A 72,089-nucleotide genomic window follows, 5' to 3' on the forward strand; every position below is an offset into this window, starting at 1 on the left:
GAAAAACAAAAAATAAGCACGAAATTTGAGAAATAACATGTAATCATGATATAATAATTAAAATTAACCAGAGATAAATAAATGTACATGTTGATCCCATATTATGTTAATCGATAAAACTTTAACATTGGTGGATGTAGTTAGATTAAATCGTTTTGATTTGATAGAAGACCTAACGTAGAATGTATTCTACAATATCTTTCTTACTCTCATTTCGGATTAAATGGAAATCCAACAATTTATGGTTCATTGATCAGCCTATATGACGCACACAAAAAATAAATTTACATTGTTAGTTTTACAGTTTTAAAATATAACATAGTTAATCTCTCATTTAGTTAAATTACTGTAGTACGATCCTCTAATTCCTAACGATTGGAAATGAAGTTCCTGGTTAGAGGAAGAAAAAAAAGTGTAAAGTTTTAAAATAAATAATCACGTATTTTAAATAATCTTGTATGTCTTAAGAATCAGTGATCTTAATTTATAATATTTATTCATGTTTATCTTTTTATAATAAATTATTGTTATAATAATTTTCAATTCCAGAGCATAAAACAGCAATTTTTATGAAATCATAAATTCATAAAAATAATAAAAAGCATTGAAATCAAGTTTTTTTATGTACAAGCTATTCAAATAATATTATACTAGTTAAAATAAAATACTATTATATCTCTGTAATGAAAATAACATTACATAACAATATAATTCCACTTTTCTTTAAGTCATGAGGTAAAATAGTAATAATTTTTAAAAAAAAAGGCTTGACAGTTTAGTTTAACTTTTTTTAAAATATTATATGAAAGTTATTCTACAATGTAGCATTTTATTTCAGGTTTAATTGGAATAATAATAAGAAAAATAAGAAGAAAAATCAAAAATAGCGAAAAAATTGATTCACAATATAGATTCAAAAGTAACTCTCCACATTGCTTTTTGCCACATTGTGAAATATATATATATATATATATATTTGTGTACATCTGAAGTTTTCTACAATTCCGCATATTAGAACTTAAATGTTCAATATTGTTAACTTTAATCAATGATTTTATATCTATGACTATACATATGATATTTTCTATTTATATGATATATCTGTCTATGATATTATCACTTTATTTTTATAAAGTTTTTTTTTCAATAACTTCTGCACTATATTATTATGCTTACATTAAATGAAAAATTTTTTGATTTCATACTGTTTGAAAACATCTTTTATTTAAATATCTTATTTTTCCAAGTGAATGTTTTTGTGTTTATTATTTGGTGTTGAAGTATTAATGATTAAAATCCTTTAAAACACGATTCATTGTGTTTATTAAGGTTGCAAAAAATGCTTACTTTTCTCTAAAATAGTTAGACTGACTAGTTTTCATTAATTTATTATATTTTCTTGCATTTTACTGTATACATTTAGCATACTTATGTTCCAACTTTATATTTTAACAAAAACTATTAAGTGAAATTTACGTTAAATGTCTAATATTGCAGAAAACTTATATATCTTGTAAGTTAAGTAGTTCATGCAATGGAAATTATCACTACTACAAACTATATGAATTACAGTTTGACAAAAAAAATATATATTTGTTTTCCCATCTTTAATTAAGTTTAAAAAAATTTTGATATATCTGCTCAATACTTGTTCAAAAAAATTTATTTTATTTTTTTGCAAGGGTGCGGAAAGCTGGTAATTTTGTTTTGCTCATATATATATATATATATATATATATATATATATATATATATATATATATATATATATATATATATATATATATATGCAGCATTAAAAAAGATAATTTCTAATTAGTTCCAAGCATAAAAATATTATTTTTTGAAACAATTTTAAGTTTAAAGCTGTTCCTCCGAATTGTTTTTATAGTCCAAAATTGCTATACAGCATTATTCCAAACATTCTGTCATGTTGCTACAATTAACTAACACCATTGTGTTCCTCTCATTTAATCACATTTTTCGAAGAAATATTTATTAAAATATTTCTCCAAAAACTGTGTTTTGTGTGTGAAATTTTTTTTTGAAATTTTTTTATCCAGTCCTTTTTAAGTGGTTTAAACAAATAAAGTTTTTACTGCCCCCAAGCAACCTGATAGTAACACACTAGGATCAAGGAACACAGAACCTATTTTTCCCACCCTGGAATTTAATGCCCCAAAATTACTAAGAATTCCGTTGTGGAAATGAATTTCTAAATCACCAAACAGCTTTCTAATGTATTTTGGAGTAAAGTGTTACGTTTTAGCAGCAATTTTCCTGAAATTAAAGAATTTTCAAAATTACCATTTTTTGTTTAAAAAAGCTTTAACAGAGGCAATTGTAAAATGTAATTCTTCACTTGAACTAAATAATATATAGTTTAACAAATTACTGAATTTGTTAAAATTACTCATTTTGTATATTAAAGATACTGTTAGTGTTGAAAGGCATAGTATTTTTACTGTTTTAATAAATGAGAAATTAAAAATTACGTAACTGAAACTAATCGAATTGTGTTTCTGAACTACAAAGTTCTTGCAAAATATTCTGAAGAGGAATGAAAATTGCAGCCAAGGAGCAATAAAAAAATGAAAAGAATGAGAGAGGAAAATAAAATTCTGATGAAAAGTAAATAAACAGAAAGTATAGGGCAGCTTTTAGGAGTACTTTACCTGACAACGGGCGCATGTCGTGGCAAGTACTGCGGTTATGAGAAAAAGTAATTTAAAATAGGAGTGTTTTGAGAATAGTTTTGTCTTGATTTTAGGTCAGCGTGGGTAAACCAATTGACACCTTTATTCGATCATTGTTCCCCCATTAGAAATGTGCTCTTACTTGTTACCAAAGCAGCCGACAACACCAGACTAAAAGTCTGGAGGAGTTCTCCTCAAAGCCACACGAAAAATAATTTTATGTTTTGTTTATAACTTACTGCTTTCTTCCAGGTAAGATTTAGATAGGATAAAAAAAAATTTATGAAATATTCTAATTCAGATTTGTGCTGTATATGTATGTAATTTTGTCGTGTAATATGTGACTAAAATTTGTAAAATAGATTTTCTTATATCTAAGTATTTGGATGTACTCAATCGATATATACTTAGTAGAAATTCCATGAAAATAATAAACAGTTTTAATATTTTTTTTTTAAATTTTTATTTAACTGTATTTTATCTAGTCAGTATTGCTTCGTTTTAGAAATCTACTGTTGGCTGCAACAATTTAATATTATTGTCCGGTATATTTTTTTTTTCATATGCAAAAATATTTATTTGTTTTCCAGGAACATTGCAATGAAGAGGTGATAGTAACAGCGGGGTGGAAGAAGTCATGAATGTTTCAGATCTGTGGCGATGTGTTATAATTGTAAATCTATATACTGTAAATATATAGTATGATAGTTGAAAAATAAATAAAACTTACTAAATCTTATTTGATTTAATGTTTTCTTCTGTATTTAAAATTATTTAGTTAACTGCTCTTCTGGATTAAAAATTGTAATTTTACGAACATAAGACTTAGAAAAATTTTAATTTTTGTAAGTAAACAAATAAAATGGTAAATTTGGTTAATATTTTTTTTACTTCGTGTGTGTGTTAAAATAAATTTTAGTCAAATTTTTCAAGCTAAAGACTAAAATATATGCATTTAAAAAAAAAAAATAATGAACCCAAAAGCATTTTAGAAGAGTAGATAATTTCCAGCAAGCAATTTGGAAACATGGACTTCAGGAGAGCAGTAGATTTCTTAATTATTAATTTAAACTAAAAAAAATATATATTTTTTCCATAGGGATTTGGAAAATCATGTAAGTATTGAGTAATTTTTTCTTCTACCAATTCTTTATATTACAAACTTCTGGGAATGAAAAATGTAAAAAATTCCTGAGAGACATGAAACTTCGTAAATAAACCAGTATGCTGCTATGAAGAAGGTAGAAAGATTTGCATTCCATATTCGTTGAGTTATAATTTGAATTGTAAAAATTTACAGAAAGTGTGAGATTAAAAACAAGAGCTTTTTCTAGGATTCTAAAAAAAAAAATGAATAATGGCTATTTTCCGTTATTTTAGTTTTAGTTCGAAATGAATTAAAAGTTTTTTTTAAATAAAAAGTAAATGCTATATTTTTTAGTGTAATTAGTGCAGCGTAAACATTAAAATACGGAATGGTTTCTTTCCTGATTAGTTAAAAAAGAAACTTAAAATATGCTATTGTTAACAATTCGGTTAAAATTACGATAAATTGAAATTAATTTATTTAAATTTACGCAAAAAATTTATTAATTCACCTAGCTCAAAATAAGCGTTAAAAATATTGATATATAAGCGTTAATAATACGTAAAAAAAGCTCAAAATAAGCGTTAATAATACGTAAATAGTATGGATAAAATTCGTTTGTATTTTGGTTAAAATAACGTAAAATGTACGTTATTTTTTTTAAAAAAAAGCGTTAAAAACACGTAAATATTCATGGTGAAAATAACGAATTTATAGAACCAAAAATATACGTAAATAGTTTGGTGAAAAAAACGTAAAAAATACGTTAAAAATTGGTTACGAAATTCACCTTAGTCAAAATAACGGCAAAAATCGGTCATTTTTGCGCTAAAAACAACCCAAATATAAACGCTTTTTTACCTGATTCGAGACTACCACTCGAAACGGAAATAAAACGTTTTAAATAAACGTTTTTTTGCTCTAAACCTTGTGGCATTTTAACGTTATTTTCACGTAATTAATACTTATCTCTCCTGCATGGAATTATTATTTACTAATTAGTTAATTGTAAATTTATATTAATTTGAATTTATTTTTATCAACAATAATCAGAAAAAAATGTTATTTTATAATGTTAATGATTATAAAAACAAAACTGTGATCGAAATGTGATAATCGATCAAATACTCAATTTGTGTTATTTTATGAATAAAAAAATGGAATATATAATAAAGTTATGAATTTTACTTCATAAATATCCTATATAGTAACTAAAATAACAATTTAATAGTAAAATTTGATTATTTACAATGTTAACATTCATTTTAGTAGAATGGGTAGACTCGCCCCATACGAGAGATTTGTCAGCAGTTCTATAAAAATATACAGTAACAGTGTTAACTGTTAATATTTTCTAAAATCAATTTCACAGCTTTGAAGAGGAATAAATAGCGATTCTGAAACAACTATTAAAAGCCTTTTTTCTTTAATATTTACAAAAGTTTGTCCACTTGAAAGTTGACAAACTGAAAAAATGGGTAGACTCGCCCCGGTTTATGGTATTTCTTAAAATTTTTTAAGTAATGAATATGATTTTTTAATTTTTATGATAGAATAACATCAGCTTTCTATCTCTGATGATATAATTGGTTCACTGAAATCATGCATTATACTTCAGAGTAAACATTGTATTTAATTGCTTACGAACACTTTTATGCAAGCCATAATAACAAAACGTTAAAGATATTTTGATTTAACTTATATTTAAGATAAATTGCTCATTTTTATGTTATAAATTAATTGTATTCACATTGAAATATATTCATTTATAATTGAAATATATTCACATGTATTTCAAGTGAATGTGTTTCATCTATATTACATGCACTTTTTTAAATGGGGCTACTGAACCTGAATTAAAATAGTATGCTCTTAACCCTATATTCACAGAGATTTATTCACGAGTTTCAGGTTTTTTGATTTCAGTTTTTTCAATGTTTTTTTCCTCTTCAAGTAACATTTTAATGAACAGCGTAATATCTTTCAAATAATGACAAAAATGAAATTGTCGTTTCTTTAGAATAAGAGAAATAGTATTTTAGAATTTCTATGGATTTTTCCTTTTTTTTTCTTTGTTACATTATTGATAAATGTAAAAAAAAAACAGTCCTATTTTCATTTCAAATAGTAAGTCTTTATGCTTTTCAGATCAGTTGTACAAAACAAAGGAAATGCTTTCAAAAACTGGCAAAAAATATTTTGTTTATTATTATTAGTAGTAGTAGTAGTAGTAGTAGTAGTATTACTATTATTAGTATTCTTTTAAAATAGATAACAACCTTCCAGAAAGTTTCTTTACACATTTACTCTCACATATTTAATAGAAAAAAATGGTCGAAAATTTATCATTTTTTTTCAGATAGGCTCTAAAAATTAAAATAATGTTTCATAATAATGTACGTGATACAGAGTTAAAATCACTTAACTTGTGTATTTTAAATTAAAATCTAATAAGAGTACTTCTAATAAGAATAAATCTAATAAGAATACTTCAAATAATTGGAAGAAAATGATTACATTTTGATACGTTCTTAAAATTAAACATATTTTTTATTAGCCACGTGCGTTAGTCAACTTAAAATCCTTCGACTTGTGTATTTTAAATGAAAAGTCTGAAAATGCTAACATATGCATTTAAAGCAATTGATAGGAAATTTATACATTTAGATATTAAAGATATTTTAAACAGTCATATGGTGCAGTAAGCGTTAAACATATATTAAGTAGTGCAGATAAAATGAGAAGTCTAAAAATACCTAAACGTATTTATTTCCAAATGAATGGCTAAAAATAATAGTATTTAGATTTGTTCTTAAATTTAGTATATATTTAATAGTAGTCAGCTAACTGTGAAATTTATTAGTATTTTATATGAGAAGTTGAAAAATATTTACTCAAATATTATAATTTAAAAGGAAATGGCTGAATATGATTATAGTTATATATGTTCTTGAAATTAAACATTAATAGATTTTTGTAATAGTCAATATTGAAAACTAATCAACTAGCGTATTTTAAAAGAAAATCGTGAAATTTTTTTTAAAGAAAATATATATAAAAGCAATTGATTGAAAATTTATACATTTGTATATTAAGTATATAAACAGTCATATACATTAGTAAGCAGCAAAACACCATACATGGAGTATTTAAAATGAGAAGTTTGGAAATATTTTCTTAAACATATTCATTTAAGAAAGAAGGGCTGAAAAGAAGTAAGTTTAGAACTGTTCAAAGAAATGAGCCTATTTTTAATAGTCACAAGCTTTAAACAACTTAAAAAACCCATTAATGAGTTTATTTTAAATGAAAAGCCTGAAAATATTTACTCGATCAAATTTTTTTTTACCATAAATAGTTGAAAATGATTTCATTTAGATCTGCGTCTAAAATAAAACTAAACATATTTTTTATAGTCATGTGAGTTAATCAACGTTAAAAAAATCCTTGACTTGTGTATTTTAAATTAAAAGTCTGGAAATTTTTATTATCTCAGGTATGTTTAAAATAATTGGCTGGAAATTTAAATATTTAGATAATAAATATACAATTAACAGTTATATACTTTAGTAATCGTTAAAATACAATAATTAGTGTATTTTAAAGGCGGAGCATTGAAATATTTAATACAGCATTTTATTTAAAAGTAAATTAGTGAAAATGAATACATTAAGATCTGTTCGTAGAATTAAACTTACTTTTAGTTGCTATTTTAAAATCTACTTAAAAGGAAAAGCTTGAAAATATTCACTCAAACTTATTCATCTTATAATGTACTTCTGAAAATAATTGCATTTAGATATGTTCTTAAAATGAAACCTATTTTTAGTAGCGACAAGCGACAGTTAATGTTGAACTTTATTAATTAGCTACTTTTAATTCAAAATTCTGTGTATAAAAAATTTATTTAAAGCAATTTATTGAAAATTTGCACATTTGGATAATAAATAAATTTTCTGCATTTTTATACGTAAGTAAGCGTCAAATTACGTAGTGCATTTAAAATTAGAAGCTTCGAAATATTTACTCAAACATATTCAATTCAAAATATATGTCTGAAAAAGTTAAATTTCAAATTTTTCGAAAAATTAAACCTATTTTAAACAGTCACGAGCTTCAGTTAACGCTGAAATTAATTATCTACTCAATTTTGAATGAAAAGCCTAGGAATTCTTATTATAACAGATATACTTAAATAATTGATTAAAAATCCATACATTTAGATATTAAATATATTTTAAACATTCATATACAATAGTAAGACTCTAAATTCATTACGTGGATTAAAATGAGAACCCGTTAAATATTTAATCAAACATATATATTTAAAAATGAATGGTTGAAAAGTATTAAATTTAGAATTGTTTTTAAAATTAAATCTATTTTCAATACTCTCGAGCGTCTGTTAAATTTGAAATTAATTAACTAGTTTTTCCTCATTGACATGATTTAACAATAATAAAAAAATTCAATTATTAGCCTTGTTTTAGAATTTCATGAAAACATATTTATTAATTATTTTATTTGCATTCGTTGGCTGAATAGAGCTTTATACGAAATTCATAGTAAAATTAAAGTTACTTTATTTAAAATGAATGTAAATTATATACCTTTAAACGATTGTGAAACGGTAACTAAATATCTCAATGCGAAATTTTGCTTAGTAATATAATACCATAGAATTACCAAACAATATAAACCAGGAACTCCACTTTTAGTTTTAAGACGTTAAATTTGTGTTATAGCGAGTATCAAAAACGTTATAATAACGGCGATCTATCAAAAACGCAATAATAATAAGAAATTGTTGATAAATACTGCTGATTAATACCATTCAATAAGAGAATAATAAGGAATAAATAATTTACAGATAATTACGGCTAAATCTTAAATCATTTTAAGCTGATAAAGCCAGAGATATTTCTCAGTAATGAATAATCTTACGCTGATATGACACAATATGAAAAACAATACGGGAAAGTTTCAGGCTATTAACTTTTAAATTCGTTTAAGATATCTTACCTCTGAGGAAGAATATAAAGGAATTGAAGAAGATGAGGAAATTGAAGAAGGAGAAGATTTTGGATAATCCTCAAATTCTGAACTTGAACTATCGAAATTCTCCATCTTTTGACTCTGTACTTTCATCAACTCGATCACTAGTAACAATATTTGATTAATGGTTCTAACCAGAAATGAGGTGGGAGACAAATTGCGCCCTTCCACCAGGGGAGATTTTCATTGGATGAAATTCGCGCAGACTCCATTAACTATCTTGTATCCAATCTAGAGAATTCATTGGCTATACTCAACTAAGTTTATGCGCATAGGTTATGTAACTAGGGAGCGCTTGTTACGTAACTTGTATTAACATACAGAGCATGAGCACTTGTTAACTCTTCAGTCCGCAAGTACTTATTTTCTACGTAGAAACATATCCTTCGAAGATATCCCGTTTAAAATAATAAAAAGGATCCATGGTTAATAATAGTGTGGGGGAAAAAAACATAGATGATTGAACGACTGTGGTGATTGGGTAATTGTGCCGGTTGGACATCATGGGCTCTACAAGCAATAAAAGATTGCTTGCGTTCGCTTTAGATAAAGAGGAGTAGGCATGACTTATTTATTAGAATATGTTGGGGCACTTATCAGTTATAGGGACCATGAAACTAAGTTCACCGATGCGAATGAACAATACCAGAATCTAGTTAACATCGGTATCCGTCTACCGATTATACATAGTTGTATAAAAGTGTGAAAATATCGGAATCATTAATTATAATAATTCATAACAAATAGGATTAAATAGTGATCATTATTGATTATATAACATATTGCAAAAATAATATTGAGAATATAACACATAATATTGATAATTAACTATGATATTGCTGTGAGTTTTGAAAACTTTATTGTTGGTAACGAAAATTTTGACCAAGGCTAAGATACAAATTATCGCAAATGCAGATTACAGCATTATTATTGCAAATTATTATCTCAAATTATCGCAATATGCTATTAAATATCGGTATTTCTTAAAAATTCTTCTTGATATTAAAATTTATACTTGTCGGGCTGAGGGTCCAGGTCTTGTGTTTGTAAAAGCTCGAAAAAGAAGTCGTCTACCCATGCTCCCAACAATCGCTGAGTAACTTTGCAACAATGGTAATTGTTTCTTTGCAACAATAGTAATAATCACTGTCGAGGTTTTAGATACAATTTATATATACTTTCTCCTCCTTTTATTTTGTGGGTGTTGGGAACAGAACCCAGAAAGATAACAGTTATCCTAATTAACGGTAATTATTACAATTGCTTCTACTTTTATTTTTAAAAAAAATCATTTCATCAAAAAAATCTCAAAAATTGACTCTAATTAGAAAGACTCTAATTTGAGACTGTTGTAAAGTTATAAACTTTATTTTGAAAGCATAAAAAATATTAGAAGAAATTGGAATACTTTTTATAATACTATCTGATGAACTTTTTTTGAAACTATCAGCTAATAATAAAAGTCTGCTCAGACAACTTTAGTGCGTATAAATCAATCAATAAAGCATATTTTATCTTTCTTTTTTCACCAATTACACCGTTGCAAAACTATATTTTTATCAAATTATTCAAAAAAAAATTTTTTTTTACTTACCACAACATTTTTTTGGGGATCGTCCAATTTTTTGACATGTAGTCGTGTAATCTTCTATTGTTAGTCTGGAAGTCAATTTTCTTCTTAAAAATATTATTTTTATTGTCCTTAAACCATTTTGTATTGAATTTAAACTAAAATAATGCGTTCACTTCAATCACTTCATCACTAAAATAATCACTTCAAATGGAATTCGAAAAAGCAATATTTAAAAAAAAATTCAGTTTAATAACAAGCTAAGGTAAAATCGAGCAACCTTTTCAAATAATAAATTGAAATTGTTGTAGCTAATGCTAAATATTTTCAATGTTTCATTGGCGTGTTCTACATGTTATACTTTCACAATGGAGGGGGTTCGATAATCTGACTGACCTAAAATCTTACTTTTTTTTCTAACTCCGTTTATGATGATTTCAAGGAATGTTAGTAAATCAAGTAATTTACTATGTACTCCCATGCAGCAGAGATAAGTATTAATTACGTGAAAATAACGTTAAAATGCCACAAGGTTTTGAGCAGAAAAACGTTTTCGCAAAACGTTTTATTTCCGTTTCAAGTAGTAGTCTCGAATTAGTTAAAAAAACGTTAATATTTGGGTTATTTTTAACGTAAAAATGACCGACTTTTGCCCCTATTTTGACAAAGGTGAATTTCGTAACCAATTTTTCACGTGATTTTAACCAAGCAGGTTTCCTCTTTAACGTATATTTTACGTTCTTTTTCACCAAACTATTTACGTTTATTTTTGGTTCTATAAATTCGTTTTTTTCACCATGAATATTTACGTGTTTTTAACGCTTATTTTTATTAAAATAACACACATTTTACGTTATTTTAACCAAATTACAAACGTATTTTATCCATACAACTTACGTATTATTATCAATATTTTTAATGCTTATTTTGAGTTAGGTGAATTAATAAATTTTTCAAGTAAATTTAACTAAATTATTTTCAGTTTAACGTAATTTTTACCGAATTGTTAACAATAACATATTTTAAGTTTTTTTTTCTTTTTTTCTTTTTTTTTTTTTTTTTAACTGAGAAGGAAAAAAACCATTCCGTATTTTAATGTTTACGCTGCACTAATTACACTAAAAAATATAGCATTTACTTTTTATTTAAAAAAAAATTTATAATTATTTTCAAACTAAAACTAAAATAACGGAAAATAGCAGATATTCATGCTTCTTTTAAGAATACTAGAAAAAGCTTTTTGTTTTTAATCTCACACTTTTTGTAAATTTTTACAATTCAAATTATAATTCAACGAATATGGAATGCAAATCTTCATGTCTCTCAGGAATTTTTTAAATTTTTCAAGCCTAAAAGTCTGTAATATAAAGAAGTGGTAGAAGAAAAAATTACTCAATAATTACATGATTTTCCAAACCCCTATGGAAAAAATATATTTTTCTTTTGGTTCAAATTAATAATTAAGAAATCTACTGCTCTCCTTAAGTCCATGTTTCCAAATTGCTTGCTTGAAATTATCTACTCTTCCAGAATGCTTTTGGGTTCATTATTTTTTTTTTAAAAAAATGCTTATTTTTTAGTTTTTAGCTTGAAAAATTTGACTAAAATTTATTTTAACACACACACGAAGTAAAAAAAAATATTAACCAAATTTACCATTTTATTTGTTTACTTACAAAAATTAAAATTTTTCTAAGTCTTATGTTCGTAAAATTACAATTTTTAATCCAGAAGAGCAGTTAACTCAATTTTAAATACAGAAAAAAACATTAAATCAAATAAGATTTATTAAGTTTTATTTATTTTACAACTATCATACAATATATTTGCAATATATAGATTTACAGTTATAACACATCGCCACAGATCTGAAACATGTAATAACTTCTTCCACCCCGCTGTCACCTCTTCACTGCAATGTTCCTGGAAAACAAATAACTATTTTAGCATATGAAAAAAAATACACCGGACAATAATATTAAATTGTTAAAACCAACAGAAGATTTCTAAAACGAAGCAATACTGACTAGATAAAATACAGAGTTAAATAAAATTTTTAAAAAAATATTACAACTGTTTATTATTTTCATGGAATTTCTACTAAGTATATATCGATTGAGTACATCCAAATATTTAGATACAAGAAAATCTATTTTACAAATTTTAGTCACATATTACACGACAAAATGACATACATATACAGCACAAATCTGAATTAGAATATTTCATAAATTTTTTTTTATCCTAGCTAAATCTTACCTGGAAGCCAGCAGTAAGTTATAAACAAAACATATAATTATTTTTCTTGTGGCTTTGAGGAGAACTCCTCCAGACTTTTAGTCTGTTGCTGTCGGTAACATATAAGAGCACATTTCTACCGGGGGAACAACGGAGGAATAAAGGTGACAATTGGCTTACCCACGCTGACCTAAAATCAAGACAAAACTATTCACAAAACACCCCTATTTGAAATGACTTTTTCTCATAACCGCAGTAGTTGCCATGACTTGCGCCTGTTGTCAGGTGAACTTGTCCTAAAAGCTGCCCTATACTTTCTGTCTATTTACTTATCATCAGAAATTTATTTTCCTCTCTCATTCTTTTGATTTTTTTCTTGCTCCTCTCCTTAGCTGCAATTTTCATTCCTCTTCAGAATATCTTGCAAGAGCTTTGTAGTTCAGAAACACAATTCGATTAGTTTCAGTTACGTAATTTTTAAATTCTCATTTATTAAAAAAGTAAAAATACTATGCCTTTTAACACTAACAGTATCTTTAATATACAAAAGGAGTAATTTTAACAAATTCAGTAATTTGTTAAACTATATATTATTTAGTTCAAGTGAAGAATTACATTTTACAATTGCCTCTGTTAAAGCTTTTTTAAACAAAAAATGATTAATTTGAAAATTCTTTAATTTCAGGAAAATCGCTGCTAAAACGTAACACTTTACTCCAAAATACATTAGAAAGCTGTTTGGTGATTTAGAAATTCATTTCTACAACGGAATTCTTAGTAATGGTGGGGCATTAACTTCCAGTGTGGGAAAAATAGGTTCTGTGTTCCTTGACCCTAGTGTGTTACTATCAGGTTGCTTGGGGCAGTAAATACTTCATTTGTTTAAACCACTTTAAAAGGACTGGATAAAAATATTTCAAAAAAAAAACTTCACAAAACACAGTTTTTGGAGAAATATTTTAATAAATATTTCTTCGAAAAATGTGATTAAATGAAAGGAACACAATGGTGTTAGTTAATTGTAGCAACATGACAGAATATTTCGAGTAATGCAGTGTAGCAATTTTGGACTATAGAAACAATTCGGAGGAACAGCTTTAAACTTAAAATTGTTTAAAAAAATTATAATTTTATGCTGGGAACTAATTAGAAATTATCTTTTTTAATGTTGCATAGATATACATATATGAGCAAAACAAAATTACCCACTTTCCACACCCTTGCAAAAAAAAAAAAAAAATATTTTGAACAAGTATAGAGCAGATATATCAAAAAAAAATTTTAACTTTTTTAAAGGTGTAAAAACAAATACATATTTTCGTCAAACTGTAATTCATATAGTTTGTTGTCGTGATAATGTCCGTTGCATGAACTACTTAACTTACAAGATATATAAGTTTTCTGCAATATTAGAAATTTTACGTGAATTTTACTTAATAGTTTTTGTTAAAAAAAAGAAGAAGTTGGAACTTAAGTATGCTAAATGTATATAGTAAAATGCAAGAAAATATAATAAATTAATGAAAACTAGTCAGTCTAACTCTTTCAGAAAAATGTAAGCATTTTTTGCAACCTTGATATACACATTGAATCGTGTTTTAAAACATTTTAATCATTAATACTTTAACACCAAATAATAAACACAAAAGCATTCTCTTGGAAAAATAGGATATTTAAATAAAATATGTTTTTAAACAGTATGAAATCAAAAAAAATTTTCATTTAATGTAAGCATAATAATATAGTGCAGAAGTTATTGAGAAAAAAAACTTTATAAAAATAAAAGGACAATATCATAGACAGATATTTCATATAAATGGAAAATATCATAGGTATAGTCATAGATATAAAATCATTGATTAAAGTTAATAATATTGAAAGCTCAATTTCTAATGTGTAGAATCGTAGAAAACTGCAGATGAACACAAATAAATAAATAAATAAATAAATATAAACATATATACAATTGGCTTTTTTTAATTAAAACAAGGATAATTTGAAATCTTGTGGTAGAATGTTTTTGAGCTATCTGCGACTAAACTCTCTAGCACTAATATCTAATTGCAAAATACTTTTAATACAAGCAAACACGTATGCTGCTAATTTAAAATGGCAAATACGCTGTGTTAACAATGCAAAAAAAATAATAATGATTTTCTTAATTTAGCATGAAAAAAATTTTTTTTTTAATATTATGGGTGATATTCTCACATTTTGTTGGTGGGAAAACATACACTTTATTTGCTTCTTCGCATTTTGTAAATAATCATCACAATAAAAAATTGCTAAATATCATGAAATCCGTAGTATTACTTGCCCCCCCCCAAAAAAAATATATATATGATGTCATTGCATAAATTGGACTCCTCAAAAGCTTGTTGCACTTTGAAATTCGGTTGTAATAAATAATATCGTATAAAAAATATCTGATTTAAAAACTAAGGAGAAATCAACATCTGTAACTTTCCAAAATTCGATTGGATTTTTTAAAAAAATAGATAGCTATGAAAAATAGATACTCAAATGCACGATTCGAGTTTTCCATATTGTTTAAATATATCAAGATGGTTAAGAACCAAATAAAAATCAATATCAATAACTGCCGAAAATACTATCGAAACATTACGTCGATTTATGATACTATCGGTGAAAATTGAGCGTGCCCAAAACTGATTATCTAAATGAAGGATTCAAATATTGCATGTTCAAATATTTCTGAAAAAAAGAAAAGCAATATTTTCTTCTTTTCAAGATAAAAATTTTTCTGCAAGAACTCTGTAAAATTCTGCAACAATGTCGCCGTGTCGCAGCGATTCTACCACGGAGAATTGAAATACTGAGCAATTTGATTAAATCTTAATTCCCCGAGAATTTCCAATTGATGTTGTTTATTCATTTTATAATTCATTTGAATGTTTGCCAAATGGTTGGTTTGAGTGTCCTCAGCCTTTGAGTGATTCATCAATCTGTATGATCGATGAAGAATTCATGAAAGCAAAATAGAAGTTTCAGAATTTCTATGAATTTATCGAGGACTATAAATAAAAAGACTAATTTAATGCAGATAAAACACATATTTTTTAAGTGCCAGTGAAATAAAACATTGGAACAGCAAAAATAGTGGTGGTAAAAACAGTAACAGTTTACCATTCTACTTGATACTAACGATGAAACTTACACCAGAAACTTTTATTATAAATTAGTTGAATAGTGCAAATGCTGATGATTGTGCATCAAATAATTAGGATTCTACAGTACATGCGAAATATATTTACAATATATGATAATTCATTTTAAGAGACACGTTTTTGAGTACTCTTTTACGTTGTTATTGAAGCATGAGCAGCCTATGTAAGCAATTTTTAATTACTATTTTTAATATCAGCAAAAGTAATCAGAAATTATTTTTAACAGTTGATTTGTTCATGTTTATAATTTCATGAATTTTTTTTACCCATTTTTAAGTAGAAGAAAAAAAGAAACAATTCAAATACAGTTATTTCTTTAGACATACTTAATTCAGGTGCCTTCAAATGAGACTTGATGGAGCTTCATTCCCAAAGTTAGATCCTTTCCGAAGATCTTCTTCAGAAGTACATCAACAGATTATGAAAAAGAAATTTCATTCAGTTAATACGTTTAAAAACATTGAAATTATTCAAACATATTTTGTTTTGCTTATGCGGGCACATTTATTATTCAGAAAAAGAGAGGTTAGGAGTAATGGTTTGACAGAATGTTAGCTAAAAAAAAATGTTGAAATGCAGAATATATTTTTATAGCAATATTTTTTTTTTTTAAAATCATTCATCAATATTTTTTACGAATAAATAAGTTAGTTTATTATTGGAAATTACTCCATGCCTATCTATATTAGTGGAGTGGGCTAAAGGGAAAACAAAAAAATTAATCAAGAAATACCTATAAAAAAACTCAAGTTATAAAGTAAAATAGAAAGAGAAAAAAAATTATCATAATTGTTACAACAAAACTTCTATGCTGAGAAAAAAATTTTCTGCAATGCAGTATCCATAAAGCAAAACATTAACTAAAATATAATCTATTAGAAATATGTTATTAAAATGCTGTGTTATCTTAAAAACACTAACAAAAACAAAAGATTATATACAAATGAAAAACAGAAAAATCTATTTTAATTCTCAAAATAAAATTTTAAAGCTCTACATCTCAGCTTTTCAATTATCATATTTTCCAGATAAGAATAAAGTCAATAGAAACACTCTTAATTACTGTGTCATACAGTTAATAAAAACAAAGTTTTTAAGAAGAGTAAAAAGCTAGGTAAAAACCAAGACAAAAATTGTTTAAAAGAAAAATTTAGCAATCAAAATTTCAATTGAACCTTTTCACCTAGCAGGGGTCTGTCAAGGTTTTTCTGAGAGGTACCTATTTTGTGAAAATTTAGACATAATTTGGGAAAAATTAAAAACTATATAAAAAAATCAACACAAAAATATTAATTTATTGTTTCTTAAGGAATACAAAAATAAAATTATAAGAAAAAGTATGTTGTGAAACTACTGTTTTTCCTAAAGTTGAATTTGTGAAGGTACCGCTGAACGGTAGTAAATTCGGCCTAGACAGACCCCTGCCTAGGCATATTTTTAGAATACAGTGACTATAAAAGAATTAAAAAAGTTTTAAACAGCAATGTAAATTTAAATAAATGCTTGAATAAGAATAATTCTAAAGATAATTTAATATTGAAAATTACTGCAGTTATATTCCATATCGTTTTAGCTGATAAATTTCAAAAACTGTTTCAAAAATAAGAAGAAAAATGTCCAGTAAATGTTCAACTGGGTGTTTTTTTTTTTAATAAAGATATCACGTTGCAAAATAAATATTCAAAAAACTGTTTTGTCCATGTGAGATTTTCACTTGCAATAGTTTGTTAAGATGATACTTCCACGACATTTTGGCTGAAGATTATATCCCGAAACCATCTGCTATAGACTCTTGTAAAATTTAAGTCAATCAAGCGTGTTTAACCCTTGGTTCTTTAAAAAGGTAAAGTTAAAAGAAACTGCCGTGAATCGCAACTGCCACTACTCAACTTTTTTAAAAATGCAGCAACTAATAGTTTTTATACTTTATAAGACAATAGTAGATAGGTAGATAAGACAGCTCAAATTAATAACAATATGATGGGACTGTTTCACACATAAAACATGTCTCGTCTCATTTGCTAATAAAAATGCCACCTCGTACTGAGTAGGCAAAACAGTAAGAAAAATGCCCGTATCATGATCTGCCGGTGAATAATCACTATATCTTCTAAGCAACTTCCATGCAGCAACCAGGAGGAAACCAGGAGTAACTAAACAAAATTAACGGACGGAGATCAACTTGAAGAGTATAACTCATAGCTACCTTTTGCACACTTTTACACATTCTTTTAAAAAGTTAGCAGTTGGAAATCTATTTGGTGCCTAGGCGAGAGCAGTTGGCATAACTGCTCACAATACAGAAGTAACCCTAATAGGGAATTAAAAATTTAATGAGTATTTCTATGAGGCTTCCTATAGCAAAGTATTCATGAACTTCCAGTGGTCCACGAGAAATTAAGAAAATATCTCAGAATGGGAACTCAAAAAATATAAGTTGTAGTAATCCTCAGGAAAACTTCCACATACTTCTTTTTAAATTTTTGCAAAGTACAAAACCTTTTCTCTTTTTTTTCGCTTTAACAATTTTAATTGGCACAATCTAGTTGAAATAGGGAAACAACCCCTTTTGATACATCAAATGCAAGTTTGAAATTCACAATAGTAGGTGCAACAAATCACAGAAGGAAAATATCCCCTCTACTCATATTTTGGTGTGTAAAGCCAACCATGATTAATAACATTTAAGTATTATCTTCAGAATAATGCTTATAATTGTTACTTTTTGTTAATTGTTATTTATTATAGCAACAAGTTTCATTGATTAAAATAATATGGGATCAACATGTACATTTATTTATCTCTGCTTAATTTTAATTATTATATCATGATTACATGTTATTTTTCAAATTTCATGCTTATTTTTTTGTTTTTCTCGTCTGTGTGGGGGAAGGTTTTTCATACATTAATTGGCATGCATAAAGGCATGGTCTCATGATTTAGGTATTATTTTTGTTTTTTAGTTGTTGGTGATGACAGCGTTAAAAATAATAGTTTGAAAAAATTCATAAAATATTTATTACATTAAAAAATGAACATTTAAATAAAAAGCACATTTTAAATCACGATTTCATTTGAAAAAAAAGAAAGAGATAATATAATGTATTTGAAAACATGATTATAACAAAAAGGGTAAAAAAGGGCGGCGAGTTTTTAACATTTAATTTGGAACAAGTTATTTTCATATAATATATTAAAAATTTTATATTTTATTTTAGCTGGAAGAATCCAATTTCGTTGAGCGTTCCGTTTCCCTCTTCAGTGATTTAGATTTTAAAAAAAGTAAATTTTTATGAATCTGTTTTTTCGCTTGCTGATATTTGTCTTCATTTTAAAAGCAATGTATGTATACATTAAAAAGATTTTGTTGAAATTGTATACCCAGATAACACAGTGTAAACAGATAATGCGTCAACGAATTAATGAAGGTAGGAGTTTTAGTTACGTCGCATTAGAACTGTACAGTCCGCAAAAAAAAAACGAATCACCCTGAATGACTTTCGTTCTAATGATCGGATTTTCACGAACTAAGTGTCAATCTTAATGGTTCCTGGGGGTGACCTCAAATATGCTAATTAATTAGTGCAAGCTATTAATTAAATTACGAAATCAGACACAAAAACGTACTTTCTGTGAATAAACATGCATTTTTTTTTTACATATTTGGATTCTCAACCTTCAAAATATAGGGGGTATCCGCAATCTGGGAAATATGGTCCCCGTAGTTTGGTCAGGAGAGCGATCCAAAGTTCGTACCCCTTAATGTTAATTTCCCTTTTTACGTTTTTAGTCATATTTTTAAAACTAACAAAGCAATTTAAAGAAAATTGCACATACTCATAAAACTCATTTACCCAAAGATAATTTCATGCAAAAAATAATTTTTAATAATTATTTATTATTTTTTATTATTTAATTAAAGTGAGGATGAAAAAATATTGAATTATATGGTATGAATTTTTTTATACCATATTAATCTACATATTTTTAAATTGAAAAATCTAGAGTTTCAACTGTTTTTATTTATTAGAAGCTGAGAAAAATTAAAATTAATTATTTTTAAGAAAATAATTTGGCGACAATAAAGAAATAACTAATTGGGGCGATTAATATTAAAATGTGATAAACTTGGGAGGAACTTGACTTCGCGCGCGTAGCGTAAAATTTCATTCATATTTTTTTCGCTAATAATCGTTTGCTAATCTTTTTATTTTTATTTCTTTCACACTATAAAATACGATGTTTCTTTTTTAGTCATTTAATAATTTATTTGCAATTTAGTAAAGAATTTTGAATAAAAAACACTTTATTCAACAAATGTCTAGCTTTAAAAAAGCGTGCTTCTGATACAATACACCAGATTGTGCTTATTTAATGTGATTATTTTTTATTTTTTTTATTTTGTTTTTCAATAACTGATACAATTTCAATAATATACAAACGTATGCATAGATTTAGAATAATATATTTATCAATTTCTTGAATATATATTTTATAAATATTAATAAAAAGACGTAGTCAACATTTTTAAGCATCTCTCACAACATCGCAAATTTCTCAACATCTTATAGGGTAAACTGAACAATGAAGGAACACTTAAGCTTAGCTTGCCTTTAAACAAAATTTCAAAATTTGTAATTTTAGCTAAATGATGGTGTCGACATATTTGTTATTAAATGCAAATTATGTAAAAAAAAGTTAGATAACTTACATAATATTGTTTGAAGCTTTTGGTGGTTTAAATAATAAGTGGTAAGATGACCAAGTGAGGGAACAGTTCTTACCAGTGAATAAACACTAAATTTTCCAGTGAATGAAAACTTAATTTTGAGAATGTTTGATGCTCGTTAGGAATCCGTAGGCCACACAAATGTCTAAAAACAAGATTTTTCTTGGAATTACGACATATAACCATAGTTAATGTGGAAAATATTACTTTTTTTTCTGTCATGGAATGGAAAGTAAAATATGTTTGAATACATAATTTTAAAAAAATGTTTTTCATTTTTTTCTCACAGTTTAATAGTCCGTTCTAAATTATGAATATTTATCATTGTGTGATCAGATGATGTTTTTATTATTATTATAATTCGATCATTTTTTTGTTTACTCTTTTTCCCATATTTTTTAAGCTTTTTTTTTTTAATCTTTTTTAAGTATTTTTTTTCTCTTCGTCATGAGTAATTTATTTCTTTTTCTTTTGATTTAACCTTCCTCTTTTTTCCAGATTTTTGGCAAATGTAAATGTATCTTCGAAATTTCTTTTGATTTTCCAGTTCCATTTCCAGAATTCCTCACTGGATAATAAATGAGAAAAAGGAGTTTCGAAGTTTGAGTAAAACCCATCTCTCATTGACTTATATCTAGTAGTTACTTATGAAACCAATTGTTTTTGCAACTAACAATGCCTCAAGAGGACTTATCTCAAAATCAGTTTTCAAGATACTTTCATTATTAATGTTAGTTGTCTCAGCTTCAGAGCCAAAATTTGATTATACAATTGTTCCTTTTGAAATAAATTCTTCAATATTGAGAAAAACACAGGTTATTGGATATTTGGGAGATTAAACATTTCTGTCAATGTTCCTTTAAAAATTTGCAACATAACCTGTGAGATTTCCTTCTCAAGCTTCTGAAGAAATAGCGCATCGTTACTCTCGAAGCATGTGTTTTGTTGATAAGTTGTCTTGCTCATTAACTCTTGGTGTCTGTTTTGCATGCATTTGTTACAGTCAACGTTTTCTACATCGAATGGAAAAATATCGCATTTCATAAAAGCATTTTAACTTCATCAGTTGATGCCTCAAATCTTATTTAAAAATGGATGTAAAATTTTCTAGACATATTGTTTTACAATTCTTTTGTTTTCAAGATCTAACGAGAGATTTCCATGAATTAGGTAGAAAACTAAACCAGAAAATTTGTTTTGAGGAACAAAACTTGCCCAGTTTCAAATTGATATGAGATTTATACCTACCCAGAAGAAGCAAAATATGGAATTTGATTGCATTTTTAATTAGCCATGGGTAGAAACATTTGCAATATATTTGTAAAATGTTGCTGCGGTCATCGTTTCATTTCATGAATAGCTTTTTCCAATGAAATATGTAGCAGGGACTGATTCTGTAATATCTCAAAGAATTCTTCTGCAGGGAAAAACTACCAATGGATGTACTTTTTCTTTCCTAGGTACTTTAGAATATAAATCCTTATAATTTTTAAGGCCGAAGATTTTTCCCGTTTAAGGGCAGTATTCAACTCTTGTTTCATTCGCATTGTAAATGCAATCACTTTATAAAAGGATGCCAGGGCTACTTCCCTCCTAAAGATTCTTCTGAAGTTCTTATAACCAGTATTTCGAATATTATTCTCTATGGGAAGTTTTGCCTTTTGAAATTATCTTCGCATTGCACTGAGTTATCGGTGGATGTCGCCTTAAAAAAACTTCACCCATTTTTCACCTAGATAATTGTCTTTAAATGGATTTTTCCTACCAGTTCCCGTTAGGACATTAAAGACGGCAATAAGATAATAATTTAACTAATTATTGGCACAAAATCCTGCAAAGAAATTTTCCATTCAAGCTTTTATTATTATATTTAGTTAATAAACACAGTTTATTAAGGTGTCTAAGGTATGATGTAATAACTAATCACTATATTTAAAAAGATAAATAATAAATTAATTATTATTATAATTCTTTAAATAAATTTAGCAATTAAATTTGCATATTTAAATTAAATTGTTATAGGAACTATGCATACAACATTTAACTGAATTTTAGGAGTCCTCTATGTCGCTGAACTACTAATTATCCATGTAAATTCATATTTCACACACAATTCATTCACTGGGAAATCTATTCTCAGTGAAGGAACATGCCTGTTCCTTTACTGGTTAGAAGTTGCTGTTTTTTTTTTATTTTTAGCATAATATTGATTTATAATATGACAAAAGGTACAAGAATATTAAAATTTTTCTTTTATTTTCATTAACTTGAAAAAATTCCAGTAAAGGAACACTTGTTTATTTATTGGTTTTTCATCGTTCGGTAATCCAGTTAATAAACACCCTCTAATCTCAGTACTTGCTTATGTTATGATGCTTAAAATAAATAAAACGTAACTTCAATAACCATATTTTGAATTCTTTTTTTCACAATGAGAAAAAAAAAAGCATTATTATATGCAATTAATTGTAGTTTAAACGGATAACAACAAGCATTGACCTTATAATTTTGTCAAAGAAACAAGGCGTTGAACAGATACTAGCAAATTCAAAACTTTTTCCAGAGAAGACTCAAAGACCAGGTAACTAAATGCATTGTTAGATGATTTCCTATTGTTAGGTAGTAAGCTACTGTTACCAATCAATCTAAATTAAAACGTTTAAAATCTTATTTCTAAGAAATATCTATGAAATGCTCCTTCATTTGTTGGTTTACCCTATATCATCCTAATCTTAAAAGAAATTTCCGGAAGTGTATCGCAGAACAATTTTACCAACTATTTAATTAAATTTTAACATTTTAAAAATTTTATTCTTTACCATTTTACGTTTATTATTTCTTCATTAATATACTAATAAATTTTTTCAGAACTTTAATTTAGGTTTCCTTTTCAAATTATAGTCAAGTTTTTTTCAAAGAATTATTGTCTGCTAGCTAAGAATAAAACCTTGTTAAGAAATTAAAAACATTCAGCTGTTTAATATTATTTAATGCAAAACTGCTGATTATTTACTTAGCATACTATTTTTTTTGAAAAAAGAATATAAATTATTGATTGTCTTTTTTCTTTGTTTCTTGTGACTTCAAGTTAGATTATCTAAAATAGTGTTGATGTTTTATAAGTCACTACAAAGAGGATAAAGATACAGAACATAAAAAGCTGTCGAATACGTAGCCAAATTTTTAAGCGTCTTAAAATATCTCAGTATCTTAAATGTCGTCCTATTATCTTAGTTGTGAAATTAAATTTTTAATCATCTGACCACTAATTATTTCATTATATCTCTTACTCTTTATGATACCAAGTAGATTTTTTTTCTGATAATATACTAAACTATTTTGTTTAATTTTTTACTTTAGCGTGATTTCCAAGATATTATTGTAGTATAATTTGTTATCAGGAAAATGCCCTATTTTGTTAAGCAGGAAATACTAAAAATTTAAATTTGTAAGGATTCCGAAGCTGTGCCAATTTTAGAGTCATCTGATTTTTTAAAAAAATGCTAAAAAAAATACACAATTTCCGAACTTATTTTTAAAAAAAAATTTTTAAAAAAAAATTTTTAAAAAAAACGTGGCAAGTAGGCTATTATACTTTTTACAGAAACTGTGAAAACTAATTTTTCCTATATTTCGTCAAAAGAGGATTAGAATGATATTGCTCTATGATATAAAGGGACCTACTTAATAATTTCGCTATTTCCAGAGTGAAATCTGTTTGATCGAAGCATATTATTCCTTGAAATTTAAAACGAGGGGAAAATTAACTTTCATTATTTATCTAAGCTTATTCCATTTATTTAATGATAGCGGTATTAAGGTTAAGGATATGCGTTGGAAGCTCCGTTTATTATTATACTATAAATGCATTAATCATGTAGCTTGAATAATTTATTTTAAATAAATTATTTAATAATTTTAAACAAATAAGGGTGTAAAAATAAACTCGATCAAAATACTTCGAAAGTATACCCTGAAATATATGTAGAATAAACTTTGGAATCGATATATAAAAAATACCTTTTCAAACAACTTCGAGTAGGACGGAAACGCTAACTTGTTTAAAAAAGTTGTCATTGTAACTATTTAATTTCGATTCCTGTTAGTTTTTATCGTCAATTATACTGTTTTCATTTGGGTCTAATCATTATTTTGATAAGGATTTTACTCTCGTTAAAGTAAACATATGCATTTTAATATTTTATCAGGATTCATGTGGTCTTTAAAAATGTAAGAACATCAATATTGTAAAAGTTATATTTAACTTAAAAATTAACATTTTGACACCAGATATTTTGAGTTAATGAAATGAAATATTTTATCTTTTAAGTTTTTGTGCATCCATTTCAGTATCTTAAGGATCTAACGAGCTCTGTTTAAAAAGAGAGCATCTATCTAAAAAAAACATCAGTGTAGGATATACCAGGCAAATGTATACCGGGCTGTGGCACTTAACTGGACCTAGTATATATTTCGGACATTTACCAAAGGTCTAGTCACACTAGTTCTAGTTAATTGTCACTGCCCGGTATACATTTGCCTGGTATACCAGATACTGATGTTTTTTAAGGTCAAGCGTCACTGCCTGGTATACATTTGCCCGGTATATCCTACACAGATAATTTTTTAAGGTTCAGTGCCATTGCCCGATATATATTAGCCTGATACTCCAAACACTGATGTTTCTTCTAATCTATCGTCAGTAAGTATTAAAATATCGAATAAATGTAATTATCTCCACGAATAAATTAATATCAAATCGGATGTAATAAATATTTCGGACATTCACCAAAGCGACTATGTGATTGTCAACATTCACCGGTGAAAGTCAAACCACTGATTTCGATCATTCACAGTAACATGCACATCATTAATTTAACATAATGACCTCATCAGTATGTTTTTTTCATATTTTGCCTAAATAACATTTGTCATTCTATGGAATGCCTAGGGAAAGTATGTAATACCTCTTATATTTCTTACTTTGCCTAAAAACATCCGGCATTGTATAGAATGCCGAGACATTCTATTCAATACCGGCGTTTCATACTTTGCCGATAACATATATAAGAAAACAAAAATAATCATAGTAGCAGTATTTGGTGGTAAATGTAGCTGTAATCGTATTTGAAGAATATGCTGTGCGACATTTTATGGTGAATTTGCGAATGTAAGTTTCAAAATGTATCGAAAGATGAGGATGGTATTTGCTAATCATCTTTATCCAAAGAAAGCCTTGTAACCTAAATATCTAGCAAAATGAAGCGATTTTTTAAACAATGAATCTTACAATATGCAACATATTATTTCAATATCTTATTCTTAAACATAACATATTTCAGGGTTTTTAAAATACCACTAAACATTCAGCAATTCCTTGAGTTATAGAAAAGAGAAATATCGTAAATTATGGAAAACCTTGTGAATGCGCATTAGAATTACTATACAATATACATTTTATTTTTCAAGCTCTTTTTTTTCTTCAAACTTTCTGGCCTAGAACACTCGATTAAAGCTGTAAAAATGATTATCCCTAAAATTTTGTATATAGCCATAATAAGTTATGTTAATTTGATTTTAGTATGAAATCCTCGAATTTTTATAACAAAAACAACTTAATCTAAATAATATCAGATAAAAAGTTCATGTATTTAAATTCTAAAAACTTAGAAAATCATAAATAATTTATAAATCGATTCAAATTTTCTTTTCAAAGGAGATTAAAATAAAAAAAGACTTACTTTGCCTTGAATTTAATTATTGTTAGTTCAATCATATATATAATCAATGTTAGTTCAAAGTATAACTAAATAATTTTATTTTGAAGTAAGTAGTGGTGAATTAAATAAATCAAACAATTGTAACCCCACCCACAAATAAACTGCTAAAGAATTGCTTTGATTACCAGTTTTATCTTCTTACCCTGGTTGATACTGTTTTATGCTGTCACGTATTTGTGACAGTCGGCACGAAAGGGTTAATCGAGTCTTCCAGGCAAGAAAGCTTGAGGAAAAAAAAAGTGCTTAAGAAAATATATATATAGATTGTATAGTAATTCTAATGCACCACAAGGTTTTCTGTAATTTCCGATATTTCTTTTTTCTATAACTCAAGGAATTGCTGAATGTTTAGTGGAATTTTAAGACATTGAAATTATGTTATGATTAAAAATAAGATATTGAAATAATATGTTGCATATTGCATGATTCGTTGTTTATAAAATCGCTTCATTCTGCTAGATATTTGGGTTACTTGGTTTTCTTTGGATAAAGATGATTAGCAAATAGCATCCTCGTGTCGCGATGCATTCTGAAACTTACGTTCGCAAATTCACCGTACAATGTCGCACAGCATATTCTTCAATTACGATAAGCTACATTTACCACCAAATACTGCTACTATGATTATTTATGTTTTCTTATATATATATCTGATACTCTCCTTTTAAACAGAGCTATTAAGATCCTTAAGATACTGAAATGGGGCCCAAAAACTTAAAAGATAAAATATTTAATTTCATTAACTCAAAATATCCGGTCTCAAAATTTTAATTTTTAAGTTAAATATAACTTTTACAATATTGATGCTCTTACGTTTTCAAAGACCACATGAATCCTGTTAAAATATTAAAATGCATATGTTTACTTTAACGAGTGAAAAATCCTTATCAAAAAAATGATCAAGAACCAAAAGCAAAACAGTATAATTGACGATAAAAACTTAACTGGCTTCAAAACATATGAAGAGGGAAGTAAAAGTCGACATGCTTCGAGCGTTCAAATATAATCGCCCATTCTCAAGACTTGTCAGGCTTGGATAACTTGTGACTTTCATTATTGGACGCTCAAAACCTGTCTACTTTTATTATTATCTATTATTTTTTTAAATCAATGAAGTTTTTATATTTTCGATTCAGTTTCTTGGGTTTATCCATTTAGTTACACAACATATTAAATTATTTCACTCGACATTAAAATAAGTTTTGAAAAGGTATACTTTATGTATCGATGCCAAAGTTTATTCTACATATACTTTAGGGTATGCTTTCGGAATATTTTGATCGAGTTTATTTTTACCCTTATTTGCTTAAAATTATTAAATAATTTGCTTAAAATAAATTATTCAAGCTACATGATTTAATGCATTTATAGTATAATAGTAAACGAGACTTCCATCGCATATTCTTAACCTTAATACCGCTATCATTAAATAAATGGAATAAGCTTAGATAAATAATAAAAGCTAATTTTTTCCCCGTTTTAATTTTCAAGGAATAATATGCTTCGATCAAACAGATTTCATTCTGGAAATAGCGAAATTATTAAGGAGGTCCCTTTATATCATAGAGCAATATCATTCTAATCCTCTTTTGACGAAATATAGGAAAAATTAGTTTTCACAGTTTCTGTAAAAAGTATAATAGCCTACTTGCCACGTTTTTTTTTTTTAAATTTTTTTTAAAAATAAGTTCGGAAATTGTGTATTTTTTATAGCATTTTTTTAAAAAATCAGATAACTCTAAAATTGGCACAGCTTCGGAATCCTTACAAATTTAAATTTTTAGTATTTCCTGCTTAACAAAATAGGGCATTTTCCTGATAACAAATTATACTACAATAATATCTTGGAAATCATGCTAAAGTAAAAAATTAAACAAAATAGTTTAGTATATTATCAGAAAAAAAATCTACTTGGTATCATAAAGAGTAAAAGATATAATGAAATAATTAGTGAATCACACGTGATCAGATAATTAAAAATTTAATTTCACAAGTAAGATGTTAGGACGACATTTAAAATACTGAGATATTTTAAGACGCTTAAAAATTTGGCTACGTATTCGACAGCTTTTTATGTTCTGTATCTTTATACTCTTTGTAGTGACTTATAAAACATCAAAACTATATTAGATAATCTATGTTGAAGTCACGAGAAACAAAAAAAGACAATCAATAATTTATACTCTTTTTCCAAAAAAAAAATAGTATACTTGGTAAACAATCAGCTGTTTTGCATTAAATAATTTTAAACAGCGGAATGTTTTTAGATTCTTAACAAGGTTTTATTCTTAGCTAGCAGGCAATAATTCTTTTTAAGAAAACTTGACTATAATTTAGAAAGGAACTTTACTTAGACCTAACCTAAGAAAACCGAAGAAAACTTAAATTAAAGAACTAATAAAATTGATTAGTATATTAATGAAGAAATAATAAACGTAAACGGGTAAAGAATAAGATTCTTAAAAATGTCTAAATTTACTTAAATAATTGGTAAAATAGTTCTGCGAAACACTTGTGAAACACTTCCGGAAATTTATCTTAAGATTAAGACGATATAGGGTAAACCAACCAGTGATGAAACACACCCCAGTAAAGGAACATTTCATAGATATTTTTTATAAATAAGATTTTAAACGTTTTAATTTGGATTGATAGGTAACAGTAGCTTACAACCTAACAATAGGAAATCATTTAACAACGCATTGAGTTACCTGGTCTTTGAGTCTTCTCAGGAAAAAGTTTTGAATTTGTTAGTATCTGTTCAACGCATTGTTTCTTTGACACAATTATAAGGTCAGTGGTGGTAGTTATCAGTTTAAAGTACAATTAATTGCATATAATAAAGCTTTTTTTCTCATTGGGAAAAAGATAATTCAAAATATGGTCACTGAAGTTACGTTTTATTTATTTCAGGCATCATAACATTAGCAAGTACTGAGATTAGGGGGTGCTTATTAACTGGATTACCAAACGATGAAAAACCAATGAATAAACAAGTGTTCCTTTATTAGGATTTTTTCAAGTTAATGAAAATAAAAGAAAAAATTTAATTTTTCTGTACTTTTAGTCATATTATACATCAAAATTATGTTGAAAGTACAAAATACAACTTCTAACCAGTGAAAGATCAGGCATGTTCAGGCATTTCATAAAAAATCTTGCTCCCCTCTTGCTAGAAACAAATTTAATATATATTTGTAAATTTTAAATAAATATCATTAGGATATCATTAACTATTAACAATCAATAAATAAAAATAAAAAGCTTATCAAGCATCAAAATTTAAAAACTCTTACATAAATGTCAATTTCGTCAATGGAATTTATGTTGGGATTATTACAATGATTGATTTTAAAAAATTTAAATTAGAACCTTATTTCTCAAGCATAATTCGTTAAATAAAAAGGAAATATCACTTTAAATAATTAAATGTCATGGAACTTAAAACTGGACATTTACGTTTTCTAGTGTTAAATGCTTTCCAGAAATAAAAAAAATAAAGATAGTATTTGTCTCTTCTGTAGAATGCACCCGTTGAGCAACAATAAAATGTGAAAACATTATTTCAATCTTGAAAAAGATATTTTTAGGCCCTGAAGGAAAATAAGATCTGATTCACTCATTTCAGTAAATGATTACTTCTTGTCAGGGACTATGCTTCTAGTGAATGTTTGTTTCTTGGCGACCACTGAAATCCACCATTACGAAAAAGATCACAGGTTTATTTACGACATCCATGAGAATTCACTTATGTCCCCCTCTTCATGCCTGGGGGATTTCTTCACGGTTGAGTGAACCTCCTGGAGAGAAAAGGAGGAACTGAAGAACGATTTCAGAGTAGAAAAATTTTTCATACCCCGGAAAAAAATCATTTTTTAGCAATAGTGAACTATGTACTTAAATGTATTTTTAAAAAAAAAATTTCGTGAATTTAGCTAAAAAAGTAACTTCGTGAAAAACGCTTGAAAATTATTCTAAAATCCCATTTAAGCTCGTTTTAAAAATTATTAATAGAATTTTAAAATAATTTTTTTACATTAGATATGTTTGTTTAAGTGAGATCTATTCATTAATATTAAACATTAAGCTGTCAGGTTGTAAATTATTGAGAAAAATTGATTTATGTTCTCCCATAGAATAATATTGAGACGTCGATTGAAGCTGGCAACGGTGCCAACGGCCTTAAGATTGACACTTAGTTCGTGAAAATCCGATCATTAGAAAGAAAGTTATTCAGGGTGATATCTTTTTTTTTTCTTACTTTTTTTTTTTTTTTTTTTTTTTTTTTTGCGGACTGTACATCATTTTAAGCTTTGATATGAATATGTCAACAAAATAAGTCGAACAATTTCGGAATCATGGAATTTCCAAAAAGCAATATTTTTAAACTTTCATTTCCCAATAATGAATTATTGATACACATATTATGCTGAATAACTGATTTAGAATAAAATATGTCTTTTGCCATTTGAAATAATTGTTTTTTAAATAGTTCGACTGTGGCACAAACTGGTAATCTGAGTGATTTAGTGTCTTCATGATTCACTGTTAGAAAATTCACGGAAAAAACGGTTTAGTAACAATTTATTTAATTGTTATATATTACCATATTCAAACAAAACAGTCAAATAACTATAAATAAGATGGTAATAAAACTGTTAACTGTGAGAAAAACCATTTATTGACTGCTTTCATCTAATATGGTTGAAGAGCCAGAACTTCGTTCCAACAACTAAGCCCACCTACCGAAGCTACTTGCAACTGCAGCCGAGAGAGATAATCTGTCTGTGTCATGACCGACAGGACTGAGGTTCGAGTACCAGCGTTGACACCTCCATTCCCTTAAACACATGAAGAGGCTCTCCCCAATTATCTGATGCCCTTAACCTAACAAAAAGCCCAGTCCAGTTAAAAAAAAAAATATTTTTTGCGGTTTCTAAAAAATGCTAGTTGCAATTGGTTTGAAAAAAAAAAACATATAGCATGGTTGTAAAACCATACTAGTTGTAAACGGCTTCAAATCAGTAAAGATGAAAAATCTTCTTCATCGTGAATATTATGGTTAATTTGATGGACATACGGTTATTGTACCATAATTTCAGAATGGAAATTCTACTCCATATTTGGTAAAAATCTTATTTAGAAATACAAATTTGAATATGGAAATCTGCTATATTCAATAAGATAAATGTAAGTATTTAGTATCTTTGAACTCCTTTTTTATTTACCTTTTACTTGTAAAATCTAATATTAATATTAATTCATTCATCTTCCGCAAAATATGAATTATTGATTTTATACTCTTAATGATTTCCACTGTAAATAAATTATAGGCAAACTAAGTATTACAATGAATTTAATGATATCAGGACTTAATTTCTAAAGATTTTAATGGCGTGGATAGCATATTTTATTTCCAAGTTAATTTCTATTACGATTTTCATGTATCAGTAAATTAAACAATAATATCTTAGATTTAGTCATAAGATTTAGCTTAAAGCTAGAAGATAATCGAATGCTCATTTATTGTGGTGGGAATATAATTGAAATTTTGGAATGTTAAATTTTTATCTTTGATTTTGTATTCTAAATAGGTGCTATTCTTACATAGATGGTATCTTAAACTTCACTAAAGAATTTAATTTTGTGTTATTTGTGCAGAATTAAGAAGTTCAGAAAAAGAATAAGCCACTGGGACAGTTCAGTGTGATTAATAAAGAAAAACTACTCGTAAGAATAAAGCGTTTTAATTATTGAGCAATATTTTGAGCATCGATTATCACCAAAATTTCCAATTTACCTAGAACGCATTAGTATAACATAGTAGAACATTTTTAATAATATTTTAATAGCATTTTAAAAGTCTAAGTTTCATAACAACAAGCCCATAAACACCTACACCTGGTCGAAATAGTATATTAATGAATTCTAACCAATCACAATTATTCAAAATGGTCATTGAAAGTTTCGACAAAAGGTGATTAACAAGACATGTTATTTCATACATTAATTTACACTGTATACTTTACGAATCATCAAAAAATTCAATACATTAAAAAAATTGCTTTATCTTTCAAAATTACTTCTGGTATGAATTTTTGAACACACGTTACTTTCGTTTTGGTAAAATCTTTGATCCTTTTTGAAGTATTTGAAGAAGTTTCTGTAGGTTTTACACATTTTAAACAATAACTTTCATTACATAGAAACGTTTATTGAATCAAACTATTGGTCTTAATTATTTGTTTAGATCTATCCAATATATTATTAATTTCCGTTCAATATAATGTTAATCAACGACGCAAAAGACATATAACGATTGACATTTTCATATTTTAACTTAATAGATGGCAGCACTACGTGATTATATTTTTAAAACAACTCATGAATTCTAGTCAAGGGCCCCATAATTTTAAAGATTATACTGATAAACAAATTTTAACAAATTTTGACAAATTCAACAAATTTCAACACATTTTAACAAAATAAACTAATTTGAAAGAGTTGAGGATATTTTAGTATCCAATATATTTTCTAAAACAATTAAAATGTGCTGTTTCAAAATATGTAAAACATTTGTCTCTATCAGCCACTGTTTTTTAGATATGCTTCTTCAACCATTAATATTTCACTTGAGCTATTTACTGTAACATCGAGGACTCATGAACACATCATTAACCACACACATCACATCACAACATAACCTAACCATAACAACACATTAAGTCTCCTCACATATATTTCATATAGAAATATCTAGATACAACATTACACACATTGAAAATACATCTTTAATCTTAAAACAATTAAATAACTTTAATCTTAAGCTTTAATCTTGAATTAAAATTTAAACACATCTTAACCGTCCACACAGTAACAAATGGTAAGCGAAAAAAAAAGAGCTCGGAAAGGAATAAAAAACTAGGAAGAAATAAAAGCACTGAAAAAAATATCAAAAAGTCTTTTTGAAAAAGTCGTTTTAATGTCGTGTTTTCTTCCCGATGCTTTTTTTCCAATGCTCTTTTTCATTGCTATTTCTAACTAAGTTTTTTTCATTATCTCTAGAGCGTTCTTCCGCTTTTCGAATAGTATAAAATATTACTTATTGCAGAATAATTTACAATCTTGTTTTGCCTGTGGGGAAAATATGTAGTTCTTGTCCCCGATTCTAGCAAATTCCATTATAACTTATAAAATGTAATAAATATTTCTTTGAAATTAATGAATTTAAACAGTAGCATTTTAAATTTAATACAATTTAAACAGTATTACACTAAAATTAATAAAATTTAAACAATATTATATTGAAATTACTAAAATTTAAACGGAATTTTAAAAAAAACTAAACGATGTTCCGTAAAAATTAATTTTTTTCAAGATCTTAAAAACCTGACGTGATAGAGCAAACGGATTTCGGATTTAAAATCAGAGTAACAGACTACATTTGAAAGGGTAAACACAATGCCAGATATCTACAGCTTATTTATCAGTGTTATTTTTCATTGGTTAAAAGTTTAGGTACTAATTAAGTTTGATTATCAAATTGAAATCTAATAACAAAATAAGAAATTCTCTTATTTCCTTTATTACTGATATCGATCGCTAAAAAAAATAACGTTGCCTGAAATTATAAATATAAAACTATGTAGATAAAAATATGAAGAAAAAAAAAGCTTCTTAAAAGAACATCTGCCATTTGTAAACTATTTCAAGAATCCTATTTATTTATTTTTTCCATTTATTTCGATATGAAGAAGATCTAGATCTATCAAATGACTTTTATTTCCATAACAAAGATTTTCAACATATTGCCTATTTTTTGGAATCGGAAACGACCGAGAGTTTTTTGCTAGTCCAGGCATTTCCCCTCAATTCACAATTTTCTCATTCAAAACTGAAAAAATATTAGCATATACTTCTGTATCTGATGTCGACAATTTGCACCGTATTCGAACGTGTTTCTTTCTGCAGGCAACAGAATTTTACAATCACCACTTTTCTGCAAAGAGCAGTTCTCGTAGTAAGAATCTTGAAAACCTAGTTGTTTAAATCCATTAACGCTATTTTTATCAAGCCAAGTCACAATATAATCTCGATGCTAAAGAGAATTTTGAAAAAGATGATAATAATAAAGATGAGGATAGCTTTTCCCTAGGTTCAATTTCACACCTCTTGTTAATTTCCCGTATAATAATTGTAAAATGAATTAATTGATACCTTATTCCTCAAACATTTTCTGGTTATAAAATTGGGCATAAAGTACGCCCATTTCTACCATAAGAAGCATTTATGATACTTAAAATGATTTCACAACAGTGTCTCATTTTAAATTATCAAGATAAATATAAGCACCATCTTACAACAAAATACGGATAATAATAAGATTAGAAAAAATCAAATTTATGTGTCACGAAAAATACATAAATTGTTGCACAGTCGTGTTACCAGATTATTTTTTTCATGTCATTTTTTAGTGTCGAGTAGCAGTGATTCAAAAATTTAAAAATCATTGCAGTGAGTATAGTAGGTGTAAAAAAAAATACAAAATGCTGTGGAGAGCCGCGTTACGCATCAATGTATCAATAAATATAATGCTAATATTATTTTAAATTCAACTGATGATATGAAATGCAAACTATTTGCATACAAACACAAAAAGGTTAAAAGTCAATTTTTGATTAAAATTACTTTAACTCTTCATTTCGTTTAACGCATCCATATTACTTTTTCACCCCCCCCCCTCCAGTCTTCAGCATGGGATCTGGTTTCCACAAATCCTTTAAGTTTTACCCACTCAAAATTCGCTTGCAGTTGCCTTTACCAACAAATTTTATAGTATTTTATAATCGTCGCTGAACAACAGACCCAATTTTGGGATTACGACTACCAATGTTCAACGTCGTAGCCTTGCAATTTTGAACTCAATCCAGAAGACAAACAGGGATTTCCTGGATCAAGTATTGGGAGAAATTTTGCCTTCGTGGGCGACTTTTTGATAGAACTTACCCGCATTTGTGTTATATGGAGAGAAAAAAAATGAAAACCTCTCACGGTATACTAGGTATACACGGTATACAGGTGGAACCGATGAGCCATCTACCACCGAGGATATTTTACGTCAGCACTATGGTCGGGGCGAGCCGGATGCAGAATTCGTATCAACTAGCAATAGCTTTGATTCGAACCAGGTTCGCCTCATTGAAAGGCAAATGCTCTATCCCCTGATCCACCACTTCTCTTAAAAAGTAATTCTTAGTCTTCCTCTTTTTCTCCTGCTATCAGGGGCTTAGAAGATAGAAATGTGTACCAATTTCTCTCGTGGCATTCTTTACACATGTCCCGTTCATTTTCAACTTTACCTGTTTGATTCTTATTTCTTCTTCGATTATAGTGAAGTTGATTGAAATGGATAAATGCAGATTCATGGTTGAAATAAAGTAAAAGAAAGCTCTCTTTAATAATTTTTGTATGGTTCGTAGCTGATTAGGGCGGTATAATATCCTACAAATTACTGAAACTTTTTAAAAATTTTTTATATCTTCTATGCTCGTGCGAAAAGATAAAAAAAAAAGAAACGTGTTTTTTTTTTCTTTGCTTTCCTTTTAAACGCTCTGTAATGTTTTGTTAATCACTATTTCTTTCCTATTATAAATTTTAGAAAACCGACTACCTAAATTTAAAACACTCCGCAGATATTTTTGTTAGAAATGTAGAATTTTATTATTTATATATATATATATATATATATATATATATATATATATATATATATATATATATATATATATATATATATATATATATATATATATATATATATATATATATATATATATATATATATATATATATATATATATATTATTGGTGTTTATTCCTCTCGCTGCACAAATTTTATCGTTCCATATTCAAAAGCAAGAAAACAAACAGAGAATTAAAAAAAGAACTGAAATTACAGTTTATAGTTTGCTAAACTAAAGATACTCTAACCTACATTTTATTTATTATTATTATAATTATTCTTTTTTTATAATTTTAAAGCAGAATTTTTATTTTCTTCTACTTAATTAGTTCTCAAAGAGCTAATTTAAACTCAAAAATTTTAATCTGTGAAACATTCATAAAGTTCAAAAAAAAAATTTTGTATGCATTTTCAAAATGAGAAATAGAAAAAGAGATGCAACATCAAAATTGAAATGTTCAACATCAAGGCTTTTATTTCTATTTTTTTTTTATTTATTTTTTGAAAACATTTAGTAATACCTTCAAAAAACAGAAACGTTTTAAAATGTAAAATATTGCACAATTGCCAGTTGCGCTAGGAAATAAAGTATTTTTTCCCTTTGAATACGCATTTTGAACATAGATAGATTTATTAACGTTATTTAAAAATAGAAAGTTACTGGAATTATTTTTAGACTTTTTTAATAAGTAATGGTGAAAAAACAAATACGAAAATAGCTATTGAAAATAAAATAAAATCTAGCCTTTAATGCTGCATTTTTGAAGTACATAGCATACTTATAAATAGTTTTTGGCATTTATACTTGCTCTAAGTTTCCTATTAAGTGTTTCCACTTTTAATGTAGGTAAAGAATTCCTTAAATATGAAGTACCATATCCTTGAAATTATTTTACTTTTTTCCCCAACAGTTGGCGTACCAGATGAATAACTGAATCCTTTCAATTAGAAAAAAGTATATTTTATAAATTTTTTTATTTCTTGTACTTAATAATAAACCGTAGATGATTTTATGTGGAGGCAATATGTCCTCTCTCTCATTAAAAATCAATTTTATTTCATTTATTCAAGTAATTCATTTATTCAAATAAAAATAGAATTATAATGTTTGGTGTTTATTCCTCTCGCTGCACAAATTTTATCGTTCCATATTCAAAAGCAAGAAAACAAACAGAGAATTAAAAAAAGAACTGAAATTACAGTTTATAGTTTGCTAAACTAAAGATACTCTAACCTACATTTTATTTATTATTATTATAATTATTCTTTTTTTATAATTTTAAAGCAGAATTTTTATTTTCTTCTACTTAATTAGTTCTCAAAGAGCTAATTTAAACTCAAAAATTTTAATCTGTGAAACATTCATAAAGTTCAAAAAAAAAATTTTGTATGCATTTTCAAAATGAGAAATAGAAAAAGAGATGCAACATCAAAATTGAAAATGAAAAAAAATGTTCAACATCAAGGCTTTTATTTCTATTTTTTTTTTTATTTATTTTTTGAAAACATTTAGTAATACCTTCAAAAAACAGAAACGTTTTAAAATGTAAAATATTGCACAATTGCCAGTTGCGCTAGGAAATAAAGTATTTTTTCCCTTTGAATACGCATTTTGAACATAGATAGATTTATTAACGTTATTTAAAAATAGAAAGTTACTGGAATTATTTTTAGACTTTTTTAATAAGTAATGGTGAAAAAACAAATACGAAAATAGCTATTGAAAATAAAATAAAATCTAGCCTTTAATGCTGCATTTTTGAAGTACATAGCATACTTATAAATAGTTTTTGGCATTTATACTTGCTCTAAGTTTCCTATTAAGTGTTTCCACTTTTAATGTAGGTAAAGAATTCCTTAAATATGAAGTACCATATCCTTGAAATTATTTTACTTTTTTCCCCAACAGTTGGCGTACCAGATGAATAACTGAATCCTTTCAATTAGAAAAAAATATATTTTATAAATTTTTTTATTTCTTGTACTTAATAATAAACCGTAGATGATTTTATGTGGAGGCAATATGTCCTCTCTCTCATTAAAAATCAATTTTATTTCATTTATTCAAGTAATTCATTTATTCAAATAAAAATAGAATTATAATGTTAATTATCGAATCATGAACAAAATATATTTATAGAATTCAAAAAATAAATTCGGTAAGACTTTGCTATTTCTCTGCTGTCCTAAATTGTCAATGCTTTCGTTTTCCTATATTGTATTTGTTTTCTTTAATTTTTTTTATTATTTACTACTATTTATCTTTTTCATATGTTACATTAACGTTGATTCCGTCTTATTCCAAAATAATGTCATAGTCCATTTTAAAATAACATAATACGTTTGAACGTTATGGTTGGTGTGGAGATTATAATTCTTCTTATTAACTTTTGTTTCTATGATACCCCTTCAGAATCAGACCCTTTGCTGTCAGGTTAACCCTGGGCTGTTTTAGAGATTTTCCTTTCCAAATAACGCAAATGAGGGTTAGTTCCCTTAAAAAGTCCTCTACGAGGGCAGACTTCTAATACTTGATCCAGGAGTTTCTTTGTCTTCTGGATGAGGCTCAGAATTGAAAAAGTTGCGAAGTTGAACATTGGAACTCGTAAACTTAGAATTGGGTCAGCTGCTCAATGACATATATAAAATTACTCTGTACCTCTAGTCATATATAAATAAAGCAGATGTATCGGCAAGTAAAAGAGGCAGTGCAATAGAAAAATCAAAGTAAGCGTCCAAATATTAGTAATTATTAATTAATTATAATTAAAATTAATTATAATTATAATTAATTATAATTTTAGTTTATAAGTGTAATTAGTTAGGAGTATAATTAATTATGAGTATAATTAATCATAAGTGCAATTAATTATAAGGATAATATTCAGTGGTTTCGTTAACCAAATCAAATAAAAAATAATACACCATAAAATTTTGTTGATACATTCTCCAATGTATTTTTTTAGTAAATTAGTTATGGTCATATTTTGATGGTAGATTTAAAATGTCTTACTGATCTATATTCAAATATTCCTTGAAGAGCCCTACTGTTATATTTAGATTCTCTAAGTATACAACAATGCTCAGTTAAAAAAGAAAAAGCGTGATGCATAAATTGTATGCAACTGACTTTCAGATGTGTAAAATTATGTGTTTTTTGATGGCACTTCATTGATTCCGATATAAAAGTGTGCCTACGGATTCTAAGAATCATCTCTTAGAATAAGAAGGCGCTTATGGTTTCTCTTTTACTTAGGGTTGCTATGACTACCAGGAGCGCTCCTGTCTTTCGCACCATTGAAAAGAGAGAGCTTCAAAGGCATTTCTCCTCTGGTTTTCTTGGCAGCAAAGAGGATTTGTTTTTCATCCTCATGGAATTATTTACACTGCTCTATTGGTTGCTCTCTCTCTCTATTTTATACTACACACTTCCTATGCTCTTCTCTCTCTCTCTCTCTCTCTCTCTCTCTCTCTCTCTTTCTCTTTACTCCTTGTTTTTTTCTCTCTCAAATTTCCCTTCTCTTCCTCTCAATTCGTATTTAGAAAATGATGCCATGAATAATTTCGCCTCCCTCTTTTCTCGAAAGGACATGAGTGAAAAGAAAAGAAAACTCATGTAACATTTCGTTTCATTTTATCATTTAAATATTATTTATATTTTTCAACTCATGTTTGGTGAAAGTTTTCTTTTTAGAAGAAAACAAATTATGCATAAAGAATAAGAGTAAAATATTGCATTAAATATAGCATAAAATATTGCATATAACATCGGAGTTTAATATTGACATTATGACGTAATCCGTATATCTATTCAGGAGCCACTTTGACTGTGTTTTTCAAGTAACATATAAATCGACTTTTTGAGTGTATCATTCATTAAAAAAGCTAAAATTATGTAGTTTGATGAGTTCGAAATATAAACTTAAGATAATTCACCATAAATATCAAGGACAGAAAAAAATTCTTGTAAACGATCTTATATTTATACAGATTCAAAGAAACATATATATATATATATATATATATATATATATATATATATATATATATATATATATATATATATATATATATATATATATATATATATATATATATATATATATATATATATATATATATATATATATATATATATATATATATATATATATATATATATATATATATATATATATATATATATATATATATATATATATCATAACAGCGTGAACCATAAAACTAATTTGTTAAATGTTCAACGAGTTTACAGGTAAAATAAATTCCTTAAATGGCAACTAATTACTCCAGATTTTTTGTATTTACCTGCATCCCTTAAACAAAATAAAAACAAGAGATAGATGCCAAAAATTACTATTGTATCTCGATTCTCCTACTACTTGAAGATCGTTCCACTCGATGGCGGTAGCAGCATTGTTATATTTATAGTGCAAGAAGTAGAAAATGAGTGTTGCTTCGTTGAGAATGAACTTCATAGGGGTGCAAGAAGCTGTTGTCAGTTGCACTTATTCGCCAGTTAATGCTAGCATATGCACCTGCTGTTAGTAAACAAATGCTTTTTTTTTTTTTTATAAAACTTAAAAATTTTAATAAAATAAATACATTTCTTCTTCCGACAGCACAGCCGATTCTCGGCCATGGTTGTCTTAAACAGATTATTCCACCGTGATCTATCTGAAGATAATCGATCATTTCTAAGTGATCTTCTCAGGTGTTTTCTCATACCATCCAAGCATCCAATAAGTGACCTACTTATCTTTCTTCCCTTCTATCCCGTAGATAATTATTTTTAACTGGGTTCTAGCCATTATGTCTATCGATATGTCCTAGCCATCTTATCTGCTGGATTCCCATTCTATTTCTATTACTTCATAAATGAATTTAAATTCTCTCTTTTTTTTTTTAAGTTTAAATTTTCTAAGTATCCCATGGGAGCATGGGATAAAACTTCAGGAAATACCTAAATTGAATTTCAATTCTCAGTTTATACATAAGGAAAAAAAGCAATCCCATTGCTATGGTCGGTAATATTAAAAAGAACTTTGAGTTAAATTTAAAAAAAAATTCAATTAATTAAATTTAAGAGTTGTTCGATAAAAGAATTACGATAAACTTTTTCTGAATCAGAATCAAGAAAGGCCGAACAATTGCCGATTTAAACTCTGTTTCGTTTCACATTTTTATAAAATATCGATTAATATTCCATAATATTACCTAAATTAATTTTTCTAATAAAATTTGTTCTATAATACCAATAATACTAATACTAATATATAAATAATGTAATAATACTAATACATATTAATAAAATTCTCTTCTTTCATTAACCAATAATAACTACAATGGACATGTCTAAATAAACTCTCTGTAATAATATATGAGTTAATTGCTTACACATAACTTATTAGACAATTTTTTTTATTAAATCAGGATGAATTTGAATATAAAATGTTTATTCCCAACTGAACTGCCTTAATTTTACTCCAATTTCAATATGTGTATTTCCGAAATTCCCTTTAAATATCGTTTATATCATAGGGTATAAATAGCATATACTTCTCAGTTGAACTATCTTCTAAATAAGTATTAAAATAATTTTTTTATGGTGCCTTTGAAACAGATTTCTTCACCCTTTTTTTAAAACAAATGATAACAGTTAGCACAAATTCATTGGCATATTTAAAATAAACTCTTCGAGCCTTAAATTGCATTTTAATAAGTGAAATTCGCTTTGTGGATCAAAAGATATTGTACTGTTTTTTTGTTGCTCATTTTATGCCCCTTCATGCATCTGAGGTTCCCAAATTTGCTGTATTATAACCACACGTGAAAAGACTTAGTTTAGAAACATCTGTCGAAATTGTAAGGAGAATATTAAATTCCTTTCACACAAATATCAAGTCCAATTGGAAGCGGTCTTTATCTCTATTATACTCAACAATTAGGATTTTTTTTATATTTTTGAAATATTCATCATAAATATTAAGAGATTGTGTCTAGCCATATTTTCTTCTTCTTTCTCTCATAATTCTGACGTAAACTTAAGAGCAATCATATGAAATAGAAATCTCGAGAGAGAGAGAGAGAGAGAAATAAAATGCTCCGCAACAATTGATGCCTAATCATTATAGATGATAGCATATCAAGTGAGAAAAAATTCGCTGAAAACTCTTAAAATTATTACTACCTTAAAAAAGTGGAAATTTCTAGAAAAAGTTAAAGTCGTAAATAGAATGGCACTTTCAGAAAGTAAAACTTCAACAGTTAAGTTCCATGTCTGAGGGTGACAGTGTTAAGCGTAGAGCCTTTTTTACTGCAAGATTTGCAGTTAATATTTTTTTTAATAACTATTAAACACATCATTGTCTTATTCTATCATACTAATATTTTATTTGTTTTCACAAATATTTGTAATTTCAAGCTTCTACGTTGCACAGCAAAACAAAATGCAACGAAAAATTTAACTCCCAAAACAAACAACAGTGTCGCTTACGATTTTTTTAAAAAATTGAAAGATTTTATCCTCATTAACAAGACAATAATGTCACTGTCGAATCACTTTTTTCACCTGCCTAATCCCTGATCCAATATCCTTAATTCCAATTAAAAGAGAGGAATCCATTGATATGGTTATAGATTAATTTTCTTCTTTGCCAATTTCATCGTTCTTCAACGCACTCTTTCAAGCAAGAACTAACCGAAGAGGTGGAATAAACTATGACCTTAAAATTTATTACGATAACTTTTTGATTCAATGGAAGAATCTTATATTTTTTCTGTACCCCTGTAGAGAGGAACAAATGTCTTGTAGTTTTATTATCTCATTCAATTGAGTAAAGAGTAATTAATTTTGCATTCTGTCTTTTCCTTTTATGCTTAATTCATGTTGCCGAAGAAAAAAAAATATTTATTTAAATGAAATTTATTTCATTTGAAATTATTTGATTTATTTGATAATTTACTGAATTATTTAATTTATTTTAATTCTGTTTGTATAATTCTGCATATATATATATATATATATATATATATATATATATATATATATATACACGCAAGCACTCACACATACAAACATTATATATTACAGCCGAGTTTTTACCGGGTACAAATAATGATTTAAACCTATTGATTCAGAAAAAAAAGAATATTTTTATTTTTAATATTTCTTTTAAATTTAATTTTTAATTATTATTATAAATATATCAATATATTTTAATTTAAGTCGATTCAGTCTCAATATGACTTAATGAAATTCTTAAAATTATAAAATTTTCTCATATTTTTTCCACTTTTATATTTAAACATTGAATCTCCAATTTTTTAATCACATTTTCTTAAAATGTGGATTGTGATCCTAATTTGGGTAGTGGGACCTAAAGAAGAGGTCACCAAAACTTTCAGCAATTTTTAAATTTATTTCATCGTATTAACTTTAACTTATTATTATAATTTTACTATTAGCAAACATTTTTTGCAATGTATCTGAATTTAATTTTATTATCGAATTACATTTTAAATTTTGTTATATTTACTTAAAGTTTTTGTTTTCCTGGTACTTAGAATTAAAAATTAAAGATTGTGACGTGAAACTGCAATAGTATGTTACAGTACAACTGAAGAAAACTGGCAGTTTCGCTCAGACTTGCTAAAAGCTTATCGGGTTCTACTAAATTTTCGTAAAAAATATGAGGTAGTAAAAATCTGCTAAATATTATGGGGTCTCCACACCAAAGGATTTTAGAAACCTTGATTTAAATGAACATAAATGCAAAGTTTCCAGCAAAAATAAATTGATGTGAATAAAAGGTTAAAAAAATGCTTAAAATAAAGTACATCTTTACCAAATCCATTTACCTATTACTTTTACAAGTAATTAAATAATGTAATTTTTGAAAAAAGATAAAAAAAGTTTAGAGAAATGAACACAAAACAGAAATATTCAGTCAAAAAGCTAAAAATAAAGAGTAGATAATAACAAAATATTTTTTATCATGAAATCAGAAATTTCAGTACAGTTAAAAACTCCGACGTTTTTAAACTTAAATCTCTATTATGTTAAAATAAAAGTTTAACAAATGTAGTTTATACTTCATTTATTGTTGAACAATTAGAACTAAAACTTACTTTAAATATTACGTTCATTCGTACTTTTACTATTTCATATGCAACCAGTGTCCTTTTTGTTACTATTCATCATTCCAATATTTTCAAATACCTTTAATTATAATTAATGTAAAATATATTTGATAATAATGTCATAAATGTATTAAAGTTTGTACTGACTCAAATGATTAAAAATAACAAGAAATGTATATTTTACAAGAATTAATAACTTCTAAAATTATAAATTGTATACAGCTAAATAATGACATTATGAATACTGCAATTAATATTATATATAGCATCATTATATTATATATAGCAATTATATTATGTGTAGCAATTTTACATTACCGACGAGCAAGGAGGGAAATCTCACGTTAACATATATTACTAAAATGAATCTTAAATGTAGAATATCTATTTCTTAGTTAAATGGAATTTTAAAGTAATATAAAAGCATATTTTATGTATTTAGTTCCTTTTTTGTTATTTCGTTAGCATATTTAAGGAACGATTGAGTATATTTTTCAATCATTTATCAGAAACAGAAATGTAATAAAAATCAAATGAAATGATACAATACTATACTTAGTCGTTCACGCTTTGGAATGATTTAGATAATTTCAATTAAGGGTTTAATATATTGTGTTCTTGATACTAAATAAATGGCTCCTGCTTCCCTTGAATTTATGACAGGGAATTTGCTTTAATTTATATTCCCGAACTTAATTATCCTGTATTGCCTCGAATAACCTTTCTTTTCCATTCTTTACCTCACTGTCACTTTTCCCGACTTGAGGTTCACAGAATTTCGACATTTCATTATTTCATAACCACCAAAGATTTTTCTCTTACGTTTTTGCTAACTCAAAATTAAACTTTCTTAAGAAACTTCAATATTGCTATTTTAAAATGCTATGAATTATTTTTGCAAGACATGCAAAAATATTTAAATAGAATATAAACGTTGATTTAATATTATTATAAATAAAATAAAAAAATATTAGGTAGGTGCTCTAATTTTCTGGTTCGATACAACAAAATAAATTATTTTCAATTTAACGAAGCCAATGCATCTATAAATCAGAATTTGTATTACAATTTAAAATCAATGTCTAAGATTGTATATGAGAATTTTATCATTTGCTTAAATGATTTAATAAGAGTATATTAAAAGTATGTAACACTTTATAGAATAAAACAGCTGTGTGATCGAATTACTAAGCGCTCATTTCACGTTCATATATATACGTATAATTCATTAACTGATGAACTTTAAACTTCTTTAGCTCATAAAGCTGTTAAATACATCTATTAAACAATTGATTTAAATAAATTTAAATAAATTCAAAAAAAATTCGCCCTTATTTAAACTTTATATACCACAGAAATGTATTATTTATGCAATATAAATGTTACGGCATTTATGCCTGAGTTTTTCTTAAGTTTTGAATATATGCTTGAATTTTTCTAAATTTAAAAATTTAACTTAGAATATCCTAATTCTTTCTTTAGCATATTTATTTTATTTTATTTTAATAAAATTTGTCTAATTTGAATCCATTATTAAAAAATGTTTAAAGTGCAACAAAATAAAACACTATCCAAAATTTAATAATATTTTGATCTTTTTTAATAAATATGAAAGTTTTATTTTCATTACTAAATACCTATAAATAATTAAAGCAACGCATTTTTAGGATCGGGAGAAAGAGATTTTCCTACGCAATAAATATTTTTGAAAAAAATGTTTATATTTTAGGCATTTTTATAATAAATGTATATAATACTTTTCATTTCTGAATTACTAAATTTAGAAAAAATAAACAAAAACTTGATAAAACAAGTAGAAAAAATATCTTTTGAAAACAAATTAGGATTAATTTTAATATATATTTTTCTAATTAGTAAAAAGCATATAATATAACAACTACCTAACACATAAGTAACCCTGGATATTCAAAATATTTATTTGAATTGATCCAACGAAACCTTATTGCATAGTTTTTTGTTAAATGATAAGAGTTCTATCATTCTTATTTGCATAGATAATATAATTATGGTAAAACCATTTTCTTTTTCAAAGAGCTTCGATGCTATTGCTCACTCTTTTCACCAAGGATTTAAAAATACTCATTTTAAATGGGCATATTTTATGTACAGTATTCAACATATATATAAAAAATAGACTTTACTTTTTATGCAATTGAGAAAATTTTTAATATTGCTCATAATTATAAGAAATTCAAAATGTATCAAAATTGTCATGAGCTGTAGTAGATTTCAAAAGAAAGAAACAATTTTAAGTAATTGTTATTCTTTAGAATAACAATTACTTAAAATTATTTAACTTACTTAATAGATTACAATTACTTAAACTTACAATACTTAATAGATTTCAATCACTTAAACTTACAATACTTAATAGATTACAATTACTTAAAATTATTACTTACTTTGTTTTAACAAATTCAAACAGAACTATCCTTAATTCCTTAAATTATAGAAACCGAGATGTAACGTTATCCGGGAAGAAAATTTAAAATGCAAAAGGAGAAAAATGGTTTCTAAAAGTAATTACATTTAAGAGTTCCATAAAAAATTTACAATTAATTATAAGTGAAATCTAAAATTAACAGTCCTTACCATAATAATATTTTATAGCATGTAGTTAAAATGATTTTAAAAGAGTTTTTTATAGGAATCTGTGAGACTTAAGATTTAAATTTTGAACTTACTGTACTAAACTAAATTTTGAGTCAAAACTTCCTATAAAAAAATAAGGTTTTCGTATTGGAACTGTTTTATATCATTACTACTATTTATTTGAGAAAGTACTGTTTTATATTTTAAATAAGATTTTATTTCTGTTTTCGATTTCAATTCTACAGCAATCCAAGAAAGTGAAATGTTTGAGAATCTAATTTTATGTCTTAATTTTTTTTCATTTTAGATGCCACAATACGTAATTAAACAATTTTCAATGTAGAAAATAATAAAAGCTTTTAACAAAACATAACATTATTTATAAAAGTAAAACTTTCAGATGTTTCATGAACACTTCAATTGTTATAAAATTACTAAAACTTATTTAAATGAAATGTCTTACAATATTAATCAAGCATTTATAATTTTTTTTTTATAAAACTTTAGAAAGTCTTACACTCACAACTTTGGTCAGAAAGTGAAATAATACCAGTTGAAAATAACCCTTATTTTTATTATAATACCACAACTAAAATAATTACTTGCTGCTTAAAATTCTGCTAAAAACAAAATTAAATCATAGCTAAAATTGAAATAACAGATCTCAAGTCAAAACTTTTTAACAAAATTAGATTCTACTATTATTACAGAAACTTGAAATTAATTGTTAAACACTGTTTAATTACGCCAAGGAAGCTTTAGTAATTTCTGTTTTGCTGGTAGTTAGTCAGTTAGTTAGTTAGTTACCTGGTGCAATAAATTTTTTAAATTCAAAAAAGTTAACTAATTTCATAGTAAAAATAAAAATTTCACAGTTTTCGAAATAACTTCAGACTGCACTTTAAAATAAATTAAAAGCAGAATAATAAACAAAATAAAGTTTTTATCTCATGCTTCCAATACGTATACAATACAGTAATAAATATTTTATATGTTGTACAATACATGCAAACGATACACAATATTATATGCAATAAAACGATGCAATACAAAAAGGTACAATGCAACAAGGTACAGTACAATAATGCGTATGAAAATACCATGCAATACTTCATAATGCAATCAATTAAAAACAATTCAAAAACAGAAACTCCATTCTTGTTTCTCACAACTATTAGAAGCAGAACATAAATTTACATAATAACATAAGTAGAACATAACATAGAACATAAATAACACATTTTCCATCGTTTTATTTTTTATTAGTTTAAATTGAAATTCTTATCTGCCGTATTGTGAGGTATAAACAGTGGATTTGTAATGAATACCTTTTTTTCTAAATAATTGCTTGTTTCTTATATATTTAAATTAAAATCGGTATTACTTAATGTTATGAAAACATTATTTAAGTAACTATAAACCATTACACAAACCATTACTCATATATTTTTCGATTAGTTTGATTCTACAAGCTACTGAGGTCTCTTAATATCATTAAAAATTAGTGGAGTTTCTTAAAACAATTAGAAAATGAAAATCACATCAAATTACAAGTTAAAAGTTTATAAGAGAAGTAAAAAAATCAATAAAATTAATTTCAAGTAAAAGACACAAAATTATCACATAAATACAACGATATCACTACTTCTTGATGCTGACTAAGGCTTTTTTTTAATTTAAATAATCAAAATTAAAATAAAAATACAATAAAAATTCATAAATTTAGAAACTCTCATTTTGCTGTTTGCAGAATATCGCCGAAACACATCCCGATGAGAGATCAAATGCTAAATAATAAACAAAACATTGACGATAGTATCTTATGCTTTCATTTATAAACAGTAAGTAAAAAATGTTTAAAACGAGCTGAACAATATATGACATATAATACAAAACAATAGGATGAGAAAATGCAGCTCAATACATTGTTATTCAATAAAATACTTAACAATGAACTATGTGCGATACAGTATAATACAATTAACAAGAATGAAAAATATTACAAATACATAAATGTCAATCTAAGTTTTATTAATTGTTTAACGCAGAAAATAAGTCATTTACTAGTGTTAAAAATATACCGCTGTGACATCAAAGGAACGTATTTTCTATAGTTCCGCTATGCCTTAGTTTTTATAGAACTTGCTACTTATTTTAAATAGAACGTTTGGTATAAACTATGAATTTGAAGAGCAAGCAATTTAGTGCTCTTCGGTAATTTAATATAAAATCATGCTTATTTCCTTTTCGTTTAAATTAAAACTTACATAAATAAACAATCTAAAAGACTGGATGTAGTAAATATAAAATACAAAACTTTTCCGTTTTAATTCACCTATTAATTTCAAATTATAAATGGTGAATGTAACATATGTCTATGCATTATATTTCACAACATAATAGTAAAAGTGTTGAAATGAAATCATAATTTTCTTTCAGTAGCAATGGATAATTATTTTTGTTTTTTCAAACAAACGAGATTGATAAAAGAAAATCTTTCAATCATTTCAAATCTTTAAAAAATCATCGAAAAATCTTTCAAGTAAATTATAAAATTTTTAAATAAATACCAATCATTTTATAGAGGATATTGCAAATTCAATTGAAAATAATAAAGAAAAAAACAAAAAAAAATAGCTAGAGAAATTATAGAAAAAAGGAAAAAATATATATGGAAAAAAAAACTATAAAAGAAGTATTAAACTTTCTGCTTAAGTAAGTCCTTCATAAAAAGGTAAAAGCATTACTATTTTGCTGCGTTTTAATCACAGAACATTTAGGTCAGCACTTTTGACGATCTCCAACTTTTCAGTGGAATTTTTTAATAATTTTTCTTGGTTTGGGAAAACTTAGATACAACCTTGAAAACAATTTAGAAATTTTTAATTTTTTTTTTTTATGTTTTAAACTTTTAACCTTTTAACTTGAGGACAATTAATTTTTTAGTAGAATGTATGCAAATATATACAAATATATACAAATAAATATCTTTTGAATAACAATACCAGACATTCAACCATGCAACAGATACAAGATTAGTGTGAATGTTACTTTTAAGAATCGATGATCGCTTCTTGTTTCCAGAAGTTTCTGAAAAGATTAAGAAAAAATAAATGCTAAAAGAATAAGAATTTAAATTCAAAACAAATAATAGAAAAATTAATAACTTCCTTCCAAAATAACAAAACCAATTAGTTTAAGTTTTTAAAAACCAATTAAAGTTTAATTATTTTTAAAAATATCTTAGTAAAGTCACGATTAGCAAATTTGATCAGTAATTATTTATTAAAAAATAAAAAATTATTCATTAAATTCAAAATAAAGTTGCAATAAAATTAGCCGGACACATACTTGTATTTGCGTTATACTAACAGCCACACACAATTTTGAATAATATTTTTAAAAAAATGTTTTTTTTTTTTACTTTAATCTTATTCTCCACTATGATGCTGTCAAATACAGCAAATTGAATTTCTGGACATTAAGCAAAGCAAGCGAAATGAGCTGATATTTGAAACATGGTATTTAAACTTCAAACAAAAATGTGAAGATTTAAGTTAAATTATTCATTTGTGTCTTCTGTGAACAAAAATAATTTTTTATTAAAAAAGAACCTAAAAGACAAAAAAAATCTTATTTATTACAAAAAAGACGTTATAAATTTAATGTGTATATTCAAAACAACATTGCATAAATTATTAAAATTACGATTTCAAAAATTTTATTTTTTTTAATATTTATTAACGTAATATATGTGTTAACGAGAAATTAAAATAAAAACATAAACTGTTTTATTAAACATTTTTTAAAAAATTCTTCGAATAATTTTTGGAAAAAAGCATTTTGATAAGTTATGACTAGTTAAGTTGAAATTACATAGTTAATAAATATAGTTATAGATAATTTGTTTGAAATATTACAGTATATTACATGTTGTTGAGCTTTCTAAACTAAATCACTAGAAATCATAGGACTATTGTATTTCAAACAGTGCAAGTATGATTAAAACAAAATTTTTATTTTAAGTTAACACTTTAATTTTATGTATTTTTTCGATCAAATACAATAAATCAACAAAATACTTATTTTTTAACTATTAGCAGTTTTTGGATTAAAATTTTTTAAATTTATTATACATTTTTAAATAATTTCAAATATACAAGTTCTGTTCAACTAGTCATAGGGAAGATGTTTAATAAAATAAATAAATGAAAATTATAACTACAAAAAAAATTCTTTGCTGTTTTAGTTCTTACATTCTCTTTCAGACGCTTTTTCAGCTTTTGGATTACTTCACTGCCGAACATTCCTTGCCCTTTGTAATCTCGAAAGAATCTTTCTTTGTAGGATTTATTCTTCTTTGCTTTCAGCATTTTCTCCAAAACCAAAGTTTCTGTCTCTGTAATAAAAAATTTAATTATACTTATTGCTGCATATCACATTAATTCTAAAATGTGAATAATTTTGAATATTTGGTAAAAAGTGTACGCAGGATTAAAAATTTAAATTTTTCTACTACAAAAAAATAAAATATTTTTACAAATAAAATATCATTTAGATTTTCCGGTTTAATGCTGAACTATTCAAAAATTTCAAACAAATCTCCTAAACGTAATTAAAATACGTGGACATATTGGTGGTTATGACTTGAAAATATTTAAATACATATAACAAATGAATTTTAAAAAATATAAGAAAAAAATAATGTGATGAAGTTCTTTTACCACATAGGTGGATAATGTTGATAGATAAGTTGGTAGATAGGGGAATCTCAAGAGAACCTTGATTAAAATTAAAGGAGAATTTTGATAAAGCTCAAAAATTTCGTTGCTCTCATACATTGTTGGCATCAGTCGCAAAAACTATTATTCTAAATATATATTTACCGCATGACTCATTGTGTGACCCATCGTATAAATAAATTCCATATTTTTGATAATGAGACAGCATGTTTCTGGTATGTCGGGTGTATAAATCAACCACTGTCAATAAGTGAATCATTAAAATGCACGAAATATATTTCACTTCAAATCAAAATTTATAAATTATAGTCTTACTATCTGTGCATAAATAAGTCTTAAGTGATAAAAGTTTCTAATCAAATCATTTATTTCATAATCGTTCATCAAATTATTTAAGGGTGCTGGCTGAAACCTATGATTACGTAACAGTTTCATAGGTTATATCTGCCATTAATTCGGTAATATCCAAACGACAAAATATTAAAAGGTCTTTACCTGTTTCAATGCAAGAATTCTATTCGAAAACTTTTCTATCTAACCAGATAGGTAGAAATTTTTCATCTCCCACCGCAGTTCTGAAGAAAGAGAGAAATTTTTCGGAATCCTACGTCATTCCTGGCTACTGCGTCGCTTTCTGAAAGACAATCGACACGTTTTAATGTTAGAGGTAAGTCTTTCCGCGCCAAACAAATGACGAAAGAGACGCCAATTCGCCAAAGTTGGAGAAAAGCTTTACATTATTTTCTATACTGGGAAATCTGGGGGAAAAAATCTAACTTATAAGAATCACTAAATATTAACTCAATTGCAGTTAGTTGTAAATATTCTGTTGATTTTATGGGAAATAAAGCATGATATAGCATGATATAAAGCATGGGAATAAAGTATGATTTAAATTAAAAAGTTTATTGAATCCCCACTATTAGAAATTTTAAAAGTATGTTGAACCAAAATATCTTTAATACCTGACATCCAAATATGGTGCTGAATAAACTTATAGTACCGTCATGTGGGGCTACTTTGTGCAGCGGGGGCTACTTTGTGCAAATTCGAATTTGGCACTTTTCAAGTGCTGCTATTCAGTATTATGTTTTTTTCCTGTTAAAAATGTGTGGAATTTGAAGATAGAAGTCTCCTCTATTACTACAAACATTTTTTCGAATTTTAAAACAATCTCAGAGTGTGTTTTGTTTATCCAATGTCAACAACTTTCCGAGAAAGTTGGACGTCGAAAAGTGTGCGTGGAAGCTTTAGCTGTGGAATGAAAAGACGCTGATAAAACAATTGTCGTAAGAGCAAAATATTTTACTTATACACTACCGGTCAAAAGTTTGCGAAAATTTTGAAATCTACGAAAAGATGGTCTAAATTCAAATGTTCATAGAACTGCGAAAAATCAGTCGAATTGCATGCAATTTTGATATGTTCTAAAGTGAATCCTCTACATTTAGTTACATATGATCAAATTGCAATACTTTGTTTTTTGCGATCTGAATCCAGCTTTTCATCATGGGTTGTTTCTATGGTGAAAAAAGTTGCTAAGTTTGAACACTTGCCAAACTTGCAAAAAAAATTTTTTGTACTTTCTGTTAATGGAAAATAGTTATTTAAACCGTTCTGTGTAAGCCCTCAAAATTTCAAATCGTTTCGATTTGTTTTGACGAAGTTATAGAATTTTGAAAAACATGTGTACTTTTCTCGATTTTTGAGAATTCCACATATGCAGTCTTTTGGTCTATACCTCTTCTACCAAAGAGCTTTTTAATTTTAATGTTTTCTATATTTTCAAATAATTAATATTTATTATAAAACAAATACTCTTATTCATCATTGTTTATATTTATTGTTTATATTTATTGTTTATATTTATTGCTTATATGTATTAGTTTTGTTGTGATATTTTTACTTTACATTAAATTAAAATAAAAAGTTATAACAATAATTACATAAATAATTCTAAGAAAATAATATCAATAGTATGAAAAATTTGCATTTTTACTAACTATTTTATTTACAACAGGTCAAATATTTAACATATTCTTATTCGTATTTTGTAATTAAATAAATTAACATTTAAATCTTAGATTCCTCGAACCATCCACCTTTTGCTTTTATTATAGCCTTACATATGCGTGGCATTCGATCTAACAAACCATTAATCACTTCAAGTGATATAGAGTTCCATTCCTGTTGTAAAATGTTCCATAACTGATTTCGATTCGAAATATCAGAGCATCGTTTGCAAGAACAAACAAATTTTCGATGAAATGTGACATTTATGAGATATTGTTTTAATTATATTCATAATAAATTCTTTGTAATTACAATAATGAATAAGAATATTTGTTTTATAATCAATATTAATTAGTTGAAAATATAGAAAACATTAAAATTAAAAAGTTCTTTGGTAGAAGATGTATAGACCAAAAGACCTCATATGTGGAATGCTCAAAAATCGAGAAAAGTACACATGCTTTTCAAAAATCTATAACTTCGTCAAAAAAAATCAAATCGATCTGAAATTTTTAGAGCTTACATAGAACGGTTGAAATAACTATTTTCTATTAACAGAAAGTATAAAAAAAAATTTTTGCAAGTTTGGCAGGTGTTCAAACTTAACAACTTTTTTCACCAAAGAAACAACCCATGATGAAAAGCTGGATTCAGTTCACAAAAAATAAAGTATTGCAATTTGATCATATGTAACTAAATGTAGAGGGTTCACTTTAGAACATATCAAATTTTCATGCAGTTTGAATGATTTTTCGCAGTTCTATGAACTTTTAAATTTGGACCATTCTTTCGTAGATTTCAAAATTTTCGCAAACTTTTGACCGGTAGTGTATATTAATAAACAATTATACCAGGTTATCGTAAAAAAAATTTGAAAATTAATAGCAAATAAACGGAAAATGAAAAAAAATGCACTGTGGGGCTACTTTGTGCAAAGTTTCATTCGTTTTTTTTTTTCGAAAGAAAAATGGTCAGACGTTATAAAAAAAATACCTGGAACGAAAAACTACCGTGATTACACTTTAGAAAAGCTGCAACAATATTTGCATGCAGTTGCTGGTGGTATGTCGATTGCAGAAGCTTCTCTGAAGTACAAAATCCACAGAAATACTATATGTAATAAAATTCAGAAGAAACACGTGAAACGTGCTGGTAAACTATTATTTTTCTTCTATAATGATTTTTCTAGTGAACGAATCAAACGATTTAACACATAAAAATATACTTTATACGACATCAGGTGATTTTGACAGAAACTGAAGAGCAAGTTCTGTCATGTTCATTCAAGCATGTTATGTTCAAATTTATCAATATTATAAATGTTAATGAATATGTAATAATTATTATTTTTGAAGCTTGAACCATTTCAATGTTCAAAAATGTATATAGTTTCCTTTTGTTTAAACTCAAATGTTTTGAAATAAAAAAAAAAATTAAGAAAAAATTCCTTATAAAAAATGGTTTTTTAACACTGAAATTTTTTTTCAAACTAATATCTTTACATATCTTGATGTTTTTGTTATTAAAAGTGTCAACAATTAACTTTTTTAGCAATTTTATATCAATATTTTACTAAAAGCATAATTATTAAACTGAATTCCTATGACTGCACAAAGTAGCCCCACTTGGGGGCTACTTTGTGCAAGGTATGTTTTGACTTATTATTTGTAAATATTACATACAAATAATGCCAATATTGATCAAATTCACTCGTCTGAGTCCAGTTATGAATATAATATCGATAAATTTTACTAAAGTTTGAATAAACATAATTTTTTTACATGTCAAAGTTCAAAAACTGCGAAATCCTGCAAAGTAGCCCCACATGACGGTACTTCCTATTTTAGCTTTCATGATACTACAGTTACACTTGAACGTTGCTCAATTTAACCCTTTGACGCAAATGGGACACCGGTGTCCTTTTCATATATTTTTTTTCTGTCGTTCTAATGACTAGTAAAAATACATTTTGGTATCTTTTAATTATTAAGCATAGTCTAATAGTTACTAAAAAAAATCTGTTAGATTATCGGAATTGTATTAGTACTAAAATATGCAATTCAAAAAATGTAGCTTGAAAAAAAGATTCTATTTAAAAAGTAATCTATAATTGATTTTGTAGATTAAAAAAAAATTTTCAATGATGAATAACTGTTTCTCTAAGATCTACGAAACGGCAAGTAAGTGCAAATTTGAAATTTTACCTTTAAAGCAGGAAAAAAAACACCTGCGTCTAGAGGTGTATTTCATAAGCAATAAATTATTAAATGTAAAAGATAATATTTTTCACTTTTAATAAAATCAGTATGAAAAATATGTTTCATAAAAATTTTACGTCAGAGGGATATCAAATTTTGTATCATCTTAAGGATGCTATAGAGCGAAAGAAACAGTTTATGGCAAATTAATTCTCCTTCACTAGCATAAGTAATTTAAAACTTAAAGTATAGAAAAATTAATTTCAGATCAACCAACAGTAAGATGTGAAGCTCCAAATTCTGAAAAATAATTTCAAACTGCAAGTAGAATTATTCAATCATTCTGTCAGAATTACTCATGATTACGCAACGGGAAAATAAACCTGCAATAATTTGTTTGTATTTTGATAACTTAAAAAAAATTTTTTAGCAATTGTGACTTCCTTACCTCACTTTTTTCTAAAATTTATATATCAATAGAGGTAAAACAGAATTTGCCATAAAGGTTTTCTCTCGTGGTATAGCGCTCTCTTAACACCATTTTAAATTTTCATAAAATTTGTACTGTATTAAATTACAAGGTACCGATATTTCGGAATAACATTGAACTAAATTGAACTGAGAAAGTAGGTGCATCCGCCTAAGGTGTTGTATATTCTCTCTTTAGTGCGACCTCCTTTACTTCGACCCTTCGATTATAATAACCGAAAAACATTTTATATTCCTTATGTTATCTTAATACCCATTAGTATATACATTGCATTTTGCTCCATCTAGTGTAAGCGCTGAAGTTTTTTGTCATATTTCTTTAACCCAGCAAAATTATTCCATTGTTGCGCTTTCAAAACAAGCAAATTTTCATTAGCAATATGATCGAGTCGAAAGGAAATCCCCGTTTTGTTTGATGTCACCTTTAATGAACATAAAACACTTCGAACTCTCTATGAATGAGTAAAAAGGTGCCAGTACCTCCCGTTCTTATTCTTGGAAGTCTACTCGCAATCTTAGGACAAAAGAATCATTGAGAAGTAAAAACATTGCATACTCATTTAAAAAATTTTCTCTTGAATGCATTCAGTACTTTCATAAGTTTCTTTACAAGAGATTTACTTAGGGATGTTTTTATTATTTGAAAAATCGATTTACTCCTTTTGTAGAGTGATGGAATATGTTTTAGAGCTAAAAATTGCAATTCGTATTGAGTAAATAACGATTGTGGAAGTAATGAGACAAATACTTTTTAATAGTTGAAATAGATAAATTTTTGGTTGTAGATAGATAAATAGATAGTTAGACAGATGGATAGATAGATAGTGAGAGAGATTAAGTCTGGATTTGATAGCCACAGTGAAGGCCAATTTAAATATCTCCGAAATTTAATATATTGCAGCTAGCACAGTTTCACAGGGAAGCAGTTTACTTGTTTATGAATGTGTACAAAACGTTGCTGCAATATATTAAATAAGTAAGTTATTCATGGTTATTCAAACAATAATAAGTAATTCATGATTAATAAGTAATGGTAAGTTATTCATGCAATATATTAATGAGTGTCGTAAGTTTTTCATGGTTAATTGTATGAAATGTGTTATTTTCTATATTTTAACTTTATTAATAATATTTTTTTTTAAAAAATTCACCTTATTTCAATGTACGAATTTCAAGTAAAATTTAATGCAGTGAGTGCAGTTTTCAAAATTTAGTGGGGCTTGTCATAACACTCACCGGAGAAACAATTTTTTATCTGTTAAATCATATAACTGCCAAGTTGAAAACAGTAGAATTTCACGGTTAAACAAACTGTTAAAAAAATGCAGTTTAGAGTATTAAGGAAACTGCTCATCGAATGTTTTCAAAGCGAAATAAATTCAATAGTTTTAGTCCTAAATTAAATAGTTATATTTCCTTCTCTATTAGGCATTTTTCATTAATGAATATTACAAAACCACGTGAATTAAGCTCAAATAAAAGTACAGAATGAACATACCAAGGTTTAGGTTCTATATACAGTATTTCGATTTTTTCCAGCTGTAAACCTAAAAGGTTATAGGAAAAATAACGAGACAGACACATTTCAATAAAAAATGTGATTTAGCCAAGAAGGAACAAGCTATTATACGAAGGGAGCTATGTATATATATATATATATATATATATATATATATATATATATATATATATATATATATATATATATATATATATATATATATATATATATATATATATATATATATATATATATATATATATATATATATATATATATATATGTGTATATATATATATTACTACATTAACTACATTAAATTTTACTTAAAATTCGTACATTGAAATAAGGTGAATTTTTAAAAAAAAAATACTATCAATAAAGTTAAAATATAGAAAATAACACATTTCATACAATTAACCATGAAAAACTTACGACACTCATTAATATATTGCATGAATAACTTACCATTACTTATTAGTCATGAATTACTTATTATTGCTTGAATAACCATGAATAACTTACTTATTTAATATATTGCAGCAACGTTTTGTACACATTCATAAACAAGTAAACTGCTTCCCTGTGAAACTGTGCTAGCTGCAATATATTAAATTTCGGAGATATTTAAATTGGCCTTCACTGTGGCTATCAAATCCAGACTTAATCTCGCTCACTATCTATCTATCCATCTGTCTAACTATCTATTTATCTATCTATAACCAAAAATTTTCAGATATTTTTATTTCTGTTTAAACTGACGAAACCCAAATTGGATGATGCTGAAAAATTCTTTTGACACATAAATTATGCACAAATAAATATATTTAAAAAATGAAAACAGGCAAATGTTGCACGCAAAAATAATTTTGAATATGCTTAATTAATAATTAATTGCATTGGAATGATTTCGTTAGAGAAACGTATGAAATTTTTAGAACTCAGTCAGCTTAATGTCTTCACGCATTTGACATGTTTCAAAAATAGTGCTAAGTATTGTAAATACCCACCAAAAATTGATTTTTATAAATTAAAGGGGAATAAGAAAAAGAATGTTTGATTTTTCTGATGGATAAGTTCAGTCGAAGAATCAGTCATCTTGAATTTTCGTCTAATTTTTAAACTTTCGCCCTCCGAGAGATTTGTAATTTCTTTTTCTTATTTTTAATAAACGTTAATTGATAGAATACTATTTTACTACACTTTTCAAATAGGTTGAAAAATAAGTGATTCAGTTGTACACATTGGATTAGGAGAAATAGCTCTTAGAATTTCTATGTTTTTTTTTTCTTCAAAAAATAATAATAATATATTTTATATCTTTGTAGTGGCAATAAAATACTGAACTTTTGTTTGTGTTCAAGTTTTTTTTAATTATAGTAAAGGTAGTGAAAATCGATTGGGATAAGGTTATAAATTTCTCCTATCACAAATAGCGCAATAATAAAGTAGGTAATTTAAGGAATTTATCAAAAATCGACAAATGTGTTATATTAAATTAAATTTCTAGAAATACTTGTGTCAGAATTGTTTGGAAGAAAAAAATCGATTGTTATTCTAAAATGCAACTCCCATTCTAATTAGGTAATTTCCATGATTTGAAAGATACTACCGAATAGAGAAAACAACTTCAGTTTAAATTAAGTAAAAAGGAGCATATTAAGAATTTTCTCTCTTTGAGATTGATTGATTGCTTTTGAGATTGATATTTTCTGGTAAGTGAAAGAGAGTATTAAGAGCAGGGAAGGGGAGAGGCGCAAAAGGAAAAAAATATTCAATTTTTAAGGACTGAAAGAAAACTTATAAGAATATTACATTATAAAAAAGATATCGGCACATTTAATTTTCAGAATTTATTCAAGCAACCATTTGGATCTTTCAGACTAACTTACTGATACGATTCTATTCTGGAATAAATAAAGAGAAAACTACGAATACTGAAATTGCCAAATTCAGATATGAAAAACAACTGGAAAACGAGTAGTGCTAAATAGAAATAAATTTGGTAAAAAAAAATTTTAAAAACATTTAAAATATTTCAAATTACTAGGGTTTCTCTATTAAAAATAAATTGAATGTAATAAAAAATTCGATCAAATACTAAGCTTTTGGTAAATTGCACTCATAGCTAATATGAAAAAAATTTCTTCACTAAGAGTTCTTGATGCCTGCAAAATCCTTTTTTAAATAGAAGTATCAAAAGAAGATGGAATATATAGAAAGGTAAATAAAACATGATTATTTTATCCCCGTATTTAATTTGGAAAAAAATAATGGTTACATTGCACTGTATGTCTCCAAACTTATTTTAATCGTTTTCTTTCAAACATTGCCTCGCAAGGAAGGAGTATATATTCTCGTTATAGTAAGTCAAATAGAGCTGCTTACCCCATTCATTTGAAAATTACAAATATCAAAGAGCGAAAAGAAGCACTTTGAACTAATGGTTGCAATTGAAAGGTATTTCATTAACTCTAATCAAATATATCACCAAGATTCTCGAAAAAATTCTCTTTATTAAATAATTGAAAAGTATGTTTGCTAAAATATAGTTAAAGTTTGACTTTTTTTCATTCAATTGAAATCTAGATGAATAAAAATAAATGTTTCTCTTTGATCCGCAACTACTGACATAATAAGATAGCAAAGAAATCGACAGTAATAATCTCGAGGGAAAATTTTTAATGACTTTTTCTAGTCATTCGTTTCAGTTCATAAATATTTCTAGAATCCTTACTGCATTAAACATGGTATGTTTAATAAGTTTAATGGTTTAAGGTTACGAAGTCAGACACAAAAACAAAGCTTTTCGGAATAATTTTCAAAATTTTAATGAATTTGAATTTCAAGCTCTTAAACTATAAAGAGTAGCCTCAGTCTAAAAACAGGGTTACAATACATTTAATGCAAGAAAACAGTTGAAACTTATTTAGCCAAAGATAATCATACGTAAAAAATTATTTTTATTACATAATATATTTTTATTATATAATTTAATTGTGATCAAATAAATTTATATTCTAAGATTTACAAATTTTTACATCAATTTAATGACAAACTTAAAACTGTAAGGGGATAAGCAAAGTAGTTCTCAAAAAATAAAAATTTAAAAGCATGAATTCTTTGAAATGGCAAATAGAAGGAAAAAAAGATTAATATAAGCAACTAAAAATTTAGTCTGCTTTTCTGTTTGAAATACTGGGACCATATTGAGGGCTATCCTCTATCCATATTTAGATACACAAAAATTCAAATCCGTTTTAAAAAAGTTATTCAGAGAAAGTACGTTTATCTATCTGATAACGTATCTTGAGTAATAGTTAGTTGAATAATAGTTAGTTAGTATATTTGAGATCACATTTCTTAACCATTCTAGACACTTAGTTCGTAAAATCCGATCATTCGAAAGAAAGTTATCCAATGTGATAGATTTTTTAAATTTTTATTACACACTATCATACGGTGGTTGTCTCGTTCTCAGACCACCAGTTCGAAAGCTGACGCACATTAAATCATTTCAAGTAAGATTAACATTAAGATCAATGCAAGGAGAGTTGATTTCAATTTAAAATAATTGAAATTTCAGGTGGTTAATGACATCATTAATTTTCATCAAATTAAACAAACAAACTAAATAAGGAATTACTTTGTGTGTGTATTGCACATTCTTAATAAAAACTCAGTTTTAGTTTACTTTGTTAAGTTAGCACATGTAAGACACTTTTCTTCACTCTCTAGAAATAAAATGATTCTGAATGTAAACAATAATTTCTGTGTCAAAATTCGTGCCTGTTATGCTTAAATGGCTACTTCAATTTTCTTTTAAAATTCTACGTGATTTATTATTTATTATTTTTTTATGGATATTATCTCATCCTTTTCTTAAAAAAACATATTCTTGTGTTTGTTGGTAATATAAGTCGTTATATATTGGTAATATAAGTAGTAATAACGCAGTTTTCAGTCTAGTACCATTCAACTTTTCACGGATTTCTGGTGCTGTTTGGGTCCGCTGACGCTTACTTCAAATGCCGATAAACTTACCCTCACGTTTGAACGTTATTCTAGGTCTCCCTGATCGTTGGCGGCTCTTATGTTGGCCAGTTTCCTTCTTCCATTGCAAAGTTCTGACAACAGTGGTCTGGAAAAAAATAGTTTCAGAGGCAATTTATTTACTCGAATAGCCTTCTCCATGAAATGCAATAATAATTGCAGGTGTTTCGACACTTATTTCTGGCTTTTGATCCCTATTTTCTTTAATAAATTGTATAAAATAATGTTAATTTTTGTTTTTAATATGTACCAGTTATTCTGCCAAATGAAGGCTATTATATCAATATTTAAAATTTGACATGAACATTAACTTAGCTTATAATGAACATTACAAAAGAAAATTTAAAGTAAATTATGTATAAACTAAAAATTGATGAATTTTTTTAAATAAATTACGTTTTTTTAGAATATATATTTACATACTTTCGTTCCTTCCGTAATCAACTACAGAATAGGTATAAAATGAAAAAATAATGAACTGTTTTAAACGCAAACAGCGTTTTGCGAAGTTTCTTGATGTTTATAATTGATAAATTATACGTTTATGTCAGAAATATTTAACTATTTCTGAAAGTTTTGAAAGAAATAAAAGTGAGTCTAAGCTTTTTACCGGTACAGTGTGTTGCCACCATACAGTTAATGTGTATAATTTAAATTTACAATCAAGAAGTGAAATATATAAAATTAAAGGCTTACATAATACTTATTCTTAGTTAAAATTATAATATTGAACAATAAAACTTAATTATTACATTTATATAAAAATATTAAAAGTTTAGAAAAAAGGTTTATTTTCACTGTCATTAGTATAAATTTTTAAGTCTCATGCTGCCACTTATTGGCACAAAGATTAATAAATAAAAAGAAACTGTAAAGGAACTTTATCAGTACAATATATATATATATATATATATATATATATATATATATATATATATATATATATATATATATATATATATATATATATATATATATATAAACACAAATTAACATGAAAAACATGAATAAAATAAAAAGACTAAATTGTAGGGAAACAAGAATGGTAAAAGCAATAGTCGTTATCAAGGCACATCTATTGCTATAAATGCGATATTTCTGAATAAAGAATAATTATCCTAAGATAAAAATTATTCTTTATATGTGTCGATATCGCAAAAAAACATATAGTTGAAAAGTTATGAAATAAAAGAAAAAGTAATCAAACTTACCGGCGTGTAACAAGATGCGGTTTAAGATTTACAAGTATAATAAGTAAACAGTTAGTGAAATTAGCGAAGAGGTAAATATTTGTAGTGGTGCTTATAGCCTGAATCGAATAAAATGAATAAAAATATATATTTGATCGAAGTAGATAAACTGTTAAGTAAGTAAAATATTAGTGCTGCCATCTATGAGAAGAATTAGTAAAAATTCGGAAATAAAATTATTAAAACCCAAAAAAACATTCATTTCGATCCTATCATTTATAGGGTAACTTATTTAAAAGTCATAGCCTGCACATCATACGGATAAAAAGCCGTTTATAGACTTTATCCTTCATTCATACATCCTTACATAAATTTATAGAATAATAAATAAAATAAAAATAAAAAAATTAATAAATTTAAAAAAAAAACATTCATTTTTATCTCATTATTCATAGAGTAACTTATTTAAAAGTTAGAGCCTGCACATCATACGGATAGAAAGCCGTTTATAGACTTTATTCTTCATTCATACATCCTTACTTAATTTTATAGAATACACATTTCTATCATGCATAGGGTGACTTATTTAAAAGTCAGAGCCTGCACATCATATGGATAGAAAGCCGTTTATAGACTTTATCCTTCATTCATAGAATCTAACATAATTTTAAAGAATACACATTCTCAAAATCATAGGGTGACTTATTTAAAAGTCAGAGCCTGCACAGCACTGCATTCATTAGGGTGGTTCTTTATGAACCAGAGCCCATTCCATTTATACAAAAAGAAAAATAATAAATTAATTAATTAATTAAATAAATATTAAACTGTTTATTATACTGGATAATTAAAATAATCGAATTAATATTACGAGGCTACAAATAATTAAGAAGTAAAAATTTTTTTAACCAATCAAGTATAAAAGGTCATACATCCAAACTGTTCCGTTTTTAAAAGTGGCTTTAGAAACAGTTTATCATAGTTAGTTCCCACCTTAAAAAATCAGAGCTCATTCTAAAAGTAGGAAAATTAAATAAAAATAGATAAAAATAAATAAAAGTAAATAAGAATTAATGTACCAAGCTTTTTAAGATATGTTTAAAATAGAATTTTAGAAAAGAACTAGGAATATATATATATATATATATATATATATATATATATATATATATATATATATCTAACTGGGGTATTGTACAAGATTTATCTTTGATTTTGATGCTAAAAAATAAGTTAGTATCACCGTTATACTTCGCATGAGCCAGGATATCTTTTTACGGTCTTATTGAAGCACCACTGCTGTGGGGAATCTTAAAGGTTGGTCGTTTTTGGCAGAATAGCCACAAAAAGTACAGAGTCAAAAAAGCTGACCTGTTTCTTGGTATTCCAAAAAAGGACGCTATTTATCTCTTTGCCGATAATCCATAGGTGTACACTTGGCACCCAAAACAACTAGCCAAAATCACTTTTTTCTAAAAAAAAGCGATTTAGCTACTGACTTAAAAATCAACACATCTAAAAAACTTAACAGCAAAGTGAAATTTGAAAAAAAAAATTTTAAAAAACTAATCCTATCTTCAATATTGATAATCCAGAAAGAAAATTATTTTTATCAACATCATCTTATTGAGTAACAAGCGGTCACTGTCCAAATATTGGATTGCAGATGGTGCGTCATAAATAAATGTAAGTGACATTAGTGGACAGCGTAAATCCTGAAAAGTAAATTTAAGCTTAAATTCTGAATAGGGCCAAAAGGTGATTGCATTAAATTGAAAAGATGACTATTGATGTGGTGGTATATGTGAATGTGGACTTTTTTTTTTTTTCCTTCCAGATTCGGATACGTTCCTAGGTTAGTAAAGCCCTTACCCGTATAATCCGCGTCTGGCCACTACTTCCAGCGAGCCTCAATCAATTATTCAAAGTTTCAAAAGAAGGGAGGTTAAAATTTTGTTTACAAATATACAGAAATATTGATTTGCTTACAAATATACAGAAATATTAATTATAGTTTAAACAAGAATTATTTTTTCTTATATATAGGAAATATAGAAAGTGACAATAAATGAATTTTGAAAAGTAAATTAATATAAAGGAAAAAAAAGGTTAATAAAAAAAGATATATATGAGTCAAAATTTTAATAGCGGTAACACCCAAAATTTGATATCGTAATTTTTACATTTTCTGTTGTTTTTTAAAAAGTATACATTATACAAAACAATAGCCCAAAACGATTTCTTTTTATTTAATTTATTTTACAAGATATTAACAATTAAATTTTAAAGCTCTTTTTAATTAAAAAAATAAATATCTAAGGATAGAATGAGTGGTTTTTAAAAAAATGTATCTCAGTTTACGCGGAAATAATTGTAGTTTTTGTAAAAAATAATTATAATAAAGCAAATGCTTAAAAAATTTAATTTTTATTGCAAAATTAAGTTGTAAAATGAAAAACAAAAATGTTGTTAATGTCGTACAAAGTTCAAACAAAATCCATTTTAAGGTAAATTTTATTCTGAACAAAATGGTTTTTCAAAAAAAAATGGATCGCAATTCCATAAAAAGTTATAGCTTTTTTCGCGAAATGCTGCACCGCTGCTCGCTCTGTGGTCAGCGCTGATTACCTCATGCGCTGCGCGTTTTTTCATGTTTATACTCGAATTGTAACTAGCGTTTGTTAAGGTAATTCGGAATGCTGATCTGCGTGATAATAATTATCAAAAAGTAAGTTTCAATTGTTATTTAACTTAGTAATATCAACTTTGATAATAATTATTGTTTTTTTAAACATAAAATTATATTTCTAAGAAATGCATTAATTCTAAGAATTTGATTTGTATATTTATCACGAAATTTAATTATAAACTTACAGATAAAATCAAGAAATGGGGAACTATTGCTGCAACCCGCTGAACAAATTAAAGCATCGAAGTGTCTACAAAAATATTAAGCTTGTGACAAAAAATTGGAGTTCGGTATATTCAAATTTAATAAATCAATTCATATGTGATTCGTGTCGTCGGACAATTTTTCAGAAAAATATACCCGTAATAATTGCTCATGAAAAAAGTAATTCTATTCGCAAATTTGTAAATAATTTTAAATATTAATTTCAAATTAGATAATTCTAATAATTAAAATGTTTTGTTAATTTTAGAAAATAACGAAAATATGGTATCGAATTGTTCGCATGAGAAGTGTGATTTTGACGTTCCGAAGAAAGATCCAAGCGTTTGTTTTAAGAATATTGACCGTCAAGAAAATTTGAAAAAAGTAAAGCGAATTTTGCAAAAATTCAATGATAGATCGAAGCGGCAGAAAGTGTCTGATGAGGCTGGTAATAAACCGGTAAACTTCGTACTTGATGTGTTGGAAAAAAGAACAAAACAATCTAAATAATTTGAAATGGACGAGAATTTGATTACTGAGATAAAAAAATGAGTTAGACCAGGAAAAAAAATCATGCCAAAAAAGTTGAAATTTTGACTACTTTGCCTCAGGAAGTTAGCATTGGAAAAATGCAATTTATGTAAAATATATTGTTCTAGTTCCAAGTTTGTCCTCAAAAAATTATGCAAATGAATTATAAATAACTAATTATTCATCATATTATTCACCTAAAATTATAAATTATGCATTTATTATTTAATACAATGTTTGTTATTTTGTGAAAATTTAGTTGAAGTTTTTAAATTCCCTCCAAATTAACTGATACAACGGCGCAATTGAGCGATCAGCTGAGTGTAGTGGCAGAGCGCGCCAGGGTGCTGCTTTTCGCGAAGAAAACTATAACTTTTTATGGAATTGCGATCCATTTTTTTTTTTGAAAAACCATTTAGTTCAGAATAAAATTTACATTAAAATGGATTTTGTTTGAACTTTGTACGACATTAACAACATTTTTGTTTTTCATTTTACAACTTAATTTTGCAATAAAAATTAAATTTTTTGAACATTTGTTTTACTATAATCATTTTATCAAAAACTTCAATTACTTCCGTGTAAAATGAGACACATTTTTTTAAAATCCATTCATTCCATCCTTAGATATTTATTTTTTAATTAAAAAGAGCTTCAAAATTTAATTGTTAATATCTTGTAAAATAAATTAAATAAAAAAAATTCTTTTTGGGTTATTATTTTGTACAATATATAGTCTTCAAAAAACAACAAAAAGAGTAAAAATTTTGATATCAAATTTTGGGTGTTACCGCTAATAAAATTTTGACTCACATATATATATATTTTAGTTTTCCATTAAACTTTTGATTTCCAGGTATTAAATAATAAAAGAAAGTAATTAAAATGTTATAATAATGAATAAAAAATTAAATAGAAAAGATGTGTACAGTCCGCAAAAAAAAAAAAAAAAAAAAAAAAAAAAAAAAAAAAAAAAACGAATCACCCTGAATAGCTTTTGTTCTAATGATCGGATTTTCACGAACTAAGTGTCAATCTTAATGGTTCTTGGGGGTAACCTCAAATATGCTAATTAATTAGTGCTAACTATTAATTAAGTTACGAAATCAGACACAAAAACGCACTTTCTCTGAATAAACATATATTTTTTTTTTTTACATATTTGGAATCTAGACACTTGAATTAGGGGAGGGTAGACAAAATTTTAAAAAAATTGGATCGTAAATGGGGTCGCAATAAAGGTTTATATATTTGGCGATACTCCGGAAAACCTCCAAAAAAGTCGTCTGCGGAAATGAATATTTTAAAATAGCCCATTGACTAATTCAAAAGAGGAATGCTTAATTTTACTAGGTTGCTAGGCAACCAAACCCTGACTATAAAAAAAATGAAATAATGTTCTGTGATTGCTCGGAGATGTTTAATTAATTGTTAATAGAAAATACCTGGAAGTTTCTAGGCTACAGGTAATTTTTAAGCTGATTTTTGACCAAAAAGCAACAAAAAAAAAATTTTTTTTTAATCTCCTTTGAAAAGAAAATTTGAATCGATTTATAAATTATTTATGATTTTCTAAATTTTTAGAATTTAAATACATGAACTTTTTATCTGATATTATTTAGATTATGCTGTTTTTGCTATATTTTTTCGAGGATTTTATACTAAAATCAAATTAACATAATTTATTACAGCTATATACAAAATTTTAGGGATAATCATTTTTACAGCTTTAATCGACTCTTCTAGGCAAGAAAGTTTGAAGACAGAAAAAGTGCTTGAAAAATAAAATGTAGATTTTGTAGTAATTCTAATACACATTCGCAAGGTTTTCTATAATTAACGATATTTCTTTTTTCTATAACTCAAGGAATTGCTGAATGTTTAGTGGCATTTTAAAAGCATTGAAATATGTTATGTTTAAGAATAAGATATTGAAATAATATGTTGCATATTGTATTATTATTTGTTTAAAAAATCGCTTCATCATGCTAGATATTTAGGTTACATGGTTTTCTTTGGATAAAGATGGTTAGCAAATAGCATCCTCATGTTTCGATACATTCTGAAACTTACGTTCGCAAATTCTCCATAAAATATCGCACAGCATATTCTTCAATTACGATAAGCTACATTTACCACCAAATACTGCTACTATGATTATTTTTGTTTTTCTATATATATCTGATACTCTCTTTTCAAACAGAGCTCGTAAGATCCTTAAGATACTGAAATGGGGACACAAAAACCTAAAATATAAAATATTTAATTTCATTAACTCAAAATATCTGGTCTCAAAATTTTAATTTTTAAGATAAATATAACTTTTACAATATTGATGCCCTTACGTTTTCAAAGACCACATGAATCCTGTTAAAATATTAAAATGCATATGCTTACTTTAACGATTATAAAATCCTTATCAAAATAATGATCAAGACCCAAAAGTAAATCAGTAAAATTGACGATAAAAACTCCACTGGCTTCAGAACATATGAAGAGGGAAGTAAAAGTCGACATGCTTCGAGCGTTCAAATATAATCGCCCATTCTCAAGACTTGTCAGACTTGAATAACTTGTGACCTTTATTATTGGACGCTCAAAACATGTCTATCTTTATTATCATCTATTATTTGTTTTAAATCAATGAAGTTTTTATATTTTCGATTCAGTTTCTTGGGATTATCCATTTAGTTACACATCATATTAAATTATTTCACTCGATATTAAAGTAAATTTTACATAAATTATAGGCACAGGTTCTTAGATTGAAAAAAAATAATCAATGCCGTAAAATTTTTTTTTTCTTTTGCTGCAAGCCTTAACATTTTAATTTAAGGGCATAAAAATATTCCGTTTTCGATTGAAATTTCAAAAGTCGAATGTGAAAATGGAATGTCCCCTAGCACCAGAAATCGAAATTAAATGGTTACAAGGACAACTATTTCAAACAAGTCAGCTTTTTCGTCCTACTCGAAGTTGTTTGAAAAGGTATTTTTTATATATCGATTCCAAAGTTTATTCTACATATATTTTAGGGTATACTTTCGGAGTATTTCAATCGAGTTTATTTCTGCACCCTCATTTGCTTAAAATTATTAAATAATTTGCTTAAAATAAATTATTCAAGCTACATGACTTAATTTATTTATATTATAATAGTAAACGGGGCTTCCATCGCATATCCTTAACCTAAATACCGCTATCACTAAATAAATGGAATAAGCTTGGATAAATAATAAAATTGAATTTTTTCCCTGTTTTAACTTTCAAGGAATAATATGTTTCGATCAAACAGATTTCATTCTGGAAATAGCGAAATTATTGAGTGGGTCCCTTGGAGCAATATCGTTCTTATCCTCTTCTGACGAAACATAGGAAAAATTAGTTTTCACAGTTATACAAAATACAAAAATACAAAAAACAACTTCTAACCAGTGAAGGAACAGGCATGTTCCTTCACTGGGAATAGATTTTCCAATGAATGAACAGTGTGTATGAAATATGATTTTACATGGATAATTAGTAGTTCTGCGACATAGAGGACTTCTAAAATTCAGTTAAATGTTGTATGAATTGTTCCTATAACAATTTCATTTCAAAATGCAAATTTAATTGCTAAATTTAATTAAAGAATTATAATAATAATAATTTATTTATTATTTATTTTTATAAATGTAGTGTTTGGTTATTACATCATACCTTAGACACCTTAATAAACTATGGTTACTGACTAAATATAACAACTAAATGTAATAATAAAAGCTTGAATGGAAAATTTCTTTGCAGGCTTTTGTGCCAATAATTAGCTAAATTATTATCTTATTGCGGTCTTTAATGTCTTGACGGGAACTGGTAGGAAAAATCCATTTAAAGACAATCATCCAGGTGAAAAATGGGTGAAGTTTTTTTTAAGGCGACATCCACCAATAACTCAGTGCATTGCGAATATAATTTCAAAAGGCAAAACTTCCATTCGAGAATAATATTCGAAATACTGGTTTTAAGCACTTTAGATGAACCTTTAGGAGGGAAGTTGCCCTGGCATCCTTTTAGAAAGGGAATACATTTACAATGCGAACGAAACAAGAGTTGAATACTGCCTTTAAACGGGAAAAATCTTTGGCCCTTAAAATTATAAGGATTTATATTCTTAAGTACCTAGGAAAGAAAAAGAACCTTCATTGGTAGTTTTTCCTTACTGAAGAATTCTTTGAGATATTACAGAATCAGTCACTGCTATATATTTCATTGGAAAAAGCGATTCATGAAATGAAACGATGACCGCAGCAACATTTTGCAAATATATTGCAAATGTTTCTACCCATGGCTGATTACAAATGCTATCAAATTCCCTATTTTGCTTGTTCTGGATAGGTATAAATCTCATATCAATTTGAAACTGAGCAAGTTTTGTTCATCAAAACAAATTTTCTGGTTTAGTTTTCTAAGTAATTCATGGAAATCTCCCGTTAGAAGTTCAACACAAAAGAATTGCAAAATAATATGTCGATTAAATTTTACATCAATTTTTAAATAAGATTTTGAGACCTCAACTGATGAAGCTAAAATGCTTTTATGAAATGCGATATTTTTCCATTCGATTTAGAAAACGTTGACTTTAACAAATGCATGCAAAACAGACACCAAGAGTTAATGAGCAAGACAACTTATCAACAAAACACATGCTTCGAGAGTAACGATGCACTATTTCTTCAGAAGCTTGAGAAGGAAATTTCACAAGTTATGTTGCAAATTTTTAAAGGAACATTGACAGAAAAGTTTAATCTCCCAAATTTATTTTATAAAAATTAACACTTACCTGCTTTATAGATCAGAAGAATTCCAAAATGGTTTGTTCTTCGATTCTCGTTACCATTTTTTAGTGCTACGAAAATGCGCCTTTGGGATTCGCCAAAAATAGAACAAGATGCAATTTTATTTTTTCAGGAGCGAAATATTTTGCCCATTGTCCACCAAAATCCGATAAACTACTTTGATTTTAAATAAAGTGTTTTATTTTATGATTTGTCGCAAAAGTTTTGGGTGTAGATTGGTGACACTTAAAAACCGCCAAATCTGTAGTAGCGGTGGCGTTATTACGTAAGTACCGAATTTTTATTCCATACTTTTTTGAATCATATTACTTCAAACATTAGAATATGCAAGAAGTATACATTAGCATATAATGTTATACCATTTAATTTTTCAAAACAATTATTTTAACTACAATTTTTATCAAAAAATTATAAACTGAAAAACGTAAAATAAAGAATTCTTAGGATAAAAAAACGATTTTAAAAATTCCTCATATTGAAATAAAAAAACTTCCATATTGTTTCTCCTTTTATTCTTATAGTTCTTAATCAGACGTTAAAAAGCACTCTGTAGAGAACTATCATCAAATGAGAAAAAAAAATATTTACAAGCAAATTTTTTATTATAAAAATCATAACACTCACCTGATTTATAATTCCGGATAATTCCAAAATGATATGTTCTTTGTTTGAAAACTTTATTCTCAAATAATAGATATATAGTTTATCCCTTCATTACTTTTAGATAACATACAACACAGCAAAATTTTATAATTGTAAGATCTTGATATGAATTTGAATATGTAGCTAAAAACAGAATAGCTG

General features: G+C 26.5%; 1 long non-coding RNA gene across 1 annotated transcript; it reads right to left on the reverse strand.

Annotated features, from left to right (window-relative positions):
- Positions 1-12,187: 12,187 nt before the first annotated feature.
- LOC107437189 (uncharacterized) lies at positions 12,188-52,229 on the reverse strand. Its single transcript, XR_011637501.2, has 5 exons — positions 52,078-52,229; positions 51,097-51,239; positions 49,892-49,930; positions 16,161-16,231; positions 12,188-12,331 (listed from the first exon to the last, which is right to left on the reverse strand). It is a non-coding gene; the product is annotated as an uncharacterized LOC107437189 (long non-coding RNA).
- Between the last annotated feature and the right edge of the window lie 19,860 nt (positions 52,230-72,089).

This window comes from Parasteatoda tepidariorum, chromosome 3 (assembly GCF_982258835.1).
Source record: "Parasteatoda tepidariorum strain Cologne lab strain chromosome 3, Ptep-v5.0, whole genome shotgun sequence".
Taxonomy (NCBI): Eukaryota; Metazoa; Arthropoda; class Arachnida; order Araneae; family Theridiidae; genus Parasteatoda; species Parasteatoda tepidariorum.